We start from the raw sequence: 72,089 nt of genomic DNA, 5'->3' as shown, positions 1-72,089 counted from the left end.
ATATGTTGTCCATCCTCCCTTCAGAGTATGGAACGTTCTCTACCATTGTTGATCCAGGTTGAGGGCAAGGTCCAATGGAGCCCACAAAGGGGTCTGTTTTGTTGTTCCTGTCAGAAATAACTGGTAACAATGGAGAGAGCGATTTATTTGAGTTCTAGGCCCATCAAGTCTATTTGGGATGTTCTTCCATTTATTTGTGTCATCCTTTATTTCTTTTAACAGTGTCTTATACTTATCCTTAAAATGATCCTTTACATCCTTTGTTAAATTATTCCTAGATATTTGATCTTCTTGGGTTCAATATGAATCGTATTTCCTCCTTCAATTTCATTTCTTCTGACCCATCTTTTGCATAAATAAATGCAATGGATTTATGGGTACTGATTTTGTAGCCTCCTGCTTTACTGAATTTATTGATGGTTTCCAGTAGTTTCTTGGCAGAGGTTCTGGGGTATCCTGGGTATACCAGCATATCATCTGTGAATAATGAAAGTTTAACTTCATCCTTTCCAATTTGGATTACTTTGATATCTCTTTCTTGTCTGATTGATATGGCAAGGATTTCTAGGACTATGCTGAATAAAAATGGTGAGAGTGGGCACCCTTGTCTAGTTCCTGATTTTAGGGGAAAGACTTTCAATGTTTCCTCATTGACTATGATGTTAGCTGTGGGTTTATCACATATACCCTTATTATGTTAAGGAATTTTCCTTCCACTCCCAGTTTCTCCAGGGCCTTTATCATAAATGGGTATTGTAACTTGTTGAATGTTTTCCTGCATCGATTGATAGAATCATGTGATTTTTATCTTTCCTTTTGCTGATATACTGTATTACATTTATTGACTTACAGATATTAAAACATATCTGTTTCCCAGGGATGAATCCCACTTGATCTTGGTGGATTATCCTCTTAGTATATTTTTGTATTGAATTAGCCAAGATTTTGTTGAGGATCTTTGCATCAATATTCTTCACGGATATAGGTCTATAGTTTTCATTTTTGGTGGGGTCCTTTTCTGCTTTTGTGATCAGGGTGATGTTAACCTCATAGAATGTATTTTGGGAGTGTTCCCTCTTCTTCTATTTTCTGGAAGAGTTTGAGGAGGATGGGTGTTAGTTCTTCTTTGACTGTTTTGTAAAATTCATTAGTATAGCTATCAGGCCACAGCTTTTGTTCTTGGGTAGGCTTTTGATTACTGTTTCAGTTCCTTAAGTTTATCTACTTCCTCTTGTGTCAAGTTTGCTAGTGGGTATGACTCTGGGAATATATCCATTTCTTCTAAGTTGTCAAATTTGGTTCCATACAGGTGTCCATAATATTTTTGCATAATCTTTTGATTCTCTACTACATCTGTTGTAATATCTCCTCTTTCATTTTTGAGTGATTTTACCATAGCATTCTCTCTTTTTCTCTTGGTGAGTGTAGTTAGTGGCTTATCTATTTTATTTATCCTTTCAAAAACCAGCTCTGGGCTTCATTAATCTTCATTAATCTTCCTAATGGTCTTCTTGTTTTCTATTTCGTTGATTTCTGCTATGATTTTGACCATTTCCTGTCTATTGCTGATGTTTTGTGCTTTTTGTTGCTCCACTACTAGTTGATTGAAGTGGGTTGTTAGATAGTTTAGATAGTTTACTAGTGATTTCTCCTGTTTATTAATGTGGGCCTGGATTGCTATGAACTTCCCTCTCAGCACTGCTTTTGCTGCATCCCATAGGGTCTGTTAACTGGTTTCTTCATTTACATTGGTATCAAGGTAATGCTGAATTTCTTCTTTGATCTCTTCAATGACCCATTTATTGTTCAGCAGCATATTTAGTCTCCAGGAAATTTCTTTTCCTTTTTTGGTTGATTTCTAGTTTCATGCCGTCATGGTCTAAGAGGATGCATTTTATAACTTTAATATTTACACATCTGTTTAGACTGTCTTTGTGGCCCAGCATATGGTCAATCATTGTAAATGTTCCATGTGTACTTGAGAAGAATGCGTATTCATTACTTTTGGAATGTAATGTTCTGTATATATCTATTAGGTCTATTTCATTTATAGTTTCATTTAAGTTTGCCATTTCTCTATTGATTTTTTTCCAGATGTTCTGTCTCTTGCTGTGAGTGGTGTGTTGAAATCTCCTACTATGATTGTGTTGCTATGAATGTCTCCCTTGAATTCAGTAAATGTTTGTTTTATATATTTGGGTGCTCCTAAGTTGGGGGCATACATATTAATGATGGTTATATCTTCTTGTTGGATTGAACCTTTAACCATTATGTAATGTCCTCCTCTATCTTTGGTTACTTTCTTTGCCTGAAAGTCTATTATATCAGAGAATAAGATAGCTGTCCTTTCCCTTTTTGTGTGTGTTAATAGCTTGGAGCATCTTGCTCCAACCTCTTATATTCAGTTCCCGTTTGTCTTTTCTTTGAATGTGTGTTTCCTGCAGACATATAAAGGATGGATACTGTTCTTTAATCCATTTAGCTACTCTTAATCTTTTGACAAGTGAATTTAGGCTATTCACATTTAAGGTGAATATTGACATACATGCTTTACTTATGTCCATTCTAATTTTTGTTTTAAGTTTATTTTAAATTGTTGAGTCTTTGCCCATTTGTTTCTATCTAACCTATTATTTGGATGAGTTTCTGTAGAGAATTCCTCACTAATCATTCTTCTGTTCTCTAAAAATCTCTGTTCCCTGTTATATTTTGATGATTATGGCAAATTCCTTTAGTTTTTAAGTATTTGGGAATACTTTTATTACTCCCTCATACTTGAAGGATAGTTTTGCAGGATACAAAATTTGTGGCTGAAATTCCCTCTCCTTTAGAGCTTTGACTATGTAATTCCACTCTCCCTTGCCAATAGGGTTTGTAAAGAAAAGTCTGATGAAATTCTGATATTTCTCCCTTTATATGTAACTTCTTTCCTTTCCCTAGCCGCCTGCAAATTTTTATCCTTGTTGTTGAGTTTTGTTAATTTTACAGTAATGTGCCTTGGTGTTGATCGTTTTGGATTTGTAAACCTGCCTCCAAAATAGGTATTTTCTGAGGATTTCCTAGGTGAGGGAAATTTCCATCTAAACTTTCTCTGAAAATACCTCTGGACCTTTGATCCAGTCGTCAGGTATCCCTATAACTCGTATATTCAACCTTTTTATGGAGTATGCAATTTGACTGAGAGTAGCTTCATTCTTTCTAAACCTTTCCTCTCTCTCATCTTTGAATTGAAACAGTGGGCTAATTATGTCTTCTAGATTGGAAAATTTTCCTTCTGTATGTGTGAGTCTACTACCTAAGCTTTCTGCCTGAGATTGAACTGCACTAAAGATGTCTTTAAGTCCTTGCAGTTCTGTTTGAAGTTTTTCCTCCATGCTATTTTAACTGCTAAGTGAACTCTGCTTTGAGTTCTTCTTTCACACTTTGTAGCTTCTTATCAAATTCCAAAGAAAAATGTTCTTTCAACTCTTGCTTATATTCTTGTAAAGTTCTCAAAAGATTTATATAGTCTGTCTCTGATAGACTCTCTGTATCTGGAATTTCTTGGATTTTGTCTGATTTACTTTTCTCTGTTTGATGTGACATGCTATTTAACTTTCTGCCTCTTTGCTTTCTCATGTATGGTGTTGCTTATGTTAGCCAGCAGGTGGTGCTGTTGTGGTCTTTGTTTTCCACATATTTGAATCTGTGGCAATGGGTGGGCGTGAGGGGTGGTTTGGGCTACTTGTGGGCTGAGTTTGGTCTTTGTCTTAAATTCAAACTGAGAGAAAACAAAGGCGAACAGAACCCCAAATCAAGATTGAGAGGTTTTAAGCTCCAATATCTTTTTTTTTTTTTTTAAAGATTTTATTTATTAATGAGAAAGATAGGAGAGAAAGAACCAGACATCACTCTGGTACATGTGCTGCCAGGGATTGAACTCAGGACCTCATGCTTGAGAGTCTAGTGCCTTAGCCACTGCGCCACCTCCTGGACCACCCAATATCTTTTCTTTGGGGGAGTCTCCTAACTGCTCACTGCCCAAGATGGTGCGATCAGTGCCTAGCACCATCAGCCCAGAGCTCTTGTTTCCAACCCACTCCCGTTTCCCCAAGCATGCACGCTGGTACCCACCTGAGGCTGTGGATTTTTTTCAGCTGTAGATTATGTATCCAGTTCGTTCTCTTGCTGTGTTTAACAGTTGTATCAGGAAAGCGAAGGTCTGATTAAAGCTACTCCATAAACCACACCTCCCGGAAGTCTTTTTTTTTCTTTTTTTTCTTATTTTATTTATAAAAAAGAGACATTGATGGGAGTTGGGTGGTAGTGCAGTGAGTTAAGCACACTTGGTGAAAAGCACAAGGACCGGCCTAAGAATCCCAGTTCGAGCCCCTGGCTCCCCATCTGCAGGGGAGTCACTTCACAAGCTGTGAAGCAGGTCTACAGGTGTCAGTCTTCCCCTCCTCTCTCCATTTCTGTCTGTCCTATCTAACAATGACAACATCAATAACAACAATAATAAAAAAAAGCAAGGGCAACAAAAGGGAAAATAAATAAATGTATTTTTAAAAAATTTTAAAAAGGAGACATTGACAAAACCATAGGATAAGAGGGGTACAATGCCACACAGTTCCCAACACCAGCTCTCCGTATCCCATTCCCCCCTAACCCCGTAGCTTTACTATTCTTCATCCCTCTGGGAGTATGGACCCAAGGTCATTTTGGGATGCAGAAGGTGGTAGGTCTGGTTTCTGTAATTGCTTCCCCACTGAACATGGGCATTGACTCCCAGCCTCTCTCTCTCTCTTATCCTAGTGGGGAAGGGCTCTGAAGAATCGGAACTCTAGGACACATTGGTGAGGTTTTCTGTTCAGGGAAGTCTGGTCGGCATCATGCTAGCATCTAGAACCTGGTGGCTGAAAAGAGAGTTAACATATAAAGCCAAACAAATTGTTGAACAATCAAGGACCTAAAGGCTGGAATAGTGCAGATGAATAGTTGGGGGATCCTCCATTTTGTAGATAGCTAATAAGCATATTTTAGTTATATTCCAAAGGGCCTGTGGCTATACTAGTTATTTCCCCTGAGCCTGAAAACTGATATGCAGGTGGATCGAAATCATTGTCTGGGGAGATGATGTCATGACTGGAAAAGGGACAGAAAGCTGGATCAGGCAAGAGAGTAGCTCCCTAATATGAGAAAGGGGTATATGTCAGTCAAAGTTCAGGGTGCCAGTATGCCAGGCTAGCTTCGCAGCAGGAGACAGATGACCAGGGACACATGGCTGAGCGGAGAAACAGTATTTCTATATTTGAGCGAACAATTCAAAAAACTAATCTAATCTAATCACCACACAATTCTGTCCTGCCTCTCTCTCCTCCTGTGGCAGCGTCAGGAACCAAGGAAGTATATAGGATGGGGGCAGGGAAAAGCGCAAAAAGGCAAGGACTAAACCAAAATATCCCGGAGGCAGGGGGAGTGAGACCAAACCAATGTAAGAGAATGACCATGTAAATAGACCACAACGTCAAGCAATGTAATAGAAGGGATCCCAGAAGCAGAACTAGAAGCATACCAACAGTTATAAATATTGTTGACTGTAAACCTCATTGATTTGATTTGGTCTGGGGCCCATATTCAACTCAGGAGCCTATGTGACCCCTCCCTCCATCCGTGTAGATCTGAGTTCACATTCTGTGGTCATGAGTAGGAACATTTCAAGCTGCTCCAATATCGACCCATCTTCCTCAGGTGTAGCATAGAGTATGTTGTCCATCCTCCCTTCACAGGAAGGAACATTCTCTACTGTTGTTGATCCAAGTTGAGAGCAAGGTCCTATGGGGGGGCCCACAAAGGGGTCTATTTTGTTGCTCTTAATAGAAATGACTGGTAACAATGGAAAGAGGGATTTATTTGAGGTCTTGGCCCATCATGTCTGTTTGGGAATCTCAGAACTCCCTGAATAGAGCCCCACCTGATATGGTGGCCTGATAGTGACTAAAGAGTTATCATTAAAGTATGCCAGTCTCTTGCCCTTATTCAGTTCTTGATTTTCTAAGGTTAGCTTTGGAGTGAGTGAGAGAATTGTAATAGGAAGTAGATGAGGAGGGTATCTAAGTCTAATTAGATACTATTTCATTAGGAACTTTATACTGCCTCACTGAAGACTATTGTGTGCTTTTGATTTCAATTATATATTTTGCCCTAATTTATGGATACATGTGAACATATGCTCTATCTCATGGGACCTGGTCTATATCTAGGCTTTGGAACTTTGTTAGGAAGTAAACCACCTGGAATGGAATTAGAATATACTATGAAAGGAAATGCCTCACCCAGGTATTGAAGGTGAAGGCTTGAAATTCCACACCTGAAGTCTCTGGACACAGTCTGAAGTGAAGCATGCTGAGGTGGCACTTGTTGTGTTGATTAGGTTGGGATCAGCAGATGCAATATTATTTGGTATGAGTTGAGAGAAACATGCAGGAAAGTGCACGCCACCCTACAGGTTCCAGGGCTGGGGGAAATATAGGCTCTATAGAGGAAATGTGAGGTTCCTGCTGTCTTAGGGTTCAAGAAAACCCCAGATAGTTATTGTTATAATCACATTATTTTGTAACTGGGTTAGCTTTGAAAAATCCCTTTGTTAAGATTAGCTCTATCATACCCAACATCACCATAATTTATGTCCTTTGACATTATCTGTAGATAGCTGTGCCACTGATTGCTTCTGTTCTCCCTGGTCTAGACTTATAAGAGAGTCCACATATCAAAGACTCAGACTATGTATTAAAAAGACTCAGTCTCCAGAGACTTCACATGTGAAATGACAACCCTTCAGCTTCATTACTCAGGTGAGACCTTTCCTTTTATAGTACACTCTAATTTCATCTCAGGTGGTTCACTTTCTAACAAAGTCCCAAAACCTAGATATACACCAGTTTCTGTGAGAGAGAGAGCTTATGTTCACACATATCCATAAACTACTGCAAAATATATACCTGAAAGCAGAAGTACACTAGAGTTTGCAGTGAGTACCTCCCTAACACTTCCTCTCCACTATTCCAAGCTTTGGGTCCATGATTGCTCAACAATTTGTTTGGCTTTGTATGTTAACTCTCTTTTCAATCACCAGGTTCCAGATGCCATCAGGATGCTAGCCAGGCTTCCCTGGATTGAAGACCCCACCAATGTGTCCTGGAGCTCAGCTTCCCCAGAGACACACCCTACTAGGGAAAGAGGGAGGCAGACTGGGAGCATGGACCGACCAGTCAACGCCCATGTTCAGTGGGGAAGCAATTACAGAAGCCAGACCTTCTACCTTCTGTAACCCTCAATGACCCTGGGTCCATGCTCCCAGAGGGATAGAGAATGGGAAAGCTGTCGGGGGAGGGGGTGGGATATGGAGATTGAGTGGTGGGAATTGTGTGGAGTTGTACCTCTCCTACCCTATGGTTTTGTTAATTAATCCTTTCTTTCTTTCTTTTTTTTTTTTTTCTTTTTCCTCCTCCAGGGTTATTGCTGGGCTCGGTGCCTGCACCATGAATCCACCGCTCCTGGAGGCCATTTTTCCCCCTTTTGTTGCCCTTGTTGTAGCTTCGTTGTGGTTATTATTATTGCCCTTGTTGATGCAATTCGTTGTTGGATAGGACAGAGAGAAATTGAGAGAGGAGGGGAAGACAGAGAAGGGGAGAGAAAGATAGACACCTGCAGACAAGCTTCACAGCCTGTGAAGCGACTCCCCTGCAGGTGGGGAGCCGGGGGCTCGAACTGGGATCTTTACTCCGGTCCCTGCGCTTTGCGCCACATGCGCTTAACCCACTGCGCCACTGCCCGACCCCCAATTAATCCTTTCTTAAATAAAAAAAAAATTTAAAAAAGACTCATTCTGTGCTTTAAAAAGTTTCAGACATAGAATCAATTTTCCCCTCTCATATTAATTAAATAGTGATTTATATGACTACAAATTAATAGGAGTGTACATAAACACCATTCCCACCACCAAAATATGGTATCCAATCCATCCCACCTACCTCCTTTTTGGTTGTGTATTATGGAATCCTTGGGAAATCCTCAGAGGGATGAATAGGTGTCTTCATGTTTTGATGATGTGCGCCATTTTAACAAGTGTGGCATGGTATCTCATTGGGTACACTAATATCTGAAATATCTGTGTACTCATTTTTCTATGGCTATATAAAAATTGACAAAATTTGGTGGAAGACTTTCACATGTCATTATTTCAATTCCCTGGGGCAGATGCCTCATGTAAGTTAATTAAGTTCTCTGGATAGCTACTCACAAGGCTAGCTAGAATAAAGATTTCATTTGAGTTTTGGTATGATCCAGAAGTTTGAAAAGCTGCTTCCCACCTCATTCAGGTACTTGGCAGCACTGAGATGCTATGGGAGTTAGACCGAACCTGTGTCCTTGCACGGTGTCCCTGGGAGTTGGTCTTAGATTCTAGAAGCTACCTGTGTTTATCTTAAGGTGGTTCCTATTGCCAACTTCAAGCCAACCATGATGTATCAAATCCTTGATGTGCTTTGAATCTATCTCTCATTCCCTCCTATTCTAGCCATGGAAAGCTGTTTGCTTTTAAAGGGCAACTGTGATTATATAGGACTCTTTTGGATAATCCAGGATAATCTTTCTATTTTATGTGAATGATTTAATAACCTTATTGCAACAGCTAAATCCCTTTAGTCATTAACAGAACACAGTCAGCCCTGTCATACCTGATCTTAGTCATGGTGCCTAGGACTATGAAGGTCACCTTGGAACACCATTTTTAGAATTCTGCCCATCACAGTCTTTAATAGCCATCTTGTGTCATTCATGGCAACTCTGATTTGTGACCCTGCTAATCTTTTTTCCTGTGAACTTACTGCCCCCCTTTTTTTTACTGAGTTACATCATGATGTGATGAATTTTACTTTCAGAGGTTTGTATTCCCCATAGTATTAGTAAGGACTTTCTTTTTTCCTCCAGAGTTATTGCTGGGGCTCTGCCTGAATTACAAATCCACTGCTCCTGCAGCTGTTTTTTCTCATTTTATTGGATAGGACAGAGATAAATTGTGAGGGGAAGGAAATGTAGGGAGGGAGAGAGAAATATAGACACCTTCAGAGTGTTTTGCTGCTTGTGAAGCAGCCCCCCTGAAGGTGGGAAGTCTGGGGGTTGAACCAGGATCCTTACATGTGACCTTGCACTTAATACTATGTGCGTTTAACCAAGTGTGCAGCCACTCAATGCCCGGTAAGGACTTTTAAGATGAGTATTGGGGCTAGGTGGTGGCGCACCTAGTTGAGTGCATATGTTACAGTATGCAAGGACTCAGGTTCGATCCCTGGTTCCCACCTGCAGGGGAAAGATTCACAAGTGGTGAAGCAGTGCTGCAGGTGTCTCTGTCTTTATCCCTATCACCCCCTTCCCTCTCAATTTCTGATTGTCTCTATCCAACAAATAAATATTTTTAAAAATTTTAAAAAGAAAATATTAAGAGGAACATTACCAGTTATACACACACACAGAGGAGATAGATGGCAGATAGGTGTTGATCTGTAGATAGATGTGCTATGAAGAACTGGCTGAGGTAATCATGTATTATCAATAACTGTATTCCCAATAACTATCATCAGCAAGGTGGAGACCCACAGAAAGGAGTCAGTGGTGCAGTTTTGTTCTCAAAGCTGCTCAGGTACATCAGGTACATCAGGCACATCTGATTTTTCACTTTGAGTCTTAAGACAGTGATCAAGGCCTTCTCTCTACCAGTCAGTAAGTAGGGTCTCCTGATGTTTGAGACTGTGTCTGCCTCTTTTTGAGACTCAGGCTTTCAGCTGGTTGGATACTGGCCACCTGTGTTAGAGTGGGAAACTTGTTATATTCTGACTAGCTACTGAAATACTCACTCCACACAAAAGACAACTTCAAAGAGACATTCAGGATCAAGAAGTACCCAATATCCATCTCAATTGACACACACAATTAAACACATCAAGTGACACATACAATTAAACACACCAAATGTCTGGACTAGTCAGCATTTATTTTATTTTGTCTTTTAAAAATATTTTACTAATTTATCAAATAGAGACAGAGAAAAAATGATAGGGAAGGATAAGATAGGGAAAGAGAAAAAGAGACACCTGTGGCACTGCTTTACTACTTATGAATTTTTCATTCCTGAAGTGGGGACAAGAGCTTAAATATGGGTCCTTGCACATTAGAACATGTGTGTTCAACTGGGCACACCACTGCCTGCCTCAATGCTTATTTTAAAGGTCCCACTGCTATTACAAACAGTGTGGCCTCAGACTTCTTACTTTTCATTGGGTATACACTCTGGTATTCTATCAGTTCAAGGGAAATGAAATATATGGATCCAGGCAGAGCAGTCTCTGAAAGCTTAAGGAATTACAATATTTTTTCTGTTTCTTCTATAGACACCCATCACAAGGAGACAAGAAATTAGACAAGGACTCACCAATACAATCAGGTAAGGAAGAGATATCAAAGGGATCTATACTGGAAAAGAAGAAGTTAAACTGTCACTATTTGTTAATGACATGCTAATATACCCAGAGGATGCCAAAGACTCCAATTTCCCTGTATCTATCTAATTAATAGGTTTCATAAAGGAAAAAAATTAATACACATAAATTTGTGCCATTGATATACATAAATGATGACTCAGAGGAAAAGGAGTTGAAAGGAAGCATACCCATTTACAATTGATCCCCAATATAAAATAGATGGGAGTAAATCTAAGAAAGGAGGTGAAGGATATTTTCAAGAAAAAATTTAGGAGGGGGCCAGGTGGTGGCAAACCTTGGGGGACTATGTGAAAGCTTGGTAGAGCTTAGGGGAGCTTTCCCACCCTTGGATAGAGGTCTGGAAAGACACCCCACTTGTTAGCCTCTGTCCTTATAGAGATGAGCTAAGAGGGAAAAGTCTCCCAGACTCAGTTTCTCTTTGTTAGTCTCTCAGTCTCACAGAAAGCCTACAAGCCTCTCACACTTAGTTCCCCCTGCTAGCAGGCCAAATGGCTGCCTGCTTGAGGGTTCACTCAAAGTTCACACATCCACTTTACCTTTTGATCATAAAGGAGAACACACTCATCATACACCCCAAAACCAGGCAATAAGACCCCATATTCTATTTCCTTATGCCCTTTAATATCTGTGATTTATATCAAGCTTTGTTTTTCTTCTTCTCTACCTCACCTTACTGGTTTAACCCCATGCTTCTCTCAAATACCTTTGGATAATTAACTCGCCTGCATCATGGAGACTAATCATTTTGACCTTTATGTGTCTCATCAATGCTTGTCATACCATCCCCCTACCATAGGGGCAAGCTGACCTTTAAGAAACCTGTAATTTCTGACATATGTGAAAAAATGTCCTTTGTTTAACTCAGTATAAAGACCTGTACTCTTCTCCTAATAAACAAATGTTCCTACCAGAATGTTCCCCAATGCCTCTTTCTGAATTCACGCAGCCACTAGAGCTGGTGAGGGAGGACTGGAGGCTTACCCCCCGGTTGGAGCCACTCCATGTGAGCCTCAGCAATACCTGGTTAAGTATAAGTCTTACCAAGCACTAGGACCTGGGTTCGAGCCCCCACACCTCATCTGCAGGGGTCTGCCTCATGAGTGGTGAAACTAGTCTGCAGGTGTCTTTCTCTCCCCCCTTTATCTCCCTTTCCTCTCTCAATATCTCTCTGTCCTATATAATAAAAAATGAAAGAAAAATATGGTTTCTGTGAGTGGTGGATTTATAGTGCCAGCACTAAGCCTCAGCCATAACCCTGATGGCAAATTTTTTTTTAAAAAAGGTTTCTCATACTCTCCAAATTCAATTTATCCTACAACACAATAATAATAAAAAATCTTGTACTGGAACAAAAGTAGACAAAGGGAGAAGAAAGTGACCCCCAGAAATTATGTCACACATACACAGGCACCAAGTATAGAACAAAGGGACCAAACTGTCCAATAGAGAAAAGACAATTTCCAACTAATAGTACTGGGAGAACTGGATAGCCACCCATATAAATATAAAACTAGACCATCACTTAACACTATGAACCTAAAAACAAACAAACAAAACTCCAAATAAAACTATAAGATATACAGAAGAACATATCAAAGAAACATCTCAAGACCTTAACATCAGAGATATATTTAGAATTAAAAGGGAAATATGTCCTGATTCAACAATACCACTCCTAGGCATTTAACCAAAGTTCATGAAAAGACAAATTTGATATGACGTATGAACCCGTGTTTATAGCTGCTTTATTCGCAATAGCAAAACTATGGAAACAACACAAATGCTCATTGCCAATGACTGCATAAAGATATATAATCAGTCGAGTACTACTTGGCAATTTAAAAAGATGATATTGTGTCCTTCGTGGCAAAATGGATGGATCTGGAAGTGAATATGTTTAGTGAAATAAGTAAATTAAAGACAACTACCAGATGGTTTCTCTCATACGTGGAATTGGAATCAGAGAATAGAAACACATGAACTTATTTGAGGAAGGAAGGCAAGTACACAGGAAGGAAGAAACGAAGGCAACCATTTCTAAGATCTTAGAGAACTAGAACTATAGTGTTTATTCTTAGGGTTGGGAGACATAGAACTTTGGTAGTAGAGTTATGTGGAACTATGTCCCTATTATTTTGCAAATAATTGATAATAAATGAATGGCTATGATTATGAATTCTGCATTAGATACATCTTACCATAATGATTTTAAAATAATTAATATTTTAAGATAATTTTAGGTACACTGAGTAATAACTACTAATATTAGAACATTGAATTTAAATATTAAAAACCACAAGAAGAATAACTGTATGCACTACATAAATCATACTGTTGCTAGCTAAACTATGGTATATTATAGCAGTTAAAATATATCCATTTAAAAATGTAGTTGCCAGAACTGAGGACTTAGTCAGAACTTCCAGGGTATAAATTAGAATGTTAGAAGTGACATATACTTCTTATCTGTTTATTTTGGGACAGTAGTACTTAAGTAAGGAATGCTTCCTCTAGGTATACAAAATTATGCTGCTGAATTGAACGTTTGCCACATGGACATTTCAGATTCTTCACCTTTTAAACAAACCCAAAGGGGATCTCACTGAAGCTCCAGAGAGAGAAGTCAGAGGACACCCTGAGGTTTTATAATATTTACTGTTAAAATCTGACAAAATTTCAGGTCTGTCTATAACTATGTAGTAGGGATCTATTTAATCTTTCAGTGATATCAACTGCTAGTCACCACAGCAGCAGGTGAATGGGTGGGGGTCTTTGTTAGTTAGAAAACAAGTTCAGTTGAGATGACGGCCTTACTAGTAAGTTGTAGTCCAAATTCCAAAAAGAAGGTGGTGGGTGCTTCCTGTTTTTTTAATTTATTTTTATTGGGGGATTAATGTCTTACAGTCAACAGTAAATACAATAGTTTGTGCATGCATAACATTTTCTAGTTTTCAGCATCACAATACAACCCCCACTGGGTCCTCTGCCATTATGCTCCAGGACCCCAGTCACCCACTCCAGAGTCTTTTACTTTAGTGCAATATACCAACTCCATTCCAAGTTCTGCTTAATATTTTCTCTTCTGATCTTGTTTTTCAACTTCTGCCTGTGAGTGAGATCATCCCATATTCATCCTTCTGTTCTGACTTATTTCACTTAACATGATGTCTTCAAGCTCCATCCAATATGGGCTGAAAAAGGTGAAATCACCATTTTAATACTGAGTATTTCATTGTGTGTATATAGACCACAACTTGCTCAGCAATTCATCTGTTGTTAGACACCTGGGTTGCTTGCAGGTTTTGGCTATTACAAATTGTGCTGCTATGAACATAGCTAAACATAAACCTTTTTTGATGGTTGTGTCTGGTTCCTTAGGATATATCCCCAGGAGAGGAATTGTGGGGTCATAGGGTAAGTTTATTTCTAGCCTCCTGAGAGTTGTCCAGATTACTCTCCACAGAGGCTGGACCGATTTACATTCCCACCAGTAGTACAGGAGAGTTCCTTTGTCCCCACAATCTCTCTAGCATTTTTTGCTGATATCTTTTCTGATGTATGACATCATCAGAGGAGTGAAGTGGTATCTCATTGTTGTCTTTCCTTTTAATTTTTTAAACCAAATATAGGGTCACATTAAAAGACTGAATATGTTTAGGAGTTTTCTAGCAATAATCATACATATTTATGACAGCAGAAGTTTTGCATGTGTGGTTGTAGAATCCTTGGTGAGCATGTGTGATCATATGCTGCATATCTCAAAAATGACAGCAACACAATGGGGGCTCGCTTGTTCTCTGTGTGGTGATGAGAAGACAGGTAACTTGTTAGTCAAATAAGACTCCATTGTTCATGCTCCACTGACCAGTTCTGTCTGGGCAGGGATCTGTGGTTCTTGCTTGCACAAAGGGTTGGTCAAACAGAAGACAAATGATTGTTTCCTAGGAGGGGGTTGTCGCATTATCAAAAACACAAGCCTTGGCTAGTGTGTACTTTTTTTTTTCTTCCTTAATCCTAGGTAGTCCATCTTGGTTCTGACAAGAATGGAGACAGAACTGTACAAAGTTTAGGTTATTTTATTACAAACTGAAAAACCAGGTAGTATTTCATGGAACCCTGATTTCAGCCACCAGGAAATAATTATCATGTCATAGTAACTTTTTTGAGAAGCGAAACAAAAATAAATAAGCCCAGTTTATGGCTTAAATAGAATTTCAAGTAGTAGGAGTGGGAAGAGACCTCCAGAGTCTGTCACTTTTGCTAAGTGGAGGATGTGGAATTCATGGGGAACTAGAACATGTTCTTGGTGTCATTCCAGGAAGTAGCTAGTCTTGCACCAGAGATCTGCAGAGTCCTCTTCAGAGTAGATGACCAAATACTGATCTGCACATGCATTGTGGAAACAAACACCAGAAACTTTAGGAGGGACTGTAGAAAAGATGAGGTAGAATGCTGCCTGGAGATATATGGATTGGGAACAATTTCATGTTCTGAATAGAAAAGAAAATCCTTGAATAACATTGTGTGAAAGTCCTTAGAAGGTTATCTCAGTAGTGGGGTCAATTAAAAATTAAAATAAAACACTGTTCTAGACTTTGTTCAGGACATTTAAAAGGTATTATTAAAGATAAAACTACTTCCAGTAATTTAGCAGCAGTTGGAATAATATTTGAGGAAAAAATAACACAATTGAATAATAGCTGCATAAAATATGTAATTTAATGTAGGTTGGGGGTTAAGGTGACTCCCATGGGATTTTTTTTTTTTTTTTTTTACTTTTAGATAGAGAAACAGAGAGGAGCGATACCTAAGTTTCACTCTGCCATTCATGGAACTTTCTCTGGTGCAGTCCATGTTCCTCCCACATAGTGATTGCGGGAATTGAAACTGTCTACTTGCAGATGATAAGGCATGTGCTCTTCCAGGTGTGATACCTCCTATTCCCCAAATATATAATGTTTGGCAATCAATAACTAACTAGATAATAATTAATATCATGCATTATTATTAATAATGAGCTGTTGCCTATTTCAGCAGTTTTGATAATGCTAAAAGGGGAGGTGAAAGAAGTTAAATGGGACTTGGTGGCAGTTCCCTGTGGTGGTGGGAAGATGGCATCTGGTATAGTTTGAGGTATGTTAGCACGCATTTAAGAGAGATGTGAACTTGTATCCCAAGACAACAAAAGTCTTGTGAACCAGCATTCCTAAACAAAAATAAATTTTAGGGCCTCATAGTGACTTAATCAATTGAGCACACTCATTACCATGCATGTGAGTATGGTTTAAGTTCCTGGTTTCTACCTGTGGGGGAAAACTTCCTCCAGGATGGTGGGACAATGTTGCAGGTATATCTCCTCTATCTTCTATCAAGAGAAGAAAATAAAAAGGTCACTGGGAGCTGTGAAGTCATGGTGCAAACACCAAGTGGCAAAATAAATAAATAAAATTTCAACATAGAATTCCATTTGAGGACCCAAACAGTGATGCTCCTGGTGAGTACACTTGCTACCAAGGACCTAAGTTCAAGCCCACAGACTCCAACTCTGAGGGAGGCTTCACAAAGAGTGAAGCAGTGCTGCATGTGTCCTCTATTTCCCCTTACCCTCTCAATTTCTCTTTGTCCCATCAAATAAAAAAAAACAGTTAAATCTTCATTTCACTCTATATTCCCATTTTCTTACCAGTAATATAACTGTGAATAACTTCAGTTTATTAGGTGTTTGCCAATTTTAGCACTGTATGTGTGAAAGTACCAACATATCAGTACACAATTAACATTCTCTACTGAAAAGTGGACTTTTGCATCATGTGTTATACAGATTTGATAATACCTGGGAGCCAGGCGGTGGTGCACCCAGTTGAACGGACATAGTACTAAGTGCAAGGACAAGTGCAAAGATCCGGGTTTGAGCCCTGGATCCTCACCTGCAATGGTGGAGGTTTCACTAACTTCAAAGCAAGTATATAGATGTCTATCCTTCTCTCACCCTCTCTATCTCCTCTCCCCTTCCCTCTCAATTTCTCTCTGTCCTATCCAACAAAATGAAAAGAAAAGTGGCTACCAGAAGCAGTGGATTCATAGTGCCAGCATATAGCCCCAGAAATAACTCTGGAGGCAAAAAAAGATAGATTTAATAACACCCAATGCTTATGAAACATTTATAATTTTGTAAGTATTTTTCAAGATTTTAATTCTTTTATATTATTTTATTACCTTCAGCCAAATATAATATCTAACTCTTCCTCAGATGTATCTCCCCCTATTTTTAAATGAATTTCTAATTATTTTTAAACTTTTTACTTGTTTATGATATATAGAGAGGATAGAATTCAAACTAGAACATCATTCCAGCATATGTGATGCCAGGGATTGAACTCAATACCTCAGGCATGTAAGTCCAGCACTTTAGCCATTGTGGCACCTCCTGGGATGCAAATTTCAAATCATTTTGAAGGGAGTCTCTTTGTGTGGTGCTTTCGTTTGCCTTGCAGAAGTTTTTTTTTTTAATTTGAGGTAGTCCCATTGGTTTTATTTATTTATTTATTTTTAAAATAAATAACTTTATTCATTCCCTTTTATTGCCCTTGTTGTTGTAATTATTATCGTTGTTGTTATTCATGTCGTCGTTGTTAGATAGGACAGAGAGAAATGGAGAGAAGAGGGGAAGACAGAGAGGGAGAGAGAAAGATAGACACCTGCAGACCTGTTTCACTGCTTGTGAAGCGACTCCCCTGCAGGTGGGGAGCTGGGGGCTCGAACCAGGATCCTTATGCCAATCCTTGCGCTTTGTGCCACCTGTGCTAACTGGCTGCGCTACCGCCCAGCTCCTCTATTTTTTTGTTTTTATCTTCTTTGCAGTTGAACTTGTGTCATTGAAGAGGCCTATAAAATTTAGATGGAAAAGAGTTCTGCCAATATTTCCCTCTAAGTATTTGAAATGTATCTCATCTAATATACAAGTACTTGATCCATTTGGAGTCTACTTTTGTGTGTGTTTTAATATAGTGGTTCTATTTCATTCTACACGTTTCAACTTGATTTTCCCAGCACCTTTTGTTGAAGAGACTCTCCTTTCTCCATTTAATAGTTAGTGCCCCCTTGTCAAAAATTAAATGACCGTAGGTGTGTGTGTTTATTTTCTGGGATGTCAATTATATTCCACTGGTAAGTGTGTCTATTTTTGTTCCAGTACCAGGGATTTTTTTATTACAAAGGCCCTATAATCTAGTTAGATATCTGGGAGTGTGATGCCTACCGTTCTGTTCTTTTTTGGCGATTGTTTTGGTGATTCTAGGTATTTTCTGGTTCCAGATAAATCCATTTACATAGACATTTCAATTTTAACTGGGTTAAAAAAACTTTTTTGTTTTCTCTCTGTCATTCTTCCTTATGTCAATTAATATCAACATAAGTTTTCATTTTTTTATATAAAATTCTAGATAATTCTTAAACATATTAAAGTTAATTGTGGCATGAAACGCTTCCAGAAAAATCTGTGGATTCTACATTTTAAAAATGTTGATAATGGGGGCGAAGTGGTGGCACACTTGGTTAAGCACACACATTACAGTTTGCAAGGACCCAGGTTCAAGCCCCTGGTCCCTATCTGTAGGGGGAAAGCTTCGCAAGTGGTGAAACAACGCTGCATGTTTCTCTCTGTCTCTTTCCCTCTCTCTATCCCTCCTCCCCTCTCAATTTCCCTTTGTCTCTATTCAATAAGAAATAAATAAAATATTTTTTTAAAAAACAAAAAAGTGTTGAGGCCAGATGGTGGCACACCTGGTTAAGTGCACAAGGACCCAGGTTCAATCCCTTGGTCCCCACTTGAAGGGGGAAAGCTTCACAAGTGATGAAGCAGGGCTTCAGGTGTCTTTGTCCTTCCCTATTTTCCCATCCCCTCTCAATTTCTGTCTCTGTCCAATAATAAAGTAAATTAAAAAATATTTTAAAAAATAAAAATTTTAAAATGTTGACAATGTAAAAAATTTTCCACCTCCACTTGCTACAACTTGATTATAAATCACTCATATTCTACCTTGGATTATTACAGTCATGCATTTATCAGTTTACCTTCCTATAACTTTATCCCCGATGTTTATTATCATCATAGAACTGTGAGATGTCCTTTTAAAACCTAAGTTGGATCATTCTCTCTGTTTCACTGAAAGAAAAATCTCAAAGTTTTTGCAATTACCATTTCTACAAGATGTAATAATGTGTAACTTCTCCATACACCCACTAGACCTCCAAATATTTTGTTGATTTAATAATGGTAAATGAGATTATAGTATAAGAGGGATACAATTACACAAAATTTCCACCACCAGAGTTCTGTATACTATCTCCTCCATTGAAAACTTTCTTATTCTTTATCCCTCTGGGAGTATGGACCCAAGATAATTATGGGATGCAGAAGGTGGGAGGTCTGGCTTCTGTAACTGCTTCTCCCCTGGACATGTGTGTGGGCAGGTAGATTCATACTCCCAGCCCATTTCTCTTCCCTAGTTGTGTAGGGCTCTGGGGAGGTGAGGTTCCAGGACATTGTTGAAGTTGTCTGCCCAGTGAAGTCAGGTTGGTGCCATGATAGCATCTGCAACTTGTTGGCTGAAAAGCATTTAGATATAAATCAGGGTAGTCAGGTGGTAGCGCAGCGAGTTAAGCACAGGTGGCACAAAGTGCAAGGGCCGGCAAAAGGATCCTGGTTCGAGCCCCCGGCTCCCCATCTGCATGGGAGTCGCTTCACAGGCGGTGAAGCAGGTCTGCAGGTGTCTACCTTTCTCTCCCCCTCTCTGTCTTCCCCTCCTCTCTCCATTTCTCTCTGTCCTATCCAACAATGTTGACATCAATAACAACAATAATAACTACAACAACAATAAAAAGACAACAGGGGCAACAAAAGGGAAAATAAATAAATAAAATTATCAAAAAATTTTTTAAAAGATAGAAATCAGAACAAATTGTTTAATAATCAAGAATCTAAATGTAAGAATAAAAAAGATGAGATTTGGGGTCTCCATTTTGAAAAAAGCTAGGAAGTCTATTTTAGGTATATTCCAAGTGGCCAATGGCTTTACTAATTTTTCTTAATGATAGTAGTCAAACTTTGACCTGAAGACTGTTTCACTGCGTATTTACTGTGCTTGCAGTATTCTTCTTCGACTAATTTCATCCATCAACTTTTTAAAGTATTTTCTCAAATATAACCTCCAGAGTTAAAATTTTTTCAATGCCCCAAAATTCAGATTTTTCTTAAATTGGTTTAATTTCTCCATAGGTGTGTGTGTGTGTGTGTGTGTGTGTGTGTGTGTGTGTGTGTGTGTGTGTGTGTTTTGGTGCCACTTTTTTAGTATATAGATAACAATGAGTGCTAGATCCTCTTGGTTGGTTGATTGATTCCCTCATCATTATATAATGAGCATCTGTAACTTTTATTATTTTACTTATTTTTAATTCTATCGTGTCATATATGTCTGCCCCTGGCTTATTTTGTGGCCCATTAACTTGTATGACTGTTACAACTGTTTTCCAGCCTTTTCTTTTAGTTCTATGTTTGTCTTGCTGAGTTATATAGGAGTACTGCAAACAATATACAGTGGGTCATGTTTACTGCTCTACTTGGCTGCTCTGTGTATTATGATGGGTGAGTTCAGGCCAATGACATTTAGTGAAATTTTAGATTAAAAGGCTCATTGCCATAATTTCATATGAGTATAGAGTGTTCTTGCATTTTATATATCCTTTTATATCTTCTTGTAGAATAGTTTTAGTAGTGAAAAATTCCTTCAAGCAATGTTTGTTCCAGAAGCTCTTTATTCAGGCTGAATTAAAGTCTATCAGAATAGCTTAATTTTGGTTCAAAGCATTTTTCATTGAGCATTTTATATGAATCTTTCCATTCCTTTCTGGACATAAATTTTCTGAGAAGTCTGCTGATAATATTAGGAATTTTTTAAATTTTTATTTATTTTTAAAAATATTTATTTATTTATTCCCTTTTGTTGCCCTTGTTGTTTTTTATTGTTGTAGTTATTATTGTTGTCGTTGTTGTTGGATAAGACAGAGAGAAATGGAGAGAGGAGGGGAAGACAGAGAGGGGGAGAGAAAGACACCTGCAGACCTGCTTCAACTCTTGTGAAGTGACTCCCCTGCAGATAGGGAGCTGGGGGCTCAAACCGGGATCCTTCTGCCAGTCCCTACGCTTTGCGCCATGTGCGCTTAACCAGCTGCACCACCACTACTCCCTATTTTTATTTTAAATTTATTTATTTATAAAATAGAAACACAGACAAGACCATAGGATAAAAGGGGTACAATTCCCACCACCAGAGCTCTGTATCTCATCCCCTCCCTTGATAGCTTTCCTATTCTTTAACCCTCTGAGAGTATGGACCCAGGGTCATTATGGGGTGCAGAAAGTGGAAGGTCTGGCTTCTGTAATTGCTTCCCCACTGAACATGAGTATTGACAGGTCGATCCATACTCCTAGCCCGTCTCTCTCTTTCCCTAGTGTGGCAGAGCTCCGAGGAATCGGAGCTCCAGGACACATTGGTGGGGTCATCTGTCCAGGGAAGTCCAGTTGGCATCATGGTAGCATCTGGAACCTAGTGGCTGAAAAAGAGTTAACATATAAAGCCATACAAATTGTTGATTAATGATGAACCTAAAGGCTGGAATACGGCAGATGAAGATTAGGGGTCTCCATTTTGGAAATAGCTAGTCGGTCTATTTTAGGTATATTCCAAAGGGCCCATGACTTTATTAGTTTTTGCTTGAGCCTGACATCTTATATGCAGGTGGACCCAAGTTATTGTCTGGGGAGATGATGTCATGGCTGGAAAAAGGGCTAGAAAGCTGGATCAGAGTAGCTCCCAAATATAGGAAAAGTGTATAAATACTGTTGGCTATAAACACCCATCGATTTGATTTGGGGCCCATAGTCAGCATAGGAGCCTATGTAACCTATACATCCCTGTAGGTCCAAACTTGAATTTTGTGGTCATCAGTAGAAACATTCTGAGTTGCATCAATTTCTAGACCCATCTTCTTCAGGTGGTAGATAGAGTATGTTATCCAACCTTCCTTTGGAGGATGGAACATTCTCTTCCATTATTGATCCACACTGAGGGCAAGATCCTATGGAGAGCCCCAAAAGAAATTTTTTTATCAGTGACTTTTTTTTTTGCTGCCCTACAGATCATCTCTTTATTTTATTTTTTGCCAGCCCAGTTATGACTGCTTCTGATGTAAATATCTCTGGGTGGATTTTGTTTGGAGCTCTTTGAATTTGTGGGATCTGTATATATATATTTTTTTAAGTATGAAGGAAGTTCTCTTCTATCAACTAGTCTAGCATGTAGTCTGATCCTTTTTATCCCATTTCTTCTGGTGATGTGAATATGATGTAAATGTTGCTCCTTTTTACATTGTCCCCAAAATCTCTGATATTTGTTTTTTCTAATTCTCCCCTTTTTTGGATTAGTTTTATCTGCCTTACCCTCAAGTAAACTGAATTGACCTACAGCTTCCAATATTATGCTGCTAAAATACCTTAGTTGTAGTCATTTTTATTTGTAAATTTTTTTCACCTTTTCCCCCCTTTATTGGGGGACTAATGGTTTACAGTCGACAGTAAATACAATAGTTTGTCCATGCATAACAGTTCTCAATTTTCCACATAACAATACAACCCCCAGTAGGTCCTCTGTCATTCTTTTCCAGGATCCCAGTGCCCCCCCCCACACACACACACATACCTACTCCAGAGACTTTTACTTTGGTGCAATACACCAACTCCAGTCCAGGTTCTGCTTAGTGTTTTCTCTTCCGATCTTGTTTTTCAACTTCTGCCTTTTTTTTCTGTGATTAATAGTGTGTTACAAGATTGTAAGATTACAGGATATAGTTCTACACTGCACCTGCAGCCAAAGTCATGTATCCACACTCTCCCACCTCCCAAAGATAACCATTATAGTTCTCAGAAAGTCTTAGAAACATTTCATTTGCTTCTGTTATTTTTTTCTTCCTTTTTCTTTTTACCCTTCTTTATTTGGCAATTTCCTGTGTATCAGTTCTCTAGATTCCACATATGAGTGAAACCACCTAGTTGTTATTTTTCATCTCTACTGATTTCACTTAGTACAGTTCCAACCATTTTTTCCCAAAGGATACAATATTGTATTTTTTATTGCAAAGTAGTATTCCATGGAGTATAGATTCTATAAATTATATTTTTTATAGTGGACTACTTTACTTTTTACTTTTTTACTGTTGGTTTTTAGGGGGGGTTTATTATTGATGTTCGACAGTTTAGGCTAACTAAGGTATAGTTCTGCACTACTCCCACCACCATACTTCTCCCAAGGTCTTAGGTTGACTTATTTCTTTCAAGTTCATATGCTTCAATTCTCCATATTCCATATATGAGTGAGGTCATTCATTAGTTATCCTTCACTTCCTTACTTCACTAAACATAATCACCTTCGGTTACATCCATTTTATACAAAAGGGAAAAAAATTAATTGCTAAGTGGTATTCCATTGAGTATATTGTCCTTAACTTCCTTACCCAACTATTGTTGTATTGCCACCAATATACTTGTTTAGATGTTTCAATAGTTGTTTTACACATTTTGATGCCCCTTCATTTGGAGCATAGATGTTGTGAGCTCCTCATTGTTGATCAATCCCCCTGATCATTATATAGTGTCTGACTTGATCTTTTATTGTCTTGATTATGTTGAAATCCACCATGTAACATATAAGTATGACTCTTCCATACTTTGTGTTTGAGATCCATGACTTGTATGAGTGGTTTCCATTCTTTCACTTTGAGTCTATGCTTGTCCTGTTGTATTAAGGGGATCTTTTCAGACAGAGATAAGGCTAAGGAAATCTTATGTTGGAGGCCAGAGAAAGGTGCAGAAAAATCCTTCTGCATAAGTTGGTCAGAACAGGGGATAGCTGTAAGAAAAGGGGACCAAATTTGGAGGGTAAGAGTATTTTGGAAACATCTATCATAAGGATATGAGAAATTGCACCCATGCATACCAACTGTATTGTAAATCATTAACTCCCCCCAATAAAACAAGAAAACATGAAAAGTAAGGATTTCGCTTATATTCTTCCATCAGGAAGAAGTTGCTATTGTACTCAAAGGAAGGCCATAAAATTCAAATAGAGTGAGCAGCAGCCATGTGACCTGTCAAAAAGGCTCAGAACCCCTTCAGAATTTGTTCTCTCTAGGGTGCAGATGCTATACTATAGCTGTAACTTCTGTCTGCAAAACCATGCCAACCAGAGGAAATCTTCTAGGAAAGTCAGGAGAGGGAACATAGATTTCACTCACAGAAGCAAGACAAGTAGTGGGGCTGGGCTGTGGTGTACTTGGTTGAGTGAGCATGTGAGTTTTCACGCACAAGGACCTGGGTTTAAGACTCTGCTTCCTACCTACAGGGAGAAGCTTCACTGGCTGTGAAACAAGTCTTCAGGGAGTCTCCCTCCCTCCTCTTCTTCCTTCTCAACTTATCTCTGTCCTATTAAATAAAAAGAAAAGAGCAAAAAAGAAAAAAAAAGTCCACTGGAAATGATGGATTCATTGTGGAGGAACCAAGACCCAGGGATTACCTTAGTAGAAAAAAAAAAAACAAAAAACAGACTCCACTAAAACCCTCGGTCCATTTCCTCCCTAACTTGAGGCCAGATCTGATAAATGTAATACCAGATTGGATACAACAAATGGCACTCAATGCTTTAATAATTGGGAGAAAGTCCAAGTTCATCAGATAAAGAAGGAACTACAAAAGCTGGATAAAGGCAAGAGACGGACTCACTTAATGATGACCTTTTTGCTCAATAATAGGCCACTCCACCATCTGGGGACCTAGTCAGGGAACCCTTGGTATTTCCCATAGACAATATGGGCCAAGACCTCTAATAGATCCTTCTCCCCACCATCACTGGTCACTTCCATCTGAAACATCACTGTAAGGCCTCATATGGGCCTCTCAAAGACCTTACCATTAATATAAGGTACCAATGGTAAGGTCCCCACTTTCCAAAGGGAGGCTGGGTCATCCTATTCTACCACTCAAGGAAGACTGGTCCTGAAATGAGTGCAGCCTAGAATGTTCCCAGCTGTGACCATAGACTGGCGAGCTAAATCTGACAAGGACTAGGAGATTACATAAGGTCTTGTGCTAAATGTGAATAAAATTGGACCTTGTGTCAGATAGATGGGGTAAAAAATTAATTGTATTATATACTTTTTTCAAGTTTGAGAGCTAACCAAGATTTTTAGTTCTATTCTGAACTCTGTTACCATCCACCTAGAAATATTTGTGTCCAGCTGCATATTATGGATCAAGATTAGGCAAAAACAAACAAACAAACAAACAAAACACTAACATCATGGGCCACTTTGAACACACCTAAAATAAACTTCCTATCTTCTTTTCATCCTAAGGTCCCTAATCTCATTTGCTGTATTCCCACCTTTTGGTTCCTCTTTATTGAACAATTTGTCCTGCTTTATATATTACCACCTCTCAGCCATCAAGCTGCAGATACTACTATGATTTCATCCTGAATTCCCTGAGAAGAAAAGTTCACCAATATGTCCCTCTCCAGAGTTCCACTCCACTTCGGCAAGATAGAAACAGGCTGGGGGTATAGATCAACCTGCTAATACCATGTCCATAGGAGGAGCAATTACAGAAGCCAAATCTCTTACCTTCTGCACCCCATAAAGAATATTGATCCATACTCCCAGAAGGGGAGAAATGTGAGGGGGCAATTACCAGAGGGCTCTAAACTTTAATTACATCAGGAACTGGAGAAAGAAGAGGAAAAAAGAAGGACATTTGGAAGTGGCAGTGGGTGTAGGTATGACTTAGAAGGGTGGAGAGGGCAGGATTATGGAATATATTGGCATATATATATATATATATATATATATAGAGAGAGAGAGAGAGAGAGAGAGGGAGAGAGAGAGAGAGGGAGGGAGAGGAATAATAGTCAATAACGTCTGTAACCTTGAGAGGGCTACTTCAATTTCCAATGGAGGGAAAGGGGACTTACAACTCTGAAGGTGGTAATACTGGAATTATACCCCTATTAGCATATACATTTGTAAATCAATCTTAAATCACTAAAAAAAAAAAAGAAAGTTTGGTCGACTCTGTCCATTGTACAGGATGTTGAAGGTAGGTCACACTCTCTCAGGGATGGTAGTAGACTACATTCCCACTGTGTACAACCATCCCAGCAAGACTGGCCTTAAGGCAGATTGCCTTCCCGTGGGTACTTGAGTCAGTCATGACCCACTGTACTTCCACAGTACTAGGAATGATGCTATGAGATCTGCAGGTCTGTCTCTCTCAGCACAGCAGGAGGCAGATTTATTCAAAAGCTGTGGTTCAAATTGTGTGGAATTGTACCCCTCTTATCCTATGGTCTTGTCAGTGTTTCCATTTTAGAAATAAAAATTTAAAAAAAAAATGAGGAAAGACTAAAATCTAAAGAAAAAAAAAGTGATCCAGTGCAGTGGATAAAGCATTGGATTCTCAACCATGAGATCCTGAGTTCAATCCCCAGCAGCACATATACCAGCATGATATCTGGCTCTTTCTCTCCACCTGTATTTCTCATGAATAAATAAATAAATCCTTTAAGAAGAAAAAGCTGGTTAAGCGCACGTGGTGCGAAGCACAAGGACTGGCTTAAGGATCCCGGTTCGAGCCCCCAGCACCCCATCTGCAGGGGAGTCGCTTCCCAGGCAGTGAAACAGGTCTGCAGGTGTCTATCTTTCTCTTCCCTTCTTTGTCTTCCCTTCTTCTTTCTATTTCTCTCTGTCCTATCTAACAACGACATCAATAACAATAACTACAACAACAATAAAAAAACAAGGGCATCAAAAGAGTAAATAAATAAATATTTTTTTAAATTTTAAAAAGAAGCTGTGGTTCACTCCACAGAACTGCCGCAAATCACATACACTGAAAGGTGTGACCAGCTAGTCCCCAGAAGCATCAAGTAGGATATCAGACTACCTGATGTGAATCAAGCAACAGGACTGAGTTTCAGGCAGGCCCTCAACCTCTCAGAGGCATGGCTGACTCAGGAGAGACAGGACCCACCTGCAAGAAACCACACCACACCCCCTTAAGGAGATGACCTGACTAAAATTCTGCAGGTCAGCTGGAACTCAGTGGTTTAAGGGCAGGCAGATAACCTCTAAGCCTAGCCAACACAGAGTAGTGACAATTCCCAATTCCCAACATTACCCCCACTGAATTGGGTATATAAAGCTGCTCCTAACACGAAAGTGAGAAGAAGCTATAAGGTTCAGGTGAGACCAGTCATTCACTTCCCCCCACAATGGACTAGGAAGTGTTGCCAAGAGCTAGCTGAGAGACAAGTCCTGGACAGAGGATGTAAGAAACAAGGTTGGAGAGTGCAGCCTAGAAACCTGCTGTCATGTGACTGGGAAAAGCCACTTACCTGGTGGGGGGAAAACATAGACATATGGTCTCTATTGGGAGGCTTCAAGCTTCCCAGTTCTCTGCTGAGGTGTGGCATTCTTTGTCTCTTTACCAGCCTAGCGTGGTAATCGATGACTGTTCAGCTGTGACTTTCCTGTTCACTATAAAACTTACCCATCTCTTTCTCTCACTATGCTCCAACAGGTTTATAGGGCCCCTGGGGCTCAGTACTTGGCAGATAGTTTCTTTTCCTTCAGGCAAAGGCTCCTACCCCCAGAAATCAGGACCTAATGTGTTTTCCTTCATTGAGGTCTCTCTGCAGACAGGCTACAATTTCCTTCATTGTCTTTATTCTCAGTCTGTTTCTCTTACTGTTGTCCTATTACTCTTTAATGAAGTTGCAGTTTTTAATGTAATTTCCTCCAAAATCACACTGCGAACATTAATCCCTCTTGAGTTCAGCCATCTTGGATCCTGCTAATTTTTATTTATTTTAGTGAATATCCATACTATTTCCCATGCAGTGTTATTTGCAGCAACAAAATATATGGAAACAGGATGGGGGAGATAGTAAAATACTTTCATCCCCAAGTCTCTCGAGTTCAAGGTTTAATCCTCCACCCCACCATAAGCCAGAACTGAGCAGTGCTCTGGTAATTAAGTAAATATAGTGTTAGATAGCTGGGCATATATATCGTGTATTTCTATGATGAAACACTATTCAGTTATAAATGAAAATTTGCCATTAACGTCAGGATGTTCAGAGGACTTTGAAACGTGAAGCAAATCAGACAGGGAAAAAAAGATAAACATTGGATGACTTCACCAATGTCTGCAAAACAATTATTTACAACTGATGAATTGAAAAAGAGAAAAATTATCAGTAAACAGTGACCATAGAATGAAGGTTTATCTGCAGAGAAGGAGCTGGGAGTGTGTGGGGGTAAAAAGGTAAAGAGATATAAAGAATGGTGGTAAAGTTCTTAAGTTATATTCACTATGTATCTGTAATATAGCAATATGTCTATGCCTCAAGAACTCCCAACATCATTGAATTGCTGTTTTCATCCAAAACTGAGTCTGAAATGGAAAACTATCCACTATATTCAACTTATTAACTGCATGACAAAATAATTGTGTTTAGCAATGTAATGAAATATTTTCCCATTTCAAATAATTAAAAGCACATATTTGATTTTCCCAACATTAAAGGCTCATTTGAAATAAAAATTCCATATAGGAGTCTAAAGTAGACAGTTCCTCTTCTTGTTTTCTCTCTCTTTAACACAGCTCTCTCTCTCTCGCTCTCTCTCTCTCTCTCTCTCTCTCTCTCTCTCTCTCCCCCTAAGTCCTTGAGATAGAATTTTAGAACAAGATTAAGTATTAAACATTGTTAAGTTTTTCCTGGACTCAACAATAGTCTCCTTGAGAATAATGGTGATATGATCACAACTTTAGACACATTGAATTTAACTATTTTATATTTTATTTTATTTCTTATTTTTTTTATAAAAAGGAAACACTGGGGAGTTGGGTGGTAGCGCAGCGGGTTAAGCGCACATGGCGCAAAGCTCAAGGGCCGACATAAGGATCCCGGTTCGAGCCCCCGGCTCCCTACCTGTAGGGGAGTCGCTTCACAGGCGGTGAAGCAGGTCTGCAGATGTCTATCTCTCCCCCACTGAACATGGGCATTGACAGGTTTATCTATACTCCCAATCTGCCTCTCTCTTTCCCTAATGGGGCTTCGAATTTAACTTTTTATCTATTTTGTTGGAACACTGATAACTAAAATTCAACAGTCATAAAACCTGCTCCTTAAATAAAAAGAATCTTTCATGTCCAGAGTCAAAATACAAATGGATCTCAGTGATTAAGCATAAGATATGATATACTTTGATAGGACAATGCAGTTCTGTTTCCCAATATCCATTTTATGTCACTGAATTTACAATCCAAGATTCCACTACCACTACTTATTCCTAGATTTTATGCTGAAGGATTTAGGTTTTACTGACAAAGACGTGCAGCTCTAAGTATAAAATCAGGCAAAAACTTAATAAATTAGAATATCAGTAGTATATGTTTATTATGAGCATCCTGGATAAGACACACACACACACACTACAACAAAAGAACCACATAAAACTTTAATATTGCAAATACCTTTTTTATTCTGTGCTAAACAAGCAGACATCTGAATCTTCTGAGCACTAGTTTCAAACCAATTAGCTATGAACTGGTTTACAGAGAAGTGCTGATAACAGTACTTATTAGACACTTAAGATTTTCCAGATTTTTTTAACGTGTGAACTGACTTAATTGTTCTATGTATGCTTTGATACCTTATATGAGGTACTTTTATACGCAGCTAGTCAATTGTGGTTCTAAGATGTGAACTACTATTATTTTATCTCACCAGAATACACTATTTCTTCCTCTTTTGTGATAAAAAGATAGAAAACTGCTTTCATCTAGAAATAAAGACATTATAGAAGCAACTACTTCCCCTAACAAACCACTCTTTCCCTAGCCTTCTTCAGTCCATCAATGCTAATGCCATGTACGAATACTTCTAAACTGAAGTGTTCCTCTGGCTTTATTTTGTCACTAGAGATTCATTCACATCTAAGAGTCAACTTCAGTCAAGGGTACAGTGAATCACATACACTATATGTATGTGTATGAAAATACACTGGGAGTTGGGCGGTAGCGCAGCGGGTTAAGCACAGGACCGGTGGAAGGAACCTGGTTCGAGCCCTTGGCTTCCCACCTGTAAGGGAGTCGCTTCACAGGCGGTGAAGCAGGTCTGAAGGTGTCTATCTTTCTCTCCCCCTCTCTGTCTTCTCCTCCTCTCTCCATTTCTGTCTGTCCTATCCAACAACGACGACATCAACAACAACAATAACTACAGCAATAAAACAACAAGGGAAACAAAAGGAAATAAATAAATAAATATTTTTTAAAAAAGAAAATACACCTGAAGTCTTGTTATTTTGTATAAGTTACTTAACTCACTAGTAAAATATATTTAAAATGAGAAAGATAGAGAAAAGGAAAGAGAGAGAGAGAAGGAGAGAGAGAGGGAGAGGGAGAGGGAGAGGGAGAGGGAGAGGATGAGGGAGAGACCACAGCACTATAGTCCTATGCAATGTGTGCGGGGTGGGTTCCAGCCTGGGCCCCAGATATAACAAAGCAGGAACTCTCTCAGGTGAGCTATCTTACCTGCCTTATGTCTTTTGAATACAATAAGTAGACACTCTGTGAGTGACAAAGTTAAAGCCATAGTGATGATGAACATTCTTAGAGAGGAAGATGTCCAGGACAAAGTAATAAATTCTTGATTGAAGAATTCATGGTGACTTCTTTAGGCCATTCTACTAAGTTACCATGCTTATTAGGTCTAAATCTAAGCACAGAGGATGATTAAACACTTTTAAAGGATAAAATTTTCCCCCTAACTTATAGAACATGTACACAGCACCACAGGCCCTAGTCTATGTCTAGGATATGTAACTTTATTAGAGTTGTACCCCTCTTAACCTATGGTCTTGTCAAAATTTCCATTTTATACATAAAAATAAAAAGAAAGAAATAAAAATAAAGAAAATGCACAAACCAATATAGAATGGAACAGTCCCTGGTGTGTTAGGAAAGGTCTCACCAGGAAATGAACTTGGGAGGTGGTATATCAGGACTGGCATGTTTGGAGACAATCCACAACAAAAAGGCAGTAGCAGCATGAATTGGTATGAATTGGTATGATGGCACAGGTAGCATCAATTCAGTTGAGACCAACAGAGGCTATATAACTGAGTAGAGGATCTGGAGAAGAGATATCAATTTATATAAGCATAGTGGCAAGGAGTCTAGACTAGGATAAGTATGCATTTTAAATAGAAGGGGAGGGGACTTCCAAGAGGTGTGGTTTATGGAGTAGCAGTGATCAGACCTTTGCTGTCCCCAAAACAAGTAATATACACGAAGAGATCAAATTGGACACATAATCTACAGTTAAAAATAATCCACAGCTTCAGGTGGGTGCAGGCGCACAAAATTGAAGAAACAGGGGAGTGAGCTGGAAGACACAGTCGAAACCAGACCTCTGGGCTGACAGCACTCGTGCTGTCTTGGCACAGTAAGCAGTTATAAGACTCCCCAGAAGAAAAGAAATTGGAGCTTAAAATCTCTCAATCTTTGACTCAGGGTTTTTATTTTTATTATTATTTGTGTTTGTGTGTTAGCTTTTGTTTTCTCTCATTCTGAGTTTTATACAAAGGCATAGAACTCAGCCCACAAGATAGACCAAAACACCCCTCCCTCCACCCACCGCCACAGATTATACAAGTGGAACACAAAGCCCACAATAGCACCACCTGCTGGCCAACAATAACCAACACCATACATGCAAAAACAAAGAGGTAGAATATATGCCTCAAATAGCAAATAGGTGAGGGAATTAAAAGACAAAGAAGTCCTATCAAATGTTTGTTAATCAAGATCAATTTAAAATATTTTTCTGGACACACAATGCTAGTTATTACACACATGGTAACAACAAAACAAAATAGGGAACAGAGATTTACAGAAAACACAAGAAAAATCAGAGAGGAATTCACCACAGAAACTCATCCACACAATAGGTCAGATAGAAACACATGGGCAAAGATTCAACAACTTAAAATAAACTCAAAACAAAAATCAGAACCACATATATCAATAATCACCTTAAATGTGAATAGCCTAAATTCAACTGTCAAAAGACTTGGAGTAGTTAAATGGATTAAAGAATAGGATTCATCCATTATATGTCTTCAGAAAATACACATCCAAAGAAAATACAAACGGAAATTGAATATAAGAGGTTGGAGCATGATGTTTCAAGCTAATAACTCACAAAAAAGGGCAGGGGCAGTTATCATATTCATTGATAAAATAGACTTTTAGGCAAAGAAAGTAATCTATGATAGAGAAGAACATTACATAAAGGATCAATCCAACAAGAAGATATAGCCACCATAAATATATATATATACCCCCAACTTATGAGCACCAAATATATAAAACAAACACTTACTGAATTCAAGGGAGACATTGATAGCAACACAATCATAGTAGGAGATTTCAACACACCACTCAGAGCAAGAGACAGAACATCCCGACAAAAAAAATCAATAGATAAATGGCAAACTTAAATGAAACCATAAATGAAATGGACCTAATAGATATATATATACAGAACTTTCCATCCCAAAAGTAATGGGTTCACATTCTTCTCAAGTACACAAGGAACATTTACAATGATTGACCATATGCTGGGCCATAAAGACAACCTAAACTAATACATAAATATTAAAATTATAAAATGCATCCTCTCAGACCATGAAGGCAAGAAACTAGAAATCAACCAAAAAAAGGAAAAGAAATTTCTCCAAAGCCTGGAAACTAAATAATATGCTGCTGAATAATAAATGGGTCATTGAAGAGATCAAAGAAAAAATTCAGCATTACCTCGATACGAATATAAATGAAGAAACCAGTTACCAAACCTTATGAAATGAAGCAAAAGCAGTGCTGAGAGGGAAGTTCATAGCAATGCAGGCCCACATTAATAAATAGGAGAAATCACTAGCAAACCATCAAACAGTTCATCTCAATCAACTAGAAGTTGAGCAACAAAAAGAACCAACAGTCAGCAGGAGACAGAAAATAGTTAAAATCCGAGCAGAAATCAGTGAAATAGAAAACAAGAAGACCATTAGGAAGATTAATGAAACCAAGAGCTGGTTTTTTGAAAGGATAAATAAAACAGATAAGCCACCAGCTACACTCACCAAGAGAAAGAGAGAGAATGCTATGGTAAAATCACTCAAAAATGAAAGAGGAGATATTACAACAGATGAGGTAGAGATTCAGAAGATTATACAAGAATATTACAAACATCTGTATGGAACCAAATTTGACAACTTAAAAGAAATGGACACATTCTTAGAGTCATACCCACTACCAACCTTGACACAAGAGGAAATAGATAAATTTAAAAGGCCAATCGCCAGTAAAGACATTGAAACAGTAATAAAAAGCTTACCCAGGGGAGGGTCAGATGGTAGGGCAGAGGGTCAAGCGCACATGGCGCAAAGCGCAAAGACCAGCTCAAGGATCCCAGTTTGAGCCCCCGCTCCCCACCTGCGGGGGAGGGGGTGTCGCTTCACAAGCGATGAAGCAAGTCTTCAGGTATCTATCTTCCTCTCCCCCTCTGTCTTCCCTTTCTCTCTCAATTTCTCTGTCCTATCCAACAACAACGACATCAATAACAGTGATACTAATAACCACAGTGATGATAAAACAAAAGGAACAAAAGGGGGGAAAAAGCCAACCCAATAACAAAAGCCTGCACCCTAATGGCTATACTAATGTATTTTACAAAACATTCAAAGAAGAATTAACACTCATACTCCTCAAACTCTTCTAGAAAAATGGAAGAAGAGGGAACTCTCCCAAATACATTCAATGAGGCTAACATCACACTGATCCCAAAGCAGGAAAGGACTCCACCAAAAAAGAAAACTATAGACCTATATCTTTAGGAACATTGATGCAAAGATCCTCAGCAAAATCTTGGCTAATCGAATACAACAACATATTAAGAGAATAATCCACCGAGATCAACTGGGATTCAAACCTGGGAAACAGGGATGGTTCAACACCCCTGTGTCAATAAATGTAATTCATTATATCAGCAAAAAGAAAGATGATCACATGATTCAATTGATGCAGATCAAGCATTTGACGAGGTGCAATACCCATTTATGATAAATGCCCTTGAGAAACTCGGAGATGGAAGGAAAAGTCCTTAACATAATAAAGGCCATATATGATAAGCCCATGGCTAATGTCATAGTCAATGGGGGAAAATTGAAAGCTTTTCCCCTAAAAGCAGGAACTAGACAAGGGTGCCCACTCTCACTGCTTTTATTCAACATAGTCTTAGAAGTCCTTGCCATTGCAATCAGACAAGAAAGAGATATCAAAGTAATCCAAATTGGAAAGGATGAAGTTAAACTCTCATTATTTGCAGATGATATGTTGGTATACCTAGAAGACCTGGGAAACTCTGCCAAGAACTTACTGGAAATTATCAATAAATTCAGTAAAGTAGCAAGCTACAAAATCAGTACCCATAAATCTGTGGCATTTATTCATGCAAAAGATGGGTCAGAAGAAATGAAACTGAAGGAAGCAATACCATTTACAATTGAATACAAGAAGATCAAGTATCTAGGAATAATTTAACAAAAGATGTAAAGGACCTTTTAAAGGAAAACTATAAGATACTGTTAAAAGAAATAGAGGATGACACAAAGAAATGGAAGAAAATCCCGTTTATGTATTGGGAGAATAAATATCATTAAAATGGCAGCTTTGCCAAAAGCAGTCTATAGATTCAATGCAATCCTTATTAAAAGCCCAACGATATATTTCAAGGAAACTGAACAGATTATCCAAAAATTTGTGTGGAACTCTAAAAAAACCACGAATAGCAAAAACACTCCTAAGGAAAAAGAAGAAAAATGGAGGCATCACAATACCTGACTTCAGGTTATACTACAGAGCAGTAGTAATCAAAACATTATGGACCATATATTTATGGGACATATACTCAGTGGAGTACTACTCAGCAATAAAAAAGATAATTTTACATCCTTTGGGATAAAATAGATGGAACTTGAGAACATTATGCTTAGTGAAATAAGCAAATAGTTGAAGGAAAGCTATAGGATGGTCTCACTCATATGTAAAATTTAGAAAACTGAACACACATACTTAAAATAAACAACCAGGCACAACACAACCCACATTTAAACTGGAAAAATATAGTGGTTACCTAGGGGAGGCAGGGGGAGGGGACAGACTTTCAGTGACAGGGAAGATGGGAAACTCTAATCCTATCACTATTTAGTCTTATAAATAGTAATACAACATATGGTCGGGGTGGATAGATTTACTATCTCAAGTTCCCTAAATGCCTAGACTATAGCCCTAAGCATAGATATTTGCTTTTACTAATATTTATCTTAGATTTGCAAAATGATCAAACTCTGATAAGTGAATTAATTTTTCATGGAGCACTAAAAATGTATCTGAAAATATATAGTTCTGAAAACATCTAAATCAACTGTAACTTTAGGCCAGACAGGCCAAGACCTTTTGACCTTGTAAGTATTTAAAATACAAAGAGGTCACCATTACTCTTAAACATAGTATTGGAAGTTCTTGCCATAGAAATCAGGCAATAGAAAGAAATCAAAGTAATGGGGGGTCAGGCAGTGGCGCAGTGGGTTAAGCGCACGTGGCGTAAAGCGCAAGGACCAGCATAAGGATCCTGGTTCGAGCATCCGCCTCTCCACCTGCAGGGAAGTCGCTTCACAGGCAGTGAAGCAAGTCTACAGGTGTCTATCTTTCTCTCCCCCTCTGTCTTCCCCTCCTCTCTCCATTTCTCTCTGTCCTATCCAACAACGAACAACATCAACAAAGGTAATAATAATAACCACAACGAGGCTACAACAAGGGCAACAAAAGGGGGAAAAATGGCCTCCAGAAGCAGTGGATTCACGGTGCAGGCACTGAGCCCAGCAATAACCCTGGAGGAAAAAAAAAAAGAAAGAAATCAAAGTAATACAGATTGGAAAGGAAGAAGTCAAGCTCTCACTATTTGCATATGATATGATAGTATACATAAAAAAAAACTAAAGAGCCCAGCAGAAAACTACTGGAAGCTATTAGGCAAAATAGCAAAGTGTCAGGCTACAAAAGCAATTTACAAACATCACTGGCATTTCTTTATGCAGACACTAAATCCAAAGAAGAAGATATCTAGAAATCACTCCCATTCACTGTTGCAGCAAAATCAATAAAATACCTTGGAATAAACCTGACCAAAGAAACAAAAGATTTCTATACTGAAAACTATGAATCCCTATTCAAGGAAATAGAAAATGATACCAAGAAATGGAAAGACAACCCATGGTCATGGACTAGAAGAATTAATATCATGAAAATGAATATTCTCCCCAGAGCCATATACAAATTTAATGTTATGTCCATCAAAGTTCCACCAAGCTTCTTTAAGAGAATAGAACATAAATTGCAATCATTTATCTGGAACCAGATAACACATAGAATTGCCAAAAACCATCTTGAGGGAAAGAAACAGAAATGGAGGCATCACACTCCCAGATCTCAAACTATATTTTAAGGCCATCATCATCAAAACAGCCTGGTACTGGAACAGAAATAGGCACACAGACCAGTGGAACATAATTGAAAGCCCAGATCTAAACCCACACACCTACGGACATCTAATCTTTGATAAGGGGGCCCAAAGTATTAAATGGAGAAAGGAAGCTCTCCTCAATAAACGGTGGTGGTAAAACTGGGTTGAAATATGCAGAATAATGAAACTGAACCACCTTATCTCAGCAGAAACAAAAATCAACTCCAAATGGATCAAGGATCTGGATGTTAGACCAGACACAATCAAATACATAGAGGAAAACATTGGTGGAACATTTTCCCTCTCAAACCTCAAGGACATCTTTGATGATAGAAACCCAGTTGCAAAGAAGACTAAAGCATAAACAAATCAATGGGACTACATCAAATTGAAGAGCTTCTACAAACCCAAAGAAACTATCACACAAACAAGGAGAACCCTCACAGAATGGGAGAAGATCTTCACATATCATACATCAGACAAGAGACTAATAACCAAAGTATACAAAAGGTTCACCAAACTTAGCAACAAAAGAGCAAATGACCCCATCCAAAATTTGGCAGAGGATATGAACAGAACATTCACTACAGAAGAGATCCAAAAGGCTAACAAACACATGAAAAATTGCTCCAGGTTACTGATTGCCAGAGAAATGCAAATAAAGACAACACTGAGATACCACCTCACCCCTATGAGAATGGCATACATCAAAAAGGGCAGCAGCAAAAAATGCTGGAGAGGCTGTGGAGACAGAGGAACCCTTCTGCACTGCTGGTGGGAATGTAAATTGGTCCAACCTCTGTGAACAGCAGTCTGGAGAACTCTCACAAGGCTAGATATGGACCTACCATATGACCCAGTAATTCCTCTCCTAGGGATATACCCAAGTACTCCATAACACACAACCAAAAATATATTTGTACACCTATGTTCATAGCACCTTAATTCATAATAGCTAAAATCTGGAAGCAACCCAGGCACCCAACAACATATGAGTGTCTTGAGAAAGCTGTGGTATATATACACAATGGAATACTATGCAGCTGTTAAGAACAATGAACCTACCTTCTCTGACCGATCTTGGACAGAACTTGAAGGGATTATGTTAAGTGAGCTAAGTCAGAAAGATCAAGATGACTATGGGATGATCTCACTCATCAACAGAAGTTGAGAAAGAAGAACAGAAAGGGAAACTAAAAGCAGGATTTGAATAAATCTGGAGTATGTCACAAAAGTAAAAACCCTGGAGTGAGGGTGAGGGTGGATATTCGGGCTTCTCAGGGAGGCAGGGGGTGGGTGGTGGGTGGAATGGGAAACAGTCTTTTGGTGGTGGGAATGGTGTTTATGTACACTCCTATTAATTTGTAGTCATATAAATCACTATTTAATTAATATGAGAGGGAAAAATAGGTTCTATGTCTAACTTTAAAGCACAGACTGACTCTTTTTAATATATAGTCTGAGTCTTTGATATATTGACTCTCTTATAAGCCTAGACCAGGGAGAACAGAAGCAACCAGTGGTAGAAATATATACAAATAATGTCAAAGGACATAAATTATGGTGATGTTGTTTATGATACAGCAAATCCTAACAAAGGGATTTTTCAAAGTTAACCTAATTACCAAATAATGTGATTATAGCAATAACTATCTATTGACTTCTTATCCCTAAGACAGCAGGAACCTCACATATCCTCTAGCCTATATTTCCCCCAGTCCTGAAACCTCTAGGGTTGGGTTCACTTTCCTGCATGCTTCTCTCAATTCATACCAAATAATATTGCATCCACCAATCCCAAACTAATCAACACAATGAGTACCACCTCAGCATGCTTCAATTCAGACTGTGTCCAGAGACTTAAGGTGTGGAATGTCAACACTTTAGCTTCATTACTCAGGTGAGACCTTTCCTAATTCCATTCCAAGCAGTTCACTTCCTAAAAAAGTCCCAAAACTTAGATATATACCAAGTCCCGTGAGATAGAGCATATGTTCACATGTGTCCATAAATTAGGGCAAAATATATACCTGAAAGCAATAGTACACAATAACCTGCAGTGAGTCAGCATAAAGTTCATAATGAAATAGTGTCTACATAGGCTTAGATACCCTCCTCACCTACTTCCTGTTACAGTTCTCTCACTCACTCTAAAGCTAACCTTAGAAAAGCAAGGACTGCAAAAGCTGAATAAGGGCAAGAGACTGGCATACTTTAACGATGACTCTTTAGGCATTCTCAGGCTTCCTCATCAGCTGGGGCCCTAGTCGGGGAGTCCTGAGATTCCCCAACAGACATGATGGGCCTAGACCTCAAATAAATCCCTCTATCCATTGTTACAGGTCATCTCTATCAGAAGCAACAAAATAGACCCCTTTGTGGGCCCCCCATAGGACTTTGCCCTCAAACTTGGATCAACAATGGTAGAGAATGTCCCTTCCTCCAAATGGAGGATGGACAACATACTCTGTGCTACACCTGAGGAAGATGGATCGATATTGTGGCAGCTTGAAATGTTCCTACTCATGACCACAGAATGTGAACTCAGAGCTACAGGGATGCAGAGGTCATATAGGCTCCTAAGCTGAATATGGGCCCCAGACCTCATCAAATAGATGGGGTTTACAGTTAACAATATTTATAGACCTTTCCTGTATTTGGAAACTGTTCTCTTCCTTGATCCAGCTTTCTGTTCCTTTTCCAGACATGACATCATCTCCCCAGACAATATTTTGGATCCACCTGCATATCAGTTTTCAGGCTCAGGGGAAAAAAATTAGTATAGCCACAGGCGCTTGGGAATATAACTAAAATATGCCTACTAGCTATCTACAAAATGGAGGACCCCCCCAACTCGTCATCTGCACTATTCCAGGCTTTAGGTCCATGATTGTTCACAATATTTGGCTGTGTATGTTAACCCTCTTTTCAGTCACCAGGTTCCAGATGCTACCATGATGCCTACCTGACCTCCTGGACCTGGAGCTCTGCTTCCCCAGGGCCCCACCCTACTAGGGAAAGAGAGAGGCAGGCTGGGAGTATGGATCGACCAGTCAACGCCCATGTTCAGCTATGAAGCAATTACAGAAGCCAGACCTTCCACCTTCTGCATCCCACAATGACCTTGGCTCCATACTCCCAGAGGGATAAAGAATAGGAAAGCTATCAGGGAAGGGGATGTGATATGGAGATCTGGTGGTGGGAACTGTGTGGAGTTGTACCCCTCTTATCCTATGGTTTTGTCAATGTTTCCTTTTTATAAATAAAAATTAAATTAAATACTAATAGGTTCAGATACCACTGAAAGGGTTCTAAGCATAGTGCAGTCAAGTATATTAATATACATACTAACCCTCCCAACTTGCCTGATTATAATAATTAATTATTGATGTTTTAACTCTTTGTAAGACTGTTAAAAATTCCTTATTTTATAAATAAAAATTAAATTAAATACTAATAGGTTCAGATACCACTGAAAGGGTTCAAAGCATAGTGCAGTCAAGTATATTAATATACATACTAACCCTCCCAACTTGCCTGATTATAATAATTAACTATTGATGTTTTAACTCTTTGTAAGACTGTTAAAAATCCCTTACATTCACATTAAGACCCTCATTTCCCCTACTTCTGGTACCTCTGGGACATGCCCATACTTCTTTAAATTCCTTCTCTAAAATTCCTTACCACCATGCCAACTTTGTTGACTTCAACCAAATTGCTACTGGTGCTGCCATCCCAAATTATGTTGCTATTGAAATTCTACTGTAGACTTTAACCAGAGACACCAGCCTGAGAAGTCAACCTCGCAGCTCTTCAAACCTGTGAGACCTTTCCTAACACATGGGACTACCTACATCCAAGTTAGATGGCATGTCATTGAACTAAGTAACAGATACCAGATTAGGCTAGGTAGGGTTTAGGGTACTGGATACAGGTGTATATGTATCCACAAACAAGGGGCAATCATATAATTCAAAGTCAAAGTGCTCAATATGGTTGAATTGCTTAAAGAAGGCATCATAAATTCTGTAACTGATTGGATTTAGACCAAATTAGCAGAACAGACTAGCAGAAAGTCCCAAAGTAAACAGATCTCCAAAACCTAACTCTGGCTGGGCTCAATAAATGATACTCAATGCCTAAACAACTGAGAGAAAAAATCTAAGATAATCAGATAAAGAGAGGACTGCAAATGCTGGACAAGGGCAAGATTCTGGCCCACTTAATAATGGCCTCTTGGTCAATATCACACTACCTGATCATCTGGGGGTCCTACTTAGGGAATCCTTGGGTTCTGATACACATATGATGGACCTTGACCTCTAAAGGGTCCCTCTATCCACTACCACTGATTGCTTCCATAAGGAACAGCATCCTGTGGGGCCTCCCAGGACTTTGGCTCTTCCATAAAGCACTGATGGTAGGGATAGCCCCAGTCTCCGAAGGGAGGGTGGGGGGTATTGTGCCCTGACACTCGAAAAAGATTGGTCCTGAAATGAGTACAGCCTGTAATATTCAACAGATGTGATGATGAGGTATAGCTCAGGCCAATAGGGACTTAGAGGTTACACAGGCTCTGATGCTAAATATAAATATGTATTTACATATGGGCCCTGGAACAGGTAGATGGAGGTAAATAGTTAATTTTAGCCACAGAATTTTTTTATAAGAATGGGAGCTACTCCCTGCCCTAATCAAACTTTTTAGCCCTTTCCTCTACTCTGACACCATTCTCTCAGACAATATTCTTATCCAACCTCAGGCTAGCTACCAAACTCAAGCAAAACTACTATACTTGTATGCCCTCAGGAACACACCTAAAATGGTTCTCCTAGCTTTCTTCTACCCTAAAATTCCTAATCGCATCTGCTCTGATCCTACTTTTTGGTTCCTGTTCATTAACCATCTTGTCTCAATTTAAGTCATGCCACCCTCCAGACACTAGGCTGCAGGTGCTACCATGACTCCACCCTGACTTCTCTGGGCAGAGGACTTACCAATGTGTCCTGGACTCTTGCATCTCCAGAGTTCTGGTTCACTAGGGAAAGACAGAAACAGGCTAGGGGTATGGATCAACCTGTCAATGCCCATGCTCAGTGGAGAAGCAGCTATAAATGCAAGAACTCCTACCTTCTGCTCCCCATAAACAACTTTGACCCATATTCCCAGCGGGAGAGAAGTGATAGGATGAAGATAAGAGGGCTCTGCACTCCAGCTCCATCAACACCGAGAGAGAGAGAGAGAGAGAGAGAGAGATGGAGGTAGCTATGATGCTATGTGTGGCTTAGAGGGGAAGAGAGGATTGAATCAGAAGAAGAAAGGGCAACTATGTATAATGTGGACAGATAGTTGTAGAGAAGATGGTTGGCCCATATCTACAACTTTAGGGGAACTGTGGTGGATTGCAGTGGGGAGAGTGAAGATTCAGAACTCTGGTGGTGGGAACGGTGTGGATTCAAACCCCTGTCGACATGTAATTCTGTAATATCAAAACAAAAATAAAGGGAGCCGGGTGGGGGCACAGCTGGTTAAGTGCATGTGGCGCAAAGCGCAAGGACTGGTGTAAGGATCCTGGTTCGAGACCCCAGCACCCCACCTGCAGGGGGTTCGCTTCACAGGTGGTGAAGCAGGTCTGCAGGTGTCTATCTTTCTCTCTTCCTCTGTGTCTTCCCCTCTTCTCTCCATTTCTCTCTGTCCTACCCAACAGCAACATTTACAGCAATAATAACAACAATAATAATGATAAACAATAAGGGCAACAAAAGGGAATAAATAAATAAAACCATTTAAAAAATAAAATAAAATGGAACTGATTAATCTAAAAAAAAAACTGATTGTAAAGTTCACATGGAAGGAAAGCAAAGAACAGGAAAGCATTACACTAAGGAGAGGAGCATGGCAAGGGATGCCCACATTCTAGCTTCCCTGCAGCTAGAGCAGATCAGACAGTGTGGTGTTGTCAGGCCATACTCTGATTGAGGATGTGCAGAGCTGAGCTCCTAGGGAGCCCTTACAATTGGGGGGAAGGGAATACTATGGATCAATAAAATACTTGGCAATAGTAGCTTTCCTTATAGAAAAAAAAAGAGAAGGGGAAAGGTTCTTTGTAATCTTATAAAGAATTTAAAATGACAATAGTTAAATATTATTACAACTAAGTTAGCTAGGAGCTTTTTTTATAAGACAATGATTAGAATTAACCATAACATACTTGACCTTACCATGGTTTACACAATTTTAGGATATCTATTAATAACAATGTCTTAGACACTGACAGGACCAAATGATCTTGCTATATTAATCCTGAGGTTTTAGGCAAGTTCAGTATTTAAATATATATATATATATATATATATATATATCTGCTTTAAAACAACAAGGGCAAAAAAGCGAATGAATAAATAAATAAAGCTTAAAAATATATAACTGCTTGATCATAGGTTAGATAGTATACATAGAAAAGCCTAAAGAATCCAGCACAAAACTACTGGAAATGATGAGGCAATATAGCAAGCTGTAAGGCTACAAAATCAATGTACAAAAATCAGTGGCATTTCTTTATGCAAACACTAAGTCCGAAGAAGAGGATATCCAGAAATCACCCCCATTCATTATAGCAGCAAAATCAATAAAATATCTAGGAATAAAACTGACCAAAGAGGGAGCCGGGCTGTAACCCCGTGGGTTAAGCACAGGTGGCGCAAAGCGAAAGGGTCCCAGTTCGAGCCCTCGGCTCCCACCTGCAGGGGAGTCGCCGCTTCACAAGCGGTGAAGCATATCTGCAGGTGTCTCTCTTTCTCTCCCCCTCTCTGTCTTCCTGTCTTCTCTCCATTTCTCTCTGTCCTATCCAACAATGACGGCATCAATAACAACAACAATGATAACTACAATAAAACAACAAGGGCAATAAAAGGGAATAAATAAATATTAAGAAAAATTTTAAAAACTACCAAAGTGAAAGACCTGTATACTTAACTATGAGTCACTATTCAAAGAAATAGAAAATGATACAAAGAAATGGAAAGATATCCCATGCTCATGGATTGAAAGAATTAATATCATCAAAATGAATATTCTACCTAGACCCATATAAAATTTAATGTGACACTCATTAAAGTTCCACCAAATTTCTTTAAGAGAACAGAATGAAAATTACAATGATTTATCTGGAACCAGAAAACACATAGAATAGCCAAAATTCTGGGGAAGCAGGGCTCCAGGACACACTGGTGGGATCATCTGCCCAGGGAAGTCCGGTTGGCATCATGGTAGCATCTGGAACCTGGTGGCTAAAAAAGAGTTAATATACAGAGCCAAAAAATGTTGACTAATCATGAACCTAAAGGCTGGAAAAGTTCATATGAAGAGTTGGGTGGGGGTCTTTGTTTTGTAGATAGTGAGTAGTCCTATGTTAGTTATATTCCAAAGAGCTCATGACTATACCAGTTTTCTTTTCCTGAGCCTAACATCTAATATCCATGTGGATCTAAGTTATTGTCTGGGGAGATGATTTCATGGCTGGAAAAAAGGACCAGAAAGTTGGATCAGGAAAGAAAGTAGCTCCCAAATATGGGAAAGGTGTATAAATACTGTTGACTAAAAACCCCATCGTTTTGATCTGATCCTGGGCCCATATTCAACTTAGGAGCCTATGTGACCTCTGCATCCCTATAGATCTGAACTCACATTCTGTGGTCATCAGTAGGAACATTCTAAGCTGCCCCAATTTCTGCTTTATATCTTAACTCTTTTTCAGCCACCAGGTTCCAGATGCTACTGTGATGTCAACCAGATTTCCTGGGCAGACGACCCCACCAATGTTTCCTGGAGCCCTGCTTCCCCAGAGCTCTGCCCCACTAGGGAGAGAGACAGGCTGGGAGTATGAACCGACCTGTCAATGCCCATGTTCAGCAGGGAAGCAATTACAGAAGCCAGACCTTCCACCTTCTGCACCCCATAAGGATACTAGGTCTCTACTCCCAGAGGGATAATGAATAGCAAAGCTATCAGGGGAGGGGATGGGATACAGGGTTCTGGTGGTGGGAATTGTATGGAATTGTACCCCTCTTATCCTATGGTATTTGTCAGTGTTTCCATTTTAAAAATAAAAAAAGAAAAAAAGAAATGTTGCAATAAAACATAGGCAAAATAACTTAATAGGCAGTTTTAACATAGAGATATACCTAGTCCACAGATTTGAAGAAATGTTCCACTTTTCTCATCATTAGTTAAATACAAATTAAAGCTACATTGAGATTCTACTTCACTCCCGGGAGAATGACCTATATTACCAAAGTAGGAAATAAGTATTGGCAAGGATTTGGAGAAAGAATGGGAGTTGGGCGGTAGCGCAGGGGGTTAAGCTCACGTGGTGCAAAGTGCAAGGATTTAGAGAAAGAACTCTGCTACATGCTGGTGGAAATACAAATCAGTGCAACTATTATGGTAAACAGTATGGAGAGGGGGCCAGGTGGTGGCACACTTGGTTAAGCACACATTACAATGTGCAAGGATGCAGGTTCAAGCCCTTGAGTCCCACCTTCAGTAGGGAAGCTTTACGATTGGTAAAGCAGAGCTGCAGGTGTCTCTCTGTCTCTCTCCCTCTCTATCTACCCCTTCATCTCGATTTCACGTTACCACTATCCAATAAGTAAAACTAAGAATTTTAATAAAGAAAACAATATGGAGAATCCCTAAGCAGATAAAAATAAAGATGAAAATGCCTTATGGGGAGTCGGGCTGTAGTGCAGCGGGTTAAGCGCAGGTGGCACAAAGCACAAGGACTGGCATAAGGATCCCGGTTCGAACCCCGGCTCCCCACCTGCAGGGGAGTCGCTTCACAGGCGGTGAAGCAGGTCTGCAGGTGTCTATCTTTCTCTCCTCCTCTCTGTCTTCCCCTCCTCTCTCCATTTCTCTCTGTCCTATCCAACAACGACAACAACAATAATAACTACAACAATAAAAAAACAACAAGGGCAGCAAAAGGGAATAAATAAATAAAATAAATAAAAATAAAAAAATATTAGAAAAAAAAGAAAATGCCTTATGATCCAACAATAACACTCAAAGACATTTATCTGGAAGACATGAAAACACTAATTAAAAGAGACATATGCACCTCCATGTTCATAGCTACATTATTCACATTAGCCAAGATATTGAAGCATTTTCAATGCCCATTGACCGATGACTAGATAAAGAAAAGTGTGGGACATATATTCAGTGGGATACTATTCAGCAATGAAACATGATGATATTGTGTTCTTTGGGACAAAATGTACAGATCTTGAATTGATTATGCTTAGTGAAGTAAAGATGGAAGTGAAATAAAATTATCAGATGGATACATTCATATGTGGAATAAAGAGAACACTAAAACCACAGCACCAAATCTGGGTCACACAACATGGCAAACAGATACACAATTTGGGCAACTTACCTCTCCAGCCCAAGACTATTTCTGTCACTGTAATTCAAAACTGAAAAATAAAACTTAAACTAGAATCTGGGAACAATGTTTTATTGAGAAAGTTCCTATTTTATGATATGACAAGTTCTTTTTTTCTGCTTGATAATGATCTAAGCTGTAATTCCTGGGAAACTTGTGGAACTAGTAATCTCAACTACTGGGGTTCTTTCCCAGAAACACTGAAGATGCAAGTACCATCCGTATACTTTAAATTTATCTAGTCTTGATGAGCCTAGACCTCAAATAAATCCCTCTATCTATTGTTCCCGGTCATTTCTATCAGGAACAACACAATAGATTCCCCATAGGACCGTGCTTTCAACTTGGATCAACAATAGTAGAGAATGTTCCATCCTCTGAACGGAGGCAAGACAACATACTCTATGCTACACCTGAGGAAGATGGGTCGATATTAAGGCAGCATGGAATGTTCCGATTCAGGACCACAAAATGTGAGCTCATATCTACAGGGATGCAGAGGTCACATAGGCTCCTAAGCTGATTATGGGCCCCAGATCACATCAAATCGATGGGGTTTACAGTCAACAATATTTATACCCCTTTCCCATACTAGGGAGCTACTATCTTCTCTGATCCAGCTTTCTGGTTCTTTTTCCAGTCATGACATTATCTCCCTAGACAATAATTTGGATACACTGGCATATAAGATTGCAGGCTCAGGGGCAAAAAGAAAAAGGAAAAAAAAACTAGTATAGCCACAGGTCCTTTGGAATTTAACTAAAATATACCTACTAGCTATCTACAAAATGGAGGACCCCTCAACTTTTCATCTGCACTATTCCAGCCCTTAGATCCATGATTGGTCAACAATTTGTTTGGCTTTGTATGTTAACTCTCTTCTCAACCACCAGGTTCCAGCATGGTGCCGACCAGATTTCTCTGGACAGACCCATGTGTCCTGGAGCTCTGCTTCCTCAGATCCCTTCTTCACTGGGGAAAGAGAGAGACAGGCTGGGAGTATAAATTGACTTGTCAATGCCCATGTTCAGCGGGGAAGCAATTACAGAAGACAGACCTTCCACCTTCTGTATCCCACAATGACCTTGGGTCTGTACTCCCAGAAGGATAAATAATAGGAAAGCTATCAGGGGAGGGGATGGGACACAGAGTTCTGGTAGTGGGAATTGTGCAAAGTCTTACCCCTCTTATCCTATAGTTTTGTCAATGTTTCCTTTTTATAAATAAAAATTTAAAATAAATAAATTTCTCTAGTCTTTACACCTCCAATAAATCCCTCTCTCCATTGTTATTGGTCATCTCTATCAGCAACAACAAAATAGACCCCTTTGTGGGCCCCCATAGGACCTTGTCCTCAATTTGGATCTGCAACGGTAGAGAATGTTCCATCCTCCGAAGGCTGGACAACATACAATATGCTACACCTGAGGAAGATGGGTCCTGATATTGGTGCAGATTGGAACGTTCCTACTCATGACCACAGAATGTGAGCTCAGATCTACAGGGATGCAGAGGTCACATAGGCTCCTAAGCTGAATATGGGCCCCAGATCACATCAAATCGATGGGGTTTACAGTCAACAATATTTATACCCCTTTCCCATACTAGGGAGCTACTATCTTCTCTGATCCAGCTTTCTGGTTCTTTTTCCAGTCATGACATTATCTCCCTAGACAATAATTTGGATACACTGGCATATAAGATTGCAGGCTCAGGGGCAAAAAGAAAAAGGAAAAAAAAAACTAGTATAGCCACAGGTCCTTTGGAATTTAACTAAAATATACCTACTAGCTATCTACAAAATGGAGGACCCCTCAACTTTTCATCTGCACTATTCCAGCCCTTAGATCCATGATTGGTCAACAATTTGTTTGGCTTTGTATGTTAACTCTCTTCTCAACCACCAGGTTCCAGCATGGTGCCGACCAGATTTCTCTGGACAGACCCATGTGTCCTGGAGCTCTGCTTCCTCAGATCCCTTCTTCACTGGGGAAAGAGAGAGACAGGCTGGGAGTATAAATTGACTTGTCAATGCCCATGTTCAGCGGGGAAGCAATTACAGAAGACAGACCTTCCACCTTCTGTATCCCACAATGACCTTGGGTCTGTACTCCCAGAAGGATAAATAATAGGAAAGCTATCAGGGGAGGGGATGGGACACAGAGTTCTGGTAGTGGGAATTGTGCAAAGTCTTACCCCTCTTATCCTATAGTTTTGTCAATGTTTCCTTTTTATAAATAAAAATTTAAAATAAATAAATTTCTCTAGTCTTTACACCTCCAATAAATCCCTCTCTCCATTGTTATTGGTCATCTCTATCAGGAACAACAAAATAGACCCCTTTGTGGGCCCCCATAGGACCTTGTCCTCAATTTGGATCTGCAACGGTAGAGAATGTTCCATCCTCCGAAGGCTGGACAACATACAATATGCTACACCTGAGGAAGATGGGTCCTGATATTGGTGCAGATTGGAACGTTCCTACTCATGACCACAGAATGTGAGCTCAGATCTACAGGGATGCAGAGGTCACATAGGCTCCTAAGCTGAATATGGGCCCCAGATCAGGTCAAATTGATGAGGTTTACAGCCAACAATATGTATACCCCTTTCCCATATTTGGGAGCTACTCTCTTCCCTGATTCAGCTTTCTGGTCCTTTTTCCAGCCATGACATCATCTCCCCAAACAACAACTTGGATCCACCTGCATATCAGATTTCAGGCTCAGGGAAAAAAACAAAACAAAAAAGAAAGAAACTACCATAGCCACAGGCCCTTTAGAATATAACTAAAATATGTCTACTAGTTATCTACAAAATGGAGGACCCCCCCACACACACACACACACACTCTTCATCTGCTCTATTCCAACCTTTAGGTTCATGATTAGTCAACAATTTCTTTGGCTTTATATGTTAACTCTCTAGATGCTAACATGATGCAAACAAGACTTCCCTGGACAGACAACCCCACCAATGTGTCCTGGAGCTCCTATTCCCCAGAACTCCACCCCACTAGGGAAAGAGAGAGGCAGGCTGGGAGTATGGATCAACGAGTCAACGCCCATGTTCAGCAGGGAAGCAATTACAGAAGACAGACCTTCCACCTTCTGCATCCCGTAATGACCCTGGGTCCATATTCCCTGAGGGATAAAGAATAGGAAAGCTATCAAGGGAGGGGATAGGATACGGAGTTCTGGTGGTGGGAATTGTGTGGAGTTGTACCCCTCTCTTATCCTGTGGTTTTGTCAGTCAGTGTTTCCTTTTTATAAATTAAAAAGAAAGAAAGAAAAATCTCTAGTCTTCCAGTAAAAAAAAAAAAAATTTTCAGTAATGTGACATTACTTGCAATGTCCACTGGAGGGAGATATTCTATTGCTGCTATCTGTATTCCGACTTGTGTGTGATTTGGGAGAACTAATCTGAGGTGCTCAGACTTTGTAATTTTTCAGCCCTCAGATCACACAACTCATAACAAATAAAATAAATACCATCCATAGATGTGAAGATATAGAGGAAAAGATGGCAATATTACCCACCAATCCTGTTTTTATTTACCTCCCCATGGCCCCAGGGTATGTTAGGTTTTCAATGCTCCCTCTCTAGTGATGTGTGGCTAATACAGGGCAGAGAGTTAATGGTTTCTCCTGGAGGAAAATCTGACCCCTTTAGGTTCCTTTGTATCTCTTCTTTGAGAATAAGATGATAAAATGGGTATTACTGTTTTTGTAATCTTTTGAGAGATGAAGACCCCGAAACCAGTGCCCAGGGAAACTAGTTAAATGGTCCAAACATAGGGTGTGCTCTTTCTCTAGTCACACTATGTTGCAAGCTGATGGCCATTTTGAAATGGGAAAACCAGCAGAGGGGAAAAGAAAATGGGAAACCATCAAGGGTTGTGGCGGGGCCTTGACTCTTGAATCCCTATAGAATGAGAGGGAACCACCCCCTTTGTGGCAGGCTTCCACTTCCACATTTCCACATCCTTGGCAGTTCCAGCCAGCACCCTAGTTTAAAGTTCCTGTCACTTTCACTTCTGTCCAATCCACTTGCTCTACAAATCCTGAATGTCATGTCCCGTTTGCAAAGCCTGAGCCTACCAAGAGGTTTATTAAGACTCCTATTCAAACTTACTGAACCCCTTAATAAAACGTACTCTTTTTCCCTCCACATGGTTCTTAGTCTCATTTTCTGGCCCAATCCAAGCTGTAACAATTTCTCTTTCTCATCCACGAGATGGAAGTGATAGGGACCTAGAGACTCTAATCATTCTTCTACCTTAGCTTAAAGAACACTGCTGGGCACCTAGTAAGCACAAGGTGGAATAAAACTAGAGGAAAAATAGATTGTAATATGAGATAAGATAACATTTCACCTAGGGTGGTTCTCCTTTTAAAAACGTGAAAGAATGAAAATAGGATCATGTCTAGGATGAAAGAGAATATGTGTGTGTGTGTGTATTTTGAGAGAGAGAGAGAGAGAGAGAGAGAGAGTCATAGAAATAATAGTCAACCCATATCTGCAACCTTGGGAGAACTACTGTAGCTTCCAATGAAGGGAATGAGCATACAAAACTCTGGTGGTAGGAATGTTGCAGAATTATACCCCCTGCTATCCTATACATTTGTAAATCAATATTAAGTCACTACTAAAAGTAAAAATATATACATTAAAAATAGAATATAGTCCAATAACCATAGCAAGTTACCATTGAATGATTTCTCCATTTCAGTTACTGGACCAGCAATTTGTACACATGACCTTAATTCTCACAACGAAGCAGTGTGTGGGCCTTTACATTTACAAAAGCAGACCAAAATACCAAGTCCTTAATCTTTCCTTGACTCAGAGATGCTTAGGGGTCAGGTGGTGATGCACCTGGTAGAACACACAGGTTTCTACAAGAGGATATAGGTTCTAGTCTCTGGTCCCCACCTGGGGAGGTAGTTCTTTTTCCCCCCCTTTTTGTTGCCCTTGTTGTTTTCTTTTTTTTTTTAATTAAGTTTTTATTTATTTATTTATTTATTTTCCTTTTTGTTGCCCTTGTTGTTTAACATTGTTGTGGTTATTAATGTCGTTGTTGTTGGATAGGACAGAGAGAAATGGAGAGGGGAGGGGAAGACAGAGAGGAGGAGAGAAAGACAGATACCTGCAGACCTGCCTCACCGCTTGTGAAGCGACTCCGCTGCAGGTGGGGAGCCGGGGGCTCAAACTGGGATCCTTACGCAGGTCCTGGCGATTTGCGCCACGTGCGCTTAACCCGCTGTGCCACCACCCGACTCCCGCCCTTGTTGTTTTCTATTGTTGTCGTAGTTATTGTTGTTGATGTCATTGTTAGATAGGACAGAGAGAAATGGAGAAAGGAGGGGAAGACAGAGAGAGGGAGAGAAAGGTAGACGGTAGACACCCACAGACCTGTTTCGCCGCCTGTGAAGCGACTCCCCTACAGGTGGGGAGTCGGAGGCTCGAACCGGAATCCTTAAGCTGGTCCTTGGCTCCTTGCGCCACGTGCGCTTAAGCTACTGCACTACCGCCGACTCCCGGGGAGGTAGTTATAACTAGTGGCTAACTAGTGGTGGTGCAGTTCTGCAAGTGTCTGTCTCTCTCCCTTCTCCCCTCTATTGCTGTGTCTATCAGAAAAAGACAAAGACAAAGAAAAAAATGCCTCAGGAAATAGTGGAATTATCATGCAAACACTGATCCCCAGCAATAATTCTGGTGGCAAAAATAAATAAAAACAACTAAGGCACAGCACAGTAGTGTTTATGATGGTGCAAGAACAAACACCTCAGAAACAATTTTTAAAAAATTATTTATTTTCCCTTTTGTTGCCCTTGTTTTTATTTTTTTATTGTTGTTGTAATTGTTGTTGTTGATGTCGTCGTTGTTAGATAGGACAGAGAAAGAAATGGAGAGAGGAGGGGAAGACAGAGGGGGAGAGAAAGATAGACACCTTCAGACCTGCTTCACCGCCTTTGAAGCGACCCCCCTGCAGGTGGGGAGGGGGGGGGTTGGCCGGTCCTTGCTTTTGTGCCACCTGCACTTAACCCGCTGTGCTACTGCCCTAACCCCTAGAAACAATTTAAAAGAGTTTTCTTTCCTGCTTTCTCTTTATTTCTTTCCTCTTCTTTTTTTCTTTCTTTTCTACCATGGCCTCACTACTCCAAACTGAATTTATCAGATAGAGAGAGAGAGGAATAGAGGAAAAGATCACAGCACTAAAGTGTCCTCCAATGTGTTGAGAGTCAGGTTGGAGCCTGAGTGGTATTTATAGCAAAGTAGGCACACTATTCAGGTGAGCTAATTTGCTGGACTTGTATTATATTTTTCTTTTTCAATTTTTCAATTTTATTAATCATTATCATTTTTTCTGTATTGGGAGATTAATGTTTTACAGTCTCCAGTAAATACAATAGTAATCATTATCATATATATATATATATATATTTTTTTTTTTTTTACAGGAGCACTTTTCAGCTCTGGTTTATGGTGGGGCTGGAGGTTGAATCTGGGACCTCTGATGTCTCACGCATGAAAGTCTTTGTTGCAGAACCATTATGCTGTCTCCCCAACCTTATTTAGATTTTGGAAGTTCTAGCACTCTATCCATTTTCACCCGCATGATGGTCCCCTTACTGCATTCTTATCTGGGGAAAAACAGCTTAGGACCCAAAAATGTTATGACAAGTAAACAATGCCTGAAAATCTTCAACATAAGTTTTTGACAGAATGGATTCAAGAATGGCTTTCACATGACACAGAAAAAAAAAATTAGCCAATATTCACTTTGAAAGAAAAAAATACCTATAAAAAGATATATATATATATATATGAACACACATAAATTTGTGTACATGTATAGTGACATGGTTGTAGCATACAGATCATCCCCCCACTCCCATGGTTTTCTTTTATGTCTCAATTTAATCTGTAAATGAGGAGGGACTGTGACATGTTATTTCAAATAGCGGAGGAGACCTGGGTATACCAGGACACATTGGAGAACTCAACTACTGAATCTCCCTTTATGCTAGAGTGGGTAGGGTGGGTTATGAGGGTGAAAAGTAGGAATGAAGATTGTCACATCTTCTGGGTGATGGTATGGACTTGTTATTTGCAGTAAACATGTAAATATATACCAACTCATTGTCTTTTGATTTATTGAATAAGTGAGCCAAGTTAAGTAATTCAAGGCATGCTATGCACATCTAACAAAGCAATGCAGACAACAAAATGGTAACAGTAGGAAAGTTTCAAGAACATTTATCCAAATGCTAGAACAATGAAAATATTTGCGCTTTACTCATTTCAACTTTCTTATTATTATTGATAATTGTCATTAACATTAGTGTTGTCATATAAGGTTATTGCTGGGGCTTTTTACTGCAATAATCTACTGCTTCTGGTGTATATACATATGGGCTTTTAAAAATAAAACCAGAGAAATTGATAAGGAAAAGGGAGGTAGTGAAGAGGAGGAGGGAAATCTGGAGCACTTCTCGACTCATGAAGTTTCCCCACTACAGGTATGGAACAAGGACTTGAATCCCATGTGCTTATGTATGCCTTTCACCTCCTATGCCACCTCCTGGGACCTGTATTATTACTGTACTTAGCATCTACACACCCACTGTTTTTACCTAGGGTAAAATTGAGTCTTTCTGAATTAAACTTTGAAGTTCTAAGTGGTGATGTTTATAGATACCAATTCATACGGATGGCAGACACCACTCTGTCTCATAATACTATCAAGGTCTTACAGAGTACATATTAATTATGACAATTTTGTAATACACATCACAGAAATATATATTTTTCTAAATGCTGTATATTTATTTCAGAATGCAAAACACATAGGCGATAAGGATGCAAGACATCAAAAGGGGTAAGTTTGAGAGAATCAGTGGAATATTTCTCTGCTGCAAAAACCGAAGAAACAAAACCCTTTTAATAGTTTTCATTATTAACTTTAGTTACTGGAGTTGAAATCAGGGTAAGTGAGGTTTATGAACTTGGTAAGGTAGTACCACCTGGCTCAAACACAGCTGGTCTGCTCACAGAAATGAATATGCAAAAAAACTGCTATTTGTACTCCCCAAATTTAGAGGATGTGCATAATTTTCTCTACTACAAAAACCACAGTGACAAAGCACTTCTCAAATAATATGATATCAAAGACTAAAAAAACAGCCTGTCCCAAAGAAAAGCCACCCCCCCCCCGTAGGTAAATCAAGACACACAGGGGTTTCATATTTGTAAACACTTTATTAGTTTCTGAATACTGAACAAATAAACACTTCAAGGGTTTCAAGACACCAAAGAGGACTTAGGGCACACAGACCCATTTCTTTGCTTTGGAATTCCATTCCCACACCTCAAGGATTGGCAATCAGGGTTCCTAGAAGGAAACAAAACAACAGAACAGCACCTGATAAGTAAGTAAACAAGGGCTGTGGGGATAGCAAGTGTTCGAAGCGTTCTTTTAAACTACACATATTTTAAAATACACATCTGTCTCTAAGTGGCAAAAAGGTGAGTGGCCTGAGTGGCCAACTAACACAAACACACACCAGGGTCCACCAGCAGAACAAGGTAAATGTCTGGACACAGCCACTGAAAGTTCTGTTGTTCACTACAGCAACATGACCTTACAGTTCACAGGCAGAGAGGGTAGTGGGGTTACCAGCCATTAAACAGAGTGATGCCAAAGGGACCTGGAAAGGCAGAGGCATGACCTGCTCTGCAGACCAGAAGGTTTCTCAGTCCACAGTCCAGGGAGTGAACCCAGTAGAAAGCGCTGGAGGGTAGGGGGTAGGGCAGAGGTCCTATGTGTGTGTGTGTGTGGGGGGGGGGGGGGCAACACCACAAGTTCACCCGTCCAGAGAAAACGGTGTGTCACAGCACAAATGTTCACAAACACGGTGGCAGGGGCGGGGGGGGGGCGGCTAGGGGACTATGGGTGGCAGTGGATCTGTCCGCGGCTCTTGGTGCGCGGCGTCGGGGCTCACTGCATCGCGCTGACATTCAGCAGGCTCACCTCCTCCTCAGCCTCGTCGTCCTCGTCGAGCCAGGACTCCTCATCCCAGTCGCCGCCATCCACCTCCTCGATGACCACGCTGTGCACGGTGCCCGGGTCCAGGCAGTGCGGGGCGATGCCATAGAAGCCGCCGCTGCGGGCCTGAGACGCGTGGAAGCCCTGCACGCCGCAGCGGCTGCAGAAGCTGTGCAGCGCGGGGTGCAAGCGCGAGCGGTAGGTGATGAGGCGGTCTGCGCCCCGCAGCAGCGAGAAGCGCGAGGCCGGCACCAGGAAGTGGCGGTGCTGCTTCTTCCTGCACAGCCCGCAGCTGCAATCCACGACGTGCAGGTCGGCCGGCGCCCAGACCGCGAAGCGCACCGCGCCGCAGTGGCAGCCGCCGGTGTGGTACACCAGGCCCGGGTACTCGAAGGTGTCCAGCAGGAACTTGGCGGTGTCCTCGCAGCTCAGGCCGCGCCGCTTCCTGAACTGCTCCCAGCGCTCCCGCTGTGCGCCCAGCTCCAGCCAACCGGGGCGCAGGCCGCGCGCCCGCCGCCTCCGGGCAGCAGCCCGCGCGCCCTTGGCCAGCAGCGCTCTGCGGGCGCGGCGCCACCAGCGCTTCCTTCGCAGCCGCAGCCGGGCAGCATGCCTGCGGGATGAGCCGGCCCTCCTGCCCGCCGAGCGGGCCGACACAGGTGGACGCCACCTACCCATGCCCTGGCCCGCCGCGCCCAAGGAGTAGGGATCCCGCCACTTCCTGGAGCGCCTTCGCTTGTGCTGTCGGGCTTTGGCGTTGCTGCTGTGGGAGCTGCTCCGCACTTTGCCCATGGCGACTCTGCCTTCCGCACTGAGCCCCCTGCCTGTTTCCTAGCAAGTTACTAAGCAGACCCTTTTACATCAATTCTGATTGGCCACTTGTTGCATATGATGTAAAGAAATCCTTTCCCTAGCCCTATCAAAAACAGCCTTTACTTTCCTTGAAATTCTGACTCAGCCAATCACCTTCTCCTTCTAAATGCTAGTTTCTATTTAGTTCACCAAACAGCCTAAAATTCGATTAAGAATTGCCTGAAATTCTGGTGATCTTTCATCTAACAGTGTATGCAACAGCAGAGAAGACAATTCAATATGTTCACCTAATGTAGTGGAGGCAAATGGAGACATACAGAAAATTCACCTGAGGTGAGAGCGTGTTTAGTCTGTGGCAAATTATGTTCAGAGACTGTTTCCTTAGCAGTAATTTATTTAACATATATGTTCAATTCAGGAATTATGGTGTAAAATAATAAAGTCAATGGCATTCAGAATAGCATCTCAGTGTATTAATAAAATAATAACACACTACAAATCAATGAATGATTAATTTAACTACTATTCTACACAAAAGCGAGCTAGGAGGAACAAACTCCACATTTAGCGGAGACACGCCTTTCTATAAGGTAGCTCTTCTCTTCGTAGTCCTTACAACTAAAAGATGCTAACTCAGGGGGTTTCTCTCTCTCTCTCTCTCTCTCTCTCTCTCTCTCTCTCTATATATATATATATATATATATATATATATATATATATGTGTGTGTGTGTGTGTGTGTGTGTGTGTGTGTGTGTGTGTGTGTGTGTTTCTCTCTCCCTTTTCTGTTGTGTGGAGTATCTACCTGGGGACTATACAGCTACTAGCAGACAAGGTGGACTGTTCCCAGATTTATACAATGTCCTTCTAGTCCTTTTTCTTCCTGGGACTACTACAGGGTTTAACACCACTGTTAGCCAAAAAATACTGACCATGGCAGGCTTGAGTGTCTCAACATATTTGAGAATTATTTAGATCACCAGAGGACACTCTTGCTCAGATCACTCCTCAGCCAGTTCTTCTAAACTTGTGGTGCAATTAATTCATAGTCTCCCCTCCATATATATAATAAGCAATCAGTAGCAAAGTGCTTTTGACATCATCCCAACATGGCCTCCTTAATGATAACCAAGTCACTCTTATATCATAAGCACTTAAGATAATAAACAAGTGGATTTTAAAGTCATAGCAAAAGGCCAATACACAACATGATGTGCTATTGTACTAAAGTTGGGTGTAGTAAAGATGACAGCACACATTATATCACAACACATTTATGGACCCAAAGAGAGAAACTGAGAGTTATCTTCAATGCAAGACCAAATAAATAAAGACATAGTCACGAAATGAGAATAGACCTGTCTTCCTGAAGTAGAGTTGACACCAAAGCAAACAGTAAAGGTGCTTCCCAAGTTTAATTGCTGAATTAAACAAGCACATGTGCACACACTGGTGGTTGCAAATCAAGACAAACCCATACCTTAAGTCCAATCATTCTAAATATTTTGTTCTAACTAAGAATATGCGTGCATATGTGTACATATAATTTCAAACACATTTTAAAAGTGAGATGCACGGGATGGGGGGGGCAGTAGCACATCCAGAATCCATTTAAGAACACATACCACCATGCAGAAGGACCTGGATTTGAGCCCCTGCGCCCAACCTGCAGGAGCGACCCTTCATGAGTGGTTAAACAGGTCCTTAGGTGTCTGTCTATGTCTCTCACTCTTTATCTCATCTCCCCTCTCAATTTCTCTTCATCCTTTCAAATAAAATAGAAAAAAGGGGCTGGGTGGTGGGGCGGGTGTTTCTCTTTCTTCCTAGCACCTTCTTTTTTAAATATTTATTTATTCCCTTTTGTTGCCATTGTTATTTTATTGTTGTAGTTATTACTGTTGTTGTTACTGATGTCATCGTTGTTGGATAGGACAGAGAGAAATGGAGAGAGGAAGAAAAGACAGAGAGGGGGAGAGAAAGACAGACACCTGCAGACCTGCTTGACCGATTGTGAAGCGACTTCCCTGCAGGTGGGGAGCCGGGGTCTCAAGCCCGGATCCTTATGCAGGTCTTTGTGCTTTGTGCCACGTGCGCTTAACCTGCTGCGCTACCGCCTGGCTCCCTTTCTAGCACCTTATTCCCTCTTGATGTCTGCCTGTCTCTATCCAATAAATAAAGATAATAAAAAATTCAATAAATGAAGTAACATAGAAAAAATGGAAAAAAAATAGCCTCTGGGGGTGATAGATTTGTAGTGTCAGCATGGAGTCCCATTGATAACCCTGGTGGCAAAAAAAAAAAAAAACACGTCAGTTGCATACATCAACACCATTTCACCTGTCGATATTTCAGCACTTATGCCCTAGGAATAAAAACACAATTTATTGTATATCCATAACATCCTCATCACGCCTACAAATCAATAATGATTCTCTATTTTCATCTGACTCCCAGTATCTACTTAGATTTCTCATGCTGATTCCTACATATGTTTTATAAAATTTTTGCCCCTCAACACTAACTAAAATCCACATTTTTAGAGTTGTTTATGTCTCTTTAATCTAGAAAAGTGTCATGATTGTTTTTTTCCCAATGCACTATTTTTTAACTAGAGACACCAGTGGCCTATTGATTTTACTTGATGCCTTTCTTTTGCTAGTATTTAGATAGTTGTTCTACCAAATGTATTTCCTATGCAGATGTAAGTTAGGTGTAAAGGACTGATTAAATTCAAATTACACAAATTAGTGTTTATGTTCTTTTTTGTAGGTGATGCCTGTTTCATATTGTATAATATCAGAAGTTTATGGAATTGTTATACCAATACTAATAATACTAAACATTGCCTCTTTATTAAGATGGTTATTGCCAGATTTCTCAGCTCTAAAGGTACAGTTTTCCTTTTGAGGTATGCTGGTAATCAGAAAAGTGTTATTTTCATAGCATTCCTTTCTATCCTTTTGCCAACTGATTTATGATCCATTGATAACTTTTTATTAAATCAATTATTTCGGGTCCTGGTGGTGGCATACCTGGTTGAGCACACGTTACAATGCACAAGGACATGGGTTCCAGCCCCCAGTCTCCACCTGCAGGGGGAAAGCTTCACAAGTGGTGAAGCAGTGCTGTAGGTGTCTCTCTGTCTGTCACCCTCTCTATCCCTCCCTTCCCTTTCGATTTCTGGCTGTGTTTATCCAATCAATAAATAAAAGATAATAAAAAATAAAAATTAAAATAAATCAATTATTTCATTGTTAGATTGTAAAATGTCTATTTTCTAGTTCTTAATTTTCTTCTATCTTTATTTATTTATTGCCTCCAGGGTTGTTGCTGGTGCTCACTGCCTGCACCATGAATCCACTGCTCCTGGAGGCCACTCTGTCCCCCTTTTGTTGCCCTTGTTTTTGTAGCCTTGTTGTAGTTATCATTGTTGTTGTTGATGTCATTCGTTGTTGGATCGGACAGAGAAAAATGGAGAGAAGAGGGGAAGAGAAAGATAGACACCTGAAGACCTGCTTCACTGCCTGTGAGGCGACTCCCCTGTAGGTGGGGAGCCGGGGGCTCAAACCGGGATCTTTTTTGGTTCTATTTTTGTATTAGATATTTACAAAATTACAAAATAACAGGGGTCCAATTCTACACTGTCTCCACCACCAGAGTTCTGTGTCCCCTCCTTCCATTGGAAACTGCAGTGGTTCTCCCCAGGTCATAGATATGGGTTGAGAATTATTTTTATATCTATCTATTTATCTATCCATTTATCTATTTTTCCCATTTATATTTTTTCTTTTTTTAGAAGAAAATATGAGTAAGTTTATTGATGATTTCAGAATAAAGAAAGTCTTTTTAAAACTCTGTGTGTGGGGGGGGGATTCAAGGAAAATACAGATAAACTGACAACATGCCAATAAATAAAGCAGCCATTAAATAACATGAAAAGACAAATATTCAACAAATAAAATCTTTTATCAAGAAATGAAACAACGAGCTTCTGAAGTACACAAACTAATAGAAATCTAAATAACCCAACTGAAAAAGTAAATCACATACCAGACGCAAATCTACAAAAGCTGAAATGACCAAAATATTGGAACAGGTCTTCAACTTCCTTCACAATGAAATCAACTAAACTAAGAGAACATTGCCATGTACTTTTTCCCCAGTGTAAGGAAAAAGAGTAAGTCTGATAGTGTGAGAAGCTGAGGGAGCTGAGTGATTGTTTTCTTATACATCTATATCAATCAGTCAGGGTTTGGAGGGTGATCTGGAAATAACTATCAAAATGTTAAACAAGGACCAGGAAAACAGATGCCTTGGATAGTACATTGTTTTGTCATATGCATGACCCAGGTTCCAAAGCAACCATCACTACACTGATAGAAGCTTTTTTTCCCTCTCTATCAAAAAAAAAAAAAAGTTAAAATGTGAAAAAAAAGTTTCACATCTTGCAATTGCATTTCCATATTGGGATTTATACTAACACATAGTCACAAAAGGAAGTGAAGGTCTAAGAATGCTAATCCTTGATTTGTGTAGAAAAATAAAAGCCGGAGGTACTCAATAGAGTCACCACTCAGAGACTAATCAAAGAATTTGAAGTCCTAAGCCAGAAAGAGAAAGACCAATACCAACATGAAATGATCTCATTTATAGGTGGGACTCAAGAATAAAGGACAGGAAGAGAAAACACAAGGTGAAACTTGGACTGGGTGTGGCATATTGCACCGTAGCAAAGGACTCTGGGGAAGGAGAGAGGGGGCTGGAATGAAGGGACATGGGGGTCCTGGTGTGTCTTCTAGACATTTTTCTATGTTCCTGCCTTATCTTCCTTTTTAAGCCACACCAACACCTATAACTACTTCCAAATGTCCTTCCTTTTCCCCTCTTCTCTCTCTGGGTCCTGATGAAATTGGGCTTCAGAGAACCCTAGTCATCTTCCCTTAACATTTCTCCCCCTCTGGAAATATGGACCAAAATTGGGGGGGCAAGGGTGCAGAAGGTAGGCTTTCTGGCTTCTGTACTTGCTTCTCCACTGGACATGGGCATTGGCAGGTCATCCATACCCCAGCCTAATTCTTTTATTAAGAATTTCTTTTTTATTTTATTTATTTTATTGGTTAAGACAGAGAGAGATTGAGAGGGAAGGGGGGAGAGAGAGAGATAGACACCTGCAGACCTGCTTCACCTCTTGTGAATCTTTCCCCCTGCAAGTGGGGGCCGGAGGCTTGAGCTCATGTCTTTGCACACTGTAATGTGTGCACTTAAGCAGGTGAGCCACCACCACTTGCAAGCCCCAGCCTGATTCTGTCTTTCCCTAGTGGTGTAGGGCTCTGGGGAGGTGAGGTTCCAGGACACATTGGTGAGGTCATTCACCTTGTCTCTACATTGCTTTTAGTTACTGATTAGTGTTTCATTATTGTGTTCTAATGTGAGGACATGAATTTCCCTCCTCCCTTTCAAAACGTGTCAAATTCTGAATTTGATGCATTTGAGGAGGGGGGAAAATAGTGCTTAAGCTCTTAGCAGTTGGTTGACATTTACTTCAGGGGTTCTGGGAGTAGGGAGTACTGGTGGGGGAGGGAGGACCAGGGATGCCAGGGGCAAGGGTGTGAGAGCTGGGGTGGGGTGGCATGGAGTATAGGTGCTGGGTGCAGGTATGTGAGAGAAAGAGTATTTAGAAAAGCATGGCAGGAGCAAGGTCAGCAGTGAGTAAGGGACTCCCAGGGGTTGCAGCAGAGTCACACCGTAGCCATCTTGGGGTTGCCCCCTAGAAGACTGGAACCACTTCAGCAGATAGCACCTACTCCAGGTTTCTCTTGAACCATGTGGACCAGTATAAAAGTTGGGAAATGGTGGCAAGCACTCCACCTTCAACCCAATAGATAGTGACTCTCCTCCTAGTCCTTTGGTACTCATCGTTTGGTAAAAAAATCATTCTTACATTTGTTGTGTCTTCTGGAATCAATTAACCACAAGTATCAAAGTACCGCTGTAAGAAAAATTACTATAACTCTCTGTCCACGATTCTTATCTTCACGATTATATCCTACCTCCTTCTCTTCACAGAATGTCAGCCTCTATTTATCCTTAGGAATCAGCACTCCACTGAGTCAGAAGCTTTCCTCTGAATTTCACCGCCCTTCCCCCTATCCCAGGTCACCTTCCATGGATTTTGGAACACCTGTTGAGGAACTGCTAGTGAGAAGAAATTTGACCAGTGCACTTGATTAATTTTGTTTAGAAGAAGAAATGGATAGACGTGCTTTTGTCTATTCATGGACTATGGCCAGAGGTTTCATTGGAAGGTCAGGGATTTAGAAAGAATGCAGTAATTTGTTGACAAAGAAATTTGGATTACAGTTATGTAGATAAACCTTTCTGAATAGGCAAAAGTAATTGTGTCCCATGACAATACTTTTTTAAGTGTAAACTCAACAGAGGATTGTTTTAGTGATAGAAAGGCTAGGATGATGCGTTCTGGGTATACCAGTCAATCTCTTTCATTGGTTAGTCACTTTTTCATCTCTGTCCTCGCTCTTTAGGCTTATAAATCAAGAGATTATGGTGGTCGGGGCTGGAATTATGCACAGGGTCAGGAAAACGTACTTCTACTAATCACGGTCAAACTAAGGCCACTGCTGAGTGTTCAAGCTGTCAGTAGAAGAGAACAGCCCTGAGTCCCCAGTGTGACACTATTCCCGATCAAGTGGCAGCCTGATTACACTATATCTCTTCTATCATAAAAGGAGCAGCATTTTATTCTCAATGGAATAGACATCTAATCTGGATGTGAGTTTATATTACCTGTGAGTCATGCTTCTAACAATGCAATGTCTGTGTTTACAGAATTCCTTATCATCACATGTCACAAAGAAATGTTTTTGATAAAGTTCTCCACTTCATAGCAAATATATCCATGCCCATAGAATTTACCGTTCTCACCATATCTCCTACTATGCTAAAACAGCTGTCTTGCTGGAATGGAAGAAGGACTTTTTGGAGACTCGGTTATAATATTAGTTAGATGGCAACACTTTGCATGGTTTGAGAAAGGTTTACTAGAAGGCAGTATGTATAAATAAATGATGCTATTTTAGTACTAGTCATGATTCAGAGGTCCAGGAATCAATGAGCGGAGATTGAGGTGACACCATTATTGTGACTGGTGATGCAACAGAAAAATGTTTTCTTTCTATTCTTGAGACTTTATGCTCTTGGTTTCAACATAAAAAACACTACAAGATACAATAACGGTTCTACTTAACTATTTGTTGAGAGCCTCTTGGTTACTTAAGATTTTCACTTCTTATACGGAACAGTTGAGAAGAGTTTGCTGTGCTGGTTGGGTATCTAGACTACCAAGGAGAAAATGGTAGACTATGTGAGGAATACAGGAAATCCCATAGGGGATCTTTTATTGTCACCACCTTCTCTGATTAGGGTCAATGGAGAAATACAACAATCTAATTCTGGTGGAACTGGTAATAGCTCAAACCCTTCAATTCTGGTGGAACAAAGGTTTGGGTTACCCCATCAGGTAAATAACTCAGACCTATTGTAAAGCTGATTGAAGACAAAGGCAATATAGAATGAGTAGTAGAAGAAAATAAATACCAGCAATAAACATGTTATCGGTTATAGGAGTGGATATTATTATTTACATGATCATCATAAGGGCACCAGAAGGAGGAGAGGCATAGAAAGTGATTATCTGAAGAAATAGTAGCCCTGAATTTCCCCAAAATTGAAGAAGGAGATAGGCATACAGATCTAGAAAGCTCTAAGAACTCCAGGGGAAAAATATCCAAATGTAGATGGTGTATATTGATTAAAATGGCAAGTACTAAAGGCAAGAAGAGATAATTTCAGTTAGGGATTGGAGGCAAGGATGTAGGGGCGGGAAGGGAAGGGGCTTTGGATTCCTAATCCATGGTGATGGAAAAGGACCTAGGCTGTGGTGAGAATGGTTTACTTATCAGGCACTTATCATGGTGAGATGGGAAATTTTACCCATGTGTCAACAATTGTGCTGTATGCCATTAGCCTCCTCCAATTAAAAAATAAAATATAAAAGCAGTGAAAGAAAAAAAAAACAGAGTCACCTATAAGGAACTCTCATGATACCATCAGCTACTTTATCAACAGAAACTTGAAAATTTAGGAAAGCCTAGCAGGACACATACAAAGTTTTGAGTGGAAAAGACATCTATCTAAGAATATTCTACACTGCTGGGTTATCAGAGTTAGGTTTGAAGGAGTGGTGAGTAGCTATTCAGAAAAAAAAAAAAGTTCAATTCACTAACACTAAACATGCTCTACAAGAAGTATTAAAAGGACTTAGATATAAGTAAAATACTAAATGTTCTTTCTTATATATAAAAAATAAGGAAACAAAAAAAATAATCCAAAAGGCAAACCCTTTGTCTTAGACTATAGAACTGAAGTTAATAAGGGGGGGGGGAGTGGATTGCAAGTGTGGTAGGCTTCCATTGGGATTCAGTGGAAGGATATGGGTACTTTGATAGGGCTGGGTGTGGTAAGATATTTTGTAAAGATGAAAAATTCAGGGTAGATAGCCTAACAGTTATGCAAAGAGACTTTCATGCCTAAAGCTCCAAAATCCCATGTTCAGTCCCCTGTACCACTATAAGCCAGAGCTGAGCGGTGCTCTGGTAAAAGAAAGAGACACACACACAGAGAGAAAGAGAGAGAACTTGAGAGGAAGTGAGACAGATAGGGAGAAAGAGAGACACCTGAAAACCTACTTCATCACCCATAAAGCAATCCTCGGTAGGTGGGGAGTGGGGAGGTCGAACCCCAGTCCTTGAGCTTGGCAATATGGGTACTTAGCCAGTTGCACCACCACCCAAAATCCTGTGTCCATGCTCTTTAAGTTATTCACATACCAGTGGTATGATCTGCTGCTGGAGCCAGGAATGGGGTATGTTCCTTGGGTAATCCCCTGCTTTCTGTCTCCCAGGAAATATTGCATGCTTTCTCACCTTTTGGAAAACATTATCCACTTCACTCTAGGCCACCTCCTATTCACCCTTTGCATGTAAACATCCCAGTAATTTTGGGAGATACTGTTCCAGAGTGAAGGAGAATTATGTCCACACACAGTTCACTCATCACAATTCAAGAGTATTTGTCAAATGCTTCCCCCAGCTGAGTGTGATAAAAGCAGGCTCCATAACTACTTTGTTCAACTCTGAAGTCCCAAATATTCACTGCACAAAAATATGAAGTCCAGAGAACTGAGAAGCAAAATCAGATCATTAGTATGGGAGTACTAGGGCATATAGGAGAAATTCATCAAAATTATTTTACTATACATTGAGGTCAGGTTAAACATGGATGAAGAAGTATAATGAAATGACTTCCTTTTTCCAGGAATGAAATGTTATAGAGGATAGATTTATCTAATTATTTATTTATTTGCCACCAGGTTTATTGATGGGGCTCAGTACTTGTACTACAAATCCACAGCTCCTGGAAGTTATTTTCCCCTAGATATTCTCTCTTTATCTCTCTCTCTCTCTCTCTCTCTCTATATATATATATATATATATATATATATATATATATATATATCCTTTTCTCTCTTTCATTTGACAAGATGGAGAGAAATTGAGAGGGAAGGGTAGATTAGGAGGGGAAGAGAAAGATAGACACCTGCAGACCTGCTTCACAACCTCTGAAGCGTTCCCCCTGCATGTGTGGAGCAGGGGCTGGAACCCTGATTCTTGAGGATGGTGATATGTGTGCTTAACCGGGTGAGCCACCGCCTTGCCCCTAGACTTATTATAATAAATGAGGCAAAACCACATTTATAAATATGGAAGTATTTGATGAAATCAGAAGTTATACTCAAGGTAAAATAGCCCCACATTTTTTTCCCTGCTGGACTTAGCTGTGCCTGCATTTAATATCTGAAACTGCAAAAATAAATAAAAGCATAATAATTGAGGTAACAATCAAATATCAAGTACTTTGATCCTGTACTATATGAAGACAGGAATCAGCAAACTGCTCACTTCTGATGACGTGCCCAGAATTCTCTCCTGTGTATTCTGAAATATACAAAAGATCACTAACTACACAAAATTGTGCCTGTCCCTGCAGAATCCACTGGAGGGCGCAATCTTAAAGTAAAAACTATGACAAAAACTTCAAAGAGAACTATACGAGGTAATATGAATAATATGCAGTCTATTTTCATAAGCTTACTTTGCAAAGACTAGCCAAGAAAAACCATGTTTGTGCCTTGGAACAGAGGACAAATAAAGAAAATGATAGGAGACGAGCCAAGATGACGGCTTGGAGACAACACCTGGTGTGAGCTCCGGAGAAAAGCAGCTTTCAACCTGGGATTCTCCGGAGAGGGAAGGATTTCTGACCATTGGTGCCACCAGGTTCCAGATGCTACTGTGATGCCGACCAGACTTCCCTGGGCAGAGGATCACACCAGTGTGTCCTGGAGCCCCTCTTCCCCAAAGCCCCACCCCACCAAGGAAAGAAAGAAGCAGGCTGGGAGTATGGATCGACCTATGAACGCCCATGTTCAGCGGGGAAGCAATTACAGAAGCCAGACCTTCCACTTTCTGCATCCCATAATGACCCTGGGCCCATACTCCCAGAGGGATAAAGAATAGGAAAGCTGTCAGGGGAGGGGAAGGGATACGGAGTTCTGGTGGTGAAAATTGTGTGGAGTTGTACCCCTCTTAGCCTATGGATTTTGTTGGTGTTTCCTTTTTATAAATAAAAATCATTTTAAAAAATAATAAAAATGGTAATTAGGCATGCTCTTCCACTCTCCCCAGGGACTTGCCTTGCTTCTCTATACTGATGATGGCTTATGCAGAAGAGGGCATTCAAGGTTCTACAGCTACAACGGGTCTATCGGAGTCTATGTATTCCAATATAAAAATTGTATTAGGAATAGGGCTGTTTTATCACATTTCATTCTGATATAGTGTCAGAATGTAACCAATTTCATAACAAGGCATCACAGCCCCTGCCTTTCGTGTAACTGGCAAATGCTAAATAAAGTGTAGTTGACCAAGCAGCCACTTCCAGGAAATCACAACTGTAAAATATGTTGGTATTTCATGATCCTTCACTGGAGAACTCCAGAGCGAAAAACTCCAAGGCAGGCTCTCTTTACCTGCTTCCCAGAAAACTGTTGTTTCTGGAGAATTTTCTTGGTATTTTACATTAATTACTTCTATATAATGGAAGGGGTGGTTGCAACTCTTCAACCTTCCACAAGACTATATACATGGTTGTATATTATTACAGTAATATCTATACTTAGCGGTGTAGTCACTTCATTTATTAAGAGCATGGGGGAAGGGGGAGTCCGGTGGTAACGCAGAGGTTAAACACATGTGGCGCCAAGTGCAAGGACCAACATAAGGATCCCGCCCTGCCTCCCCACCTGCAGGGGCATTGCTTCACAGGCAGTGAAGCAGGTCTGCAAGTGTCTGTCTTTCTCTCCTCCTCTCTGTCTTACCCTCCTCTCTCAATTTCTCTCTGCCCTATCCAACAACGACAACATCAATAACAACAACAATAAAACAACAAGGGCAAGAAAAGGGAATAAATACATAAATATAAAATAAAAAAGAGCATAAATACATTCTGAGAAATTCATGCTTAGGTAATCACATTGTATTGTGAACATAGTAGTATAATTGCACAAATCTAGATGATATAACCAAGTAAATGTCTAAGCTAATTGAACAAAATGTAATTATGCTACCCATGCCTATATGTATACCTGATATATTAATTTTAAAATGTCCCTCACTAATAAGTAGACACTTTGTTTTATCCAATACCAACCCTTGTGTGCATGTCTTTTAGCACTTTGTAAGGGAAAAATATATAGAAAGTAGCCATAAAAGATGTCCACTATATTAAAAATGTCCAGTAAATACCAAATTAATATGATTGCCTCAAGGAAAATATGTGTGATTTTTGGAGTTTCTGTATCATCTATATCATCTAGACTTTTTTTCTTGGAACAAATACGATTTTACTTGAAAGAACTAGTGACAGCTATGATATTGAGATGTCTTGAACGAACACAATAAAAAAAAGCTTTGTTTCAAAAAAAACTAGTATAGTCATGAGCCCTTTGGAATATAACTAAAATAGCCCTACTATCTACAAGATACAACCCCCCCCAACTCATCATCTGCACTATTCCAGCCTTTAGGTTCATGATTGTTCAGCAATTTGTTTGGCTTTATATGTTAACTCTCTTTTCAGCCACCAGGTTCCAGATGCTAACATGATGGCAACCAGACTTTCCTGGATAGACAACCCCACCAATGTGTCCTGGAGCCTCACTTCCTCAGAACCCCACCCCACTAGGGAAAGAGAGAGACAGGCTGGGGGTATGGATCAATCTGTCAATGCCCATGTTCAGCCAGGAAGCAATTACAGAAGCCAGACCTTCACCTTCTGCACCCCATAATGACCCTGCGTCCATACTCCCAGAAGGATAAAGAATAGGAAAGCTATCAGGGGAGGGGATGGGATACGGAGTTTTGGTGGTGGGAACTGTGTGGAGTTGTATCCCTCTTATCCTATGTTTTTTTGTCAGTGTTTCCTTTTTATAAATAAAAATTAATAAAAGCTTTGTTTCAAGAAAGGAAGGCAATTCATAATATTTTATCTTGATAATATATTTTATTTCTTGAGAAAAACTTGGATTTTGAAAAACACTGATCTGAATGCATGACATTGATACCTGTGTGATACTAGGCAATTATTCTTTTTATTAAATATTTACTTTATTTATTTATTCCCTTTTGTTGCCCTTGTTGTTTTAATGTTGTAGTTATTATTGTTGTCATTGTTGTTGGATAGGACAAGAGAAATGGAGAGAGGAGGGGAAGACAGAGAGGGGGAGAGAAAGATAGACACCTGCAGACCTGCTTCACCACCGGTGAAGCGACTCCCCTGCAGGTGGGGAGCCAGGGCTCAAACCGGGATCTTTAAGCAGGTCCTTGTGCTTTCTGCGCTTAACCTGCTGCACTACAGCCCTACTCCCTGCTAAGCAATTATTCTAATGGAATTATTACTATTACTAGTAAAACTATTTGTTTGAATAAGTACTTTACAAGTTAAACTATGTTAAGTGTACTATTAGTGATAATATATGATTGCCTGCAAAAAAACATAGCAAATTGAAACTCTAGGCCCACTAGAAAAATAACTTTCAATTACCATATCCCCCATGCACTGGTATTTCTCTAAATTTGATTATTCTAGGTATCTTATATAAGATAACTTTTTTTTTCTTTTTGGAGTAAACATTTACTGGTATTTATATACATACTTCCTTCATCTTTGGAAGCTACTCTCTGCCCTAATACAGTTTTTTAGCCCACCTCTGACACCTTCCCAGACAATATTCTTAGTCCACCTGCATGTTAGCTCAACATACTAAATTCATGGGCCACTTAGAACATACCTAAAATAGACTTCCTAGCTTCCTACCGTAAAACCCTTCATTTCATCTGTTTTTGTCCCTACCTTTGGGTTCCTGTTTATTTAAAAAAAAAAACTGTCCTGATTTATAGTAGCAGGTGCTACTATGATTCTAACCTGACTTCCCTGGCCAGATGACCTCATCAGTGTGTCCAGAAGTCTCACCTTCCCAGAGCCCTATCCCACTAGGAAAAAATAGAAACTGGATGGTGGTATGGGTCAACCTAGAAATGTCCATGTCCAGTGAATAAGCAATTACAAATGCCAAACCTTCCACCTTCTGCACCCCATAAAGAACAGAGAAGTTTTCAATGGAGAGGATGAGACATAGAACTCTAGTGGTGGGAACTGTTTGGAATTGTGCCCCTCTCATCTTCTAATCTTGTTAATCATTATTAAATCACTAATAAAATTAAATTATACTTTTCCTTTTATAATTACTTTGCTGCAATTAACCTAAAGTTTTCACGGTCCATCCATGTTATAGAAGCTTTCAGAATGTCCTTTCTTTTTAAAAGCTAAATAATATCCTATTGTGATTGTAATTACTTTTTGTAATTTGTTTATTGATTCAGCCAACCATGAATACTTGGATTCACTGATAACACATAGTAAGCATAAATTATATGTTAAGCCAGAAAACAGTAAGTCAGTTTTCATTATTAACTTTAGTTACTGGAGTTGAAATCAGGGTAAGTGAGGTTTATGAACTTGGTAAGGTAGTACCACCTGGCTCAAACACAGCTGGTCTGCTCACAGAAATGAATATGCAAAAAAACTGCTATTTGTACTCCCCAAATTTAGAGGACGTGCATAATTTTCTCTACTACAAAAACCAGAGTGACAAAGCACTTCTCAAATAATATGATATCAAAGACTAAAAAAAACAGCCTGTCCCAAAGAAAAGCCACCCCCCCCGTAGGTAAATCAAGACACACAGGGGTTTCATATTTGTAAACACTTTATTAGTTTCTGAATACTGAACAAATAAACACTTCAAGGGTTTCAAGACACCAAAGAGGACTTAGGGCACACAGACCCATTTCTTTGCTTTGGAATTCCATTCCCACACCTCAAGGATTGGCAATCAGGGTTCCTAGAAGGAAACAAAACAACAGAACAGCACCTGATAAGTAAGTAAACAAGGGCTGTGGGGATAGCAAGTGTTCGAAGCGTTCTTTTAAACTACACATATTTTAAAATACACATCTGTCTCTAAGTGGCAAAAAGGTGAGTGGCCTGAGTGGCCAACTAACACAAACACACACCAGGGTCCACCAGCAGAACAAGGTAAATGTCTGGACACAGCCACTGAAAGTTCTGTTGTTCACTACAGCAACATGACCTTACAGTTCACAGGCAGAGAGGGTAGTGGGGTTACCAGCCATTAAACAGAGTGATGCCAAAGGGACCTGGAAAGGCAGAGGCATGACCTGCTCTGCAGACCAGAAGGTTTCTCAGTCCACAGTCCAGGGAGTGAACCCAGTAGAAAGCGCTGGAGGGTAGGGGGTAGGGCAGAGGTCCTATGTGTGTGTGTGGGGGGGGGGGCAACACCACAAGTTCACCCGTCCAGAGAAAACGGTGTGTCACAGCACAAATGTTCACAAACACGGTGGCAGGGGCGGGGGTGGGGGGCGGCTAGGGGACTATGGGTGGCAGTGGATCTGTCCGCGGCTCTTGGTGCGCGGCGTCGGGGCTCACTGCATCGCGCTGACATTCAGCAGGCTCACCTCCTCCTCAGCCTCGTCGTCCTCGTCGAGCCAGGACTCCTCATCCCAGTCGCCGCCATCCACCTCCTCGATGACCACGCTGTGCACGGTGCCCGGGTCCAGGCAGTGCGGGGCGATGCCATAGAAGCCGCCGCTGCGGGCCTGAGACGCGTGGAAGCCCTGCACGCCGCAGCGGCTGCAGAAGCTGTGCAGCGCGGGGTGCAAGCGCGAGCGGTAGGTGATGAGGCGGTCTGCGCCCCGCAGCAGCGAGAAGCGCGAGGCCGGCACCAGGAAGTGGCGGTGCTGCTTCTTCCTGCACAGCCCGCAGCTGCAATCCACGACGTGCAGGTCGGCCGGCGCCCAGACCGCGAAGCGCACCGCGCCGCAGTGGCAGCCGCCGGTGTGGTACACCAGGCCCGGGTACTCGAAGGTGTCCAGCAGGAACTTGGCGGTGTCCTCGCAGCTCAGGCCGCGCCGCTTCCTGAACTGCTCCCAGCGCTCCCGCTGTGCGCCCAGCTCCAGCCAACCGGGGCGCAGGCCGCGCGCCCGCCGCCTCCGGGCAGCAGCCCGCGCGCCCTTGGCCAGCAGCGCTCTGCGGGCGCGGCGCCACCAGCGCTTCCTTCGCAGCCGCAGCCGGGCAGCATGCCTGCGGGATGAGCCGGCCCTCCTGCCCGCCGAGCGGGCCGACACAGGTGGACGCCACCTACCCATGCCCTGGCCCGCCGCGCCCAAGGAGTAGGGATCCCGCCACTTCCTGGAGCGCCTTCGCTTGTGCTGTCGGGCTTTGGCGTTGCTGCTGTGGGAGCTGCTCCGCACTTTGCCCATGGCGACTCTGCCTTCCGCACTGAGCCCCCTGCCTGTTTCCTAGCAAGTTACTAAGCAGACCCTTTTACATCAAGCCCGATTGGCCACTTGTTGAATGTGATGTAAAGAGACCTTTTTCTTGACCCTATCAAAACAGCCTTTACTAATCTGAGAATTATAAGGCTGTTATTGACTGTGCATCTGCTGGGCCCTAGGTACTGTGCAATAAACTGAGGATTCAGAGATGGTTGATGCTTTCAATAGCATATCAAATTGGATGTATTGTCAATAATATATATGTATAATAATCTAATATTGTGGAGTTTGCTATGAAAAGGGAAGGAACACAAAGGTTCCACAATACAGGGTGAGAGAGAGCGAGAGAGAAAATTACATTTCAAAGGGGGGGGGGGGATGGATTGAATGGAAGGTTTAGAAACCATTATATCTGGAAAAGTGAATCTTGCTATATA

At 40.3% G+C, this 72,089-nt stretch overlaps 2 protein-coding genes across 2 annotated transcripts; both read right to left on the bottom strand.

The window, feature by feature from the left end:
* Positions 1 to 53,985: 53,985 nt before the first annotated feature.
* LOC103125995 (centromere protein V-like protein 3) lies at positions 53,986 to 55,604 on the bottom strand. The gene has a single exon (XM_060183058.1). It carries the CDS (start codon positions 55,579 to 55,581, stop codon positions 54,745 to 54,747), a length of 837 nt encoding a protein of 278 aa, XP_060039041.1. The 5' UTR covers positions 55,582 to 55,604; the 3' UTR covers positions 53,986 to 54,744.
* A 14,442-nt stretch (positions 55,605 to 70,046) lies between these two features.
* On the bottom strand, positions 70,047 to 71,678 carry LOC103125996 (centromere protein V-like protein 3). The gene has a single exon (XM_060183057.1). The coding sequence runs from the start codon at positions 71,635 to 71,637 to the stop codon at positions 70,801 to 70,803; it is 837 nt and encodes a 278-aa protein (XP_060039040.1). The 5' UTR covers positions 71,638 to 71,678; the 3' UTR covers positions 70,047 to 70,800.
* Positions 71,679 to 72,089: the final 411 nt, after the last annotated feature.

This window comes from Erinaceus europaeus, chromosome X (genome assembly GCF_950295315.1).
Source record: "Erinaceus europaeus chromosome X, mEriEur2.1, whole genome shotgun sequence".
Taxonomy (NCBI): domain Eukaryota; kingdom Metazoa; phylum Chordata; class Mammalia; order Eulipotyphla; family Erinaceidae; genus Erinaceus; species Erinaceus europaeus.
Note: the sequence above shows the minus strand (reverse complement) of the source record. Positions and strands in the feature narration are given on the sequence as shown.

Excerpts from the sequence above, each read along its gene's own strand:
- LOC103125995 (XM_060183058.1), bottom strand. The coding sequence starts at position 55,581 with ATGGGCAAAGTGCGGAGCAGCTCCCACAGCAGCAACGCCAAAGCCCGA.
- LOC103125996 (XM_060183057.1), bottom strand. The coding sequence starts at position 71,637 with ATGGGCAAAGTGCGGAGCAGCTCCCACAGCAGCAACGCCAAAGCCCGA.